Raw genomic sequence first — 72,089 nt, 5'->3', positions numbered from 1 at the left:
CCTTGAATGTGTGATGTCACCTCTTTTTGCTAAAAATCTCTTCCTCTTGGACCTAGATCATATAAAAACCATAAGAAGTCAAAACTTTAAACTTTAATCAGACTCCTTGTGCTATAATCATACCTTTGGATGCTTTAGGATTGAAAATCTATAAAAATTCAAGCCAAATCCTATGAGTTCCCTTTGAAATTTAGTGAAGAAAATTGAAAGAAAATTGGGTGAGGGTGGCGTGTACAAGGGCTGAAGATATGGCTAGGGTTTCTTCAATGAAACCTTATATCTAATATTATACCCATGTATTCCCATTTTGCCCTTGCACTTTCTATGAAATTCCATTTATATCCTTTAGTCAATTACCAAAATACCCTTATTTTTATTATCTTCTTCACATTATTTTGCTTCCTTTCACTTCCCACTTTTTCATCTAATTATGAGTGAAAAGACCATTTTACCCCTAATATAGTTTTAAGGAATTTTCTTCACATTTGTCTAAGGTAACTTCAAAGAAATCCAATTAAGGGTATTAGTGCATAAATAAAATTACGTACCTTGATGTGGGTGTTACAGTTAGTAGGTATTCTGCAAATTCGCACATCCCATTTTTTGATCGATTTCTTAGATCGGATTGAATCAACTGAGTAAGTGTTTGGATCACTGGTGAGACCGTGGTTCCTTAGCCGCAACAATCGCTCCATTGTTGTCGCAGTTGAACTTTACTGGATCAGCAATGCTTGGAACCACATCAAGTTTAGTAATGAACTTCTTGATCCAAACCATCTACACGGCTGCATTAGATAATGCAATGTACTTAGCATCAGTTGTAGAATCCACTACAGTACTTTGCTTTGAGCTCTTCTAGCTGGAGACAAAATATAAACCCGGATTGCAAGCAAAAATCATCTTTATCCATTTGGAAACTAGCATCACTGTATCCTTTTACAATGAGATCATCTTCCCCTCCATAGACTAAGAACATATCCTTAGTCCTTTTTCAAGTACTTAAGGATGTTCTTGACACCCATCCAATGTTGCTCACTAGGATATGATTGATATCTTCTATAAGTGCTCAATGCACATGAGCGATCAACCTGAGTACACAACATAACATACATGATGGATCCAATTGCTGACGCATATGGGATCTTCTTCATTCTATCTCTCTCATCGTGTGTTTTAGGACACATATCCTTAGAGAGATAGACACCATGTGACATCGGAAGAAATCTCTTCTTAGATTCTTCCATATTGAATCTCTTCAGTAGTTTATCAATTTATGTACTTTGACTTAGGCCAAGCAACCTACGTGATCTATCACGGTAAATCTTTATTCCAATGATGTAGGCTATTTCTCCTAAGTCCTTCATGGAGAAGCACTTGGATAACCAAGTCTTTACCGACTGCAAGTTCGATATATCATTCCCGATGAGAAGTATGTCGTCGACATACAACACCAAGAATGCCACTATGCTCCCACTTTCTTTCTTGTAAACATAGGGCTCATCTTCATTCTTGATAAAACCAAATTCTTTTACGGCTTTATCAAAACGAATGTTCTAGCTCCTTGAAGCTTGCTTGAGTCCATAAAAGGACCTCTGCAACTTGCATACCTTATCAGCTTATCCATCAAGAACAAAACCATTAGGTTGTGTCGTAGCTGTTCTGACATTCATTTGCCAAATTTCATAGTCATGATATACAGGAATCGCAAGCATAATCTAGATGGACTTAATCATGGCAACCAGCAAAAAGGTTTCTTCATAGTTAATACCATGAATTTGTTTGAAACCTTTGGTAACCAGCCGTGCCTTATAGGTATGCACCTTACCATTTATGTCAATCTTCTTCTTGAAAACTCATTTACACCCTATGGGTTTTACCCCTTAAGGTGGATCCACTAGAAACCATAATTGGTTCTGGTACATAGAGTCCATCTAAAATTTCATGGCTTCAAGCGGATCCAATATAACATCTTCGTAGGTCCTGGATTTGTTGTCTTGGTAGACTAGTACATCACCATGTTAGGTCACGAGAAAATTATATCTCTCGGGCTCATGACGTACTCTTCCAAACCTACGCAGCTCTTGTGCTACTTAAGGTGGTTCACTTTGATCCACGGATTGTGGAGTGACCTCCTCACGATGTTCAATCACTTCCTGTGGCACATCCTCCCGTCCTTTGTCTAATGCATTTTGTGGTTCTAGAACTTCAATGAGTTTTACTTTTCCCCCACTAGTACTTCTTAGGAAAAATTCCTTCTAAGAAAACACCAGTACGAGCGACAAAAATTTTACGCTTTTCTGGGTGGTAGAAATAGCATCCTTTGGTCTCCTTAAGATACCCCACAAATATGCATTTGTTAGATTTTGGGCCCAGCTTGTTCGAAGTCAATTTCTTGACATAAGCTTCGCAACCCCAAATCCTTAGATAAGACAAGTTGGGCTTTAGCCCACTCCATTGTTCATATGGAGTCTTATCTATAGACTTTGACGGCACATGGTTCAGTACATGAGTCACAGTCTTTAGGGCATAAGCGCAGAATGATGTAGGCAAATCACTAAAACTCATCATGGACATAACCATTTCAAGTAAGGTCATATTCATCCTTTCAGACACTCCATTGTGTTGGGTGTATACGGAGGGGTGAGTTTTGATATTGTTCCACATTCCTTTAGGTATCTTTAACTCAATTTTCCATACTTGACATAGTTGTTATTTTGAGAATATCTTTATTGTCTATTTAAGAACATATTACTATGAAATAGTTCCATAAAGAATATTATTTATACTAAAAGACAACAATCCATTAGAAAAGCAATATTCTCACTTGTCCAAAGTGGACACAAAAATATTATTTCTAGAAACTAAGGAAAAATCAAAATAATCCACAAGTTCCAAGTAACAAGCCTGTAGGCAAAATCAGACGATAAGATCCCATAGCTAATGCAGCAACACGTGCTCCATTTCCAACTGATAGGTCCACCTCTCCCTCGGCGAGCAATTGTGAGAGCCCCATCATCTTGGACCATGGGCTATCCCAGTCTTGGCCTACTGCGGCCTCATGGGCTTTCCACATGCGTCCCCTCATCTTGGGCCTCACTCACTTGGATATCCCCACCCCTGCTAACAAAACAATTCAATAGTCATAATTAAAACATCCCTTCATGCTCATAGCGTCCCTCGGAATCCTCTCCCAGCTTCATGCCTTAATCCTTACCTGCAAAACATTTTAAAAGATTTCGTGGGGTGAGCACTAATCGCTCAGTAAGGAATATGGCAATTTAAAAACTATTAAGGTTCATTATACAAGTATATTACTTAGGACCTTACCTACCTATAAAACATAACCTTCATTCTTTGACATAACAAGTTCATAAAACAAATCATACACTTTGGACTTTTCTCATAAACATAAGTCATAACATAACCATACATAATATAACATAGAACATATATGACTTATGAAATATTCATGTACATGGCATGCTTATTTCTTTTGTCTTTATACTTGATGGTTTCATTAGTCTTTGTTATCTGATCAGATTCATTTGAACCATTACCTTGTTCTTGGTCGTCACCTCAAAGGACTCATGGTTTCCATAAGAATTCCATTCCTCTGATCTTGGTTTATACCTCAAGAGACTCATGGAATTCATTCTTTAACATTTCATAAATTTTTCATAAGACAACTAAATAAGCTATATGCATTACCATTATGAATGCAAACATATGGACTAACATATTCCATGCTCAATCATACTATATTCTCCTACTAAACTTCTTAACTTAATTCATTCAATTTCTCATACAATACAAGGAATTTCAGTAGTAAGATTATTCAGGGGTTTATTAGAATTAGAAACAAATGGGAATTTCCATTAAGAAGGTGGATGCCATACAGTTCGTTACTTTCAAGCAATTTTTCCATTATCTTCTAATTCGAATTTATTTTTGGCTAAAACATAAACGTTTTAGGTCTGTTTCTAAACTTTTTAACACTTCAAGAATCAACTCAATCAGACTTCTATAACTTCAGTTATGACTGATTCAGTGAAGCATGTACAGTATAAGTCTCAAAAAGCCAAATCCGAATTCTATTCATTTTAACCATGTCACCTTCATTTGCACATTCATATCATTTGCCATATCATTCTAAGTATAAAAGGCCATAAAAACCTCCCTTTTTACAGAACCAAAAAGTGCCAAAACATCGTCCAACTACAAATCTCTTAATTGGCATAATCATCCTCCACATGCACACATACACCAATCAACACACCCATTTAAACAATCCATAACCAAAACATAGCATCACACTCATATTAACATAAATAAATGTAAGTTTCATAAACCCTAGGTGTTATCAATTGTAGTCATAAGGGAGATTTTTTCCTTACCTTAGTATTCAAAGCACAAAGACACTCCTCCTTAGCTCCAAAGGTTCACCCTTTCTACCTTATACACATAACCACTTATGAATTTCCCTTTTAACTAAAAGATCAGAACAACTAGGGTTTTGAAACTCACCTTAAACTCTGAAATTGAAGTTCTTTAAGTGTGGATGGTGATCTCCTTTGAAAATCAACTTGAAATCCTATGAAAATTTGAGAATAAAATGCTTGGATTAGTGGCTTTTATGGTGGATTTGAGAGATGAAGAAGAAGATGATATATTTGGAGTGTACAAGGCCGACTACTCTCTCTTAAAACCTTGTAAATATTTATTCCATTGTTACTCTAATGTGGTTGGTCAATAAAAGTTAGATATAAGGGTCATTTGGCATAATTTTTTCATATAAGGGCGTTTTGGTCATTCTACCACAACATAATAATTAGCACTCATTTAATGCCATTTGACTTCTTTAAAACACTTAACAATTAAGCAATCCCATTAGGTAAATGACTAATTTACCCTTGGTGCACTTTTATGGATGCTTAAATCATATGGATTTGTATGAAAAGACCATTATACCATTGGTTACCGTTTACGCCATTTAACCATATTAATCAACTTTATGACCATTCTACTGTCATTTCTCTTCAATGACAGCACCCCTTACACTTTATAATGGCCAAATCTCAAAATACATGTAAATTGACCATTTTACCCTTCCATTAAAAAAAAAAAAAAATTACTTGAAAAGGTAAATTTCATACCTTAGGGCATCGGAATAATAACGCGGGGTTTATAGAAATCTACTCTGCCGTAGTTCCTGTACATCATAACTATTAGAGTAGGTACCCTAGAGCCAATCAATTATTGAAGAATTGACTCTTTGTAATAATGTTCATTGATCAATAAAAGGCATTTTATTCTATATCGCATAAATCATAATTATATGTATTGATATGTGTCCTTGGAATGGTAGAACCGTGACGAGGGTATCAAGTATTTCAAATCTTTATAGTAAGAACCCTATGAGCACATATGGTGGCTATTCTAGAAATGTCCGTAGCCCTAGTATTATTCTGAAGTAAGGGCACAGATAATACGGTAAGGCTATTATAGTGTTGAATGACCCTGTCGAAAGGCAGTGACTGATCTCACTTGTTAAGGTTGTTTGGTGACAACTTGGTGCAGCATATGGGTGTTTGCTGTAGGCAAGTTCACTAGACTAGCCCACCAGAGGATTCCATATAGATGGTAACCCCAGTGTCTATGGAACAAATCCTCTAACGAATGGTGGTGCATGTGATCCTTAGACTTGAGATCACCGGAGCGCCTTGTGCACCAATTGGTGTAGTTTGACACTAGCCCAACGCAGTTCTATTCAGAACTGTCAATACGGTAGTGATTGGCTACATCAAAGAGTGTATCAAGACTATGGTGGATCGATAGAGGATTCATCACTCCCGAGTACAGGGGAAGTTATCTCACGATGCAATTTAGTAAATGGCAATGACACTAAAATTATGGCCAAGTGGGATTAAGTTATTGCTCTATCCAGTTTATAATTCCGGTCACTGGTCCAGTAACTGAATACATACATATTGAGAGTAACTGAGGTTGACACTATTTCTATAAATAAGACTCCATATGAACTATGGAGTGGGCAAAAGCCTAACTTGTTTTATCTAAGGATTTAGAGTTGCGAAGCTTATGTTAAGAAATTGACCTCGAACAAGTTAGGCCCAAAATCCTGTAAATGTATATTTGTGGGGTATCCAAAGGAGACTAAAGGATACTAATTCTACCACCTAGAAGAGCGCAAAATTTTTGTTGCTCGTTCTGGTGTCTTCCTATAAAAGGAATTTTTTCTAAGAAGTATTAGTGGGAGAAAAGTAGAACTCGATGAAGTTCTAGAACCACAAATTATACTAGACAAAAGACGGGATGATGTGCCACAAGAATTGGTTGAACATTATGAGGAGGTTATCCACAACTTATGGATCAAAGTGAACCACCTCAGGTAGCATAGAAACTATGTAGATCTAGGAGAGTACGCCATGAGCCCGAGAGATATAGTTATCTCGTGACTCAACGTGGTGACGTACTAGTCTACCAAGACGATGAACCTAGAATCTACGAAGACGCTATATTGGATCCAGATTCTATTAAATGGCTTGAAGCCATGAAATCTAAGATGGACTCCATGTACCAAAACCAAGTATGGTCTTTGGTGGAACCACCTGAAGGGGTAAAACTCATAGGGTGTAAATGGATCTTCATAAAGAAGACTGACATGGATGGCAAGGTGCATACTTATATGGCACGACTGGTTGCCAAAGGTTTCAAACAAATTCATGGTATTGACTATGAAGAAACCTTTTCGCCGGTTGCCATGATTAAATCCATCCGGATTATACTTGCGATTGCTACATATCATGACTATGAGATTTGACAAATGGATGTCAAAACAACTTTTCTAAATGGAAACCTTGAAGAGGATGTGTATATGACACAATGTAACGCCCACTTTGAGGTACATCTTTGATGTATGCTTATTTTGCCCTTAATGTGGTAAATTGGTGCTTGGCTAAGTTTGTATGTTGATTTGGTTGTGTGAATGCCCTGAATTCGATAAAGTCTTGGTGAATTTTGGAAATGTAGACTTCGTAGCGGCAAAGGAGAATCGTCGTCGCGGCGATGTAGGCTCTGTATTTTTTCGCCGGGGCGACGAGCTGGCTGATTTTTCTAGTGAAGTTTCTAGAGAATTTGCCTTAGGGGTAAAGTGACCATTCTACCGCTAATTAGAAGGACAAGTGGGGAGTGAAATGCAAGGAAATTTCAAGGAGAATGCATTAGAGTGGGGTTGGATGTGTAAAGAAGTAAAGGGTAGAGATGGAATTCCCTAAGAAGAACAAGGGCAAAATGGGAAAGAGTGCTTCTTTATATGAGCTAAAAAGGGTTTAGCCTTAGAAGCCCTCCCATTCTCTACACCTCATACACTTCCACTACTCTCCATTTCTCTCAAGTCTTCATCCTTTTTGCTGAGGAAATTGAGGGCTTTTGGTTGGATTTTTACAAGGATTTGATCCTAAGCATCAAGAGGTAAGAATTCTTGCACTAAACATGAGATTAATTTGTATAAATGTTGAATTCTTATTAAGTTTATGCTTAGGGTTTAAGAGGAAGAACAAGTCCAACAAGAGTAGAGAGCTTTAGTGGAAACTACTCAAGCATAAGGTAATTAAATCCACCGAAGTTAAGATTTAAGTGATTGAATAATGTGTAGAGATTATTTATATGAATCTTGCATGAGTTCTTTATGCTTGAGATGAGTAGATGGAATTGTTATTGAGTTTGATGATGGTTCATGGTTAGATTTCCACCATGAGAAGGGTTGGTTGTGTTGATAGAATTTGATGGAAGTTTGGATGGATTTAGAAAGAATTTGAGAAGAGTATTTGGAGTGTGTTTCCTTGGCAAGATTTGTGATGACTTAAGGGAGTTTTACTCCAATTTTGGATGGTTTAAGAAAGAAGTAGAATTATAGTTAAGTAGAGTTTATGTATGCATGCTTATTGTTTGATGAAATGCCTAAGAGAAGCATGAGTATGAGTAGAGAGCCTTACTTTTATGCAACACTGGATATTTGCATTTCATGTGTGCATTTAGGAAAGAATTCTAAGCATGACTCTAAGAGTAAAGAGAAAGAAAGAATAAGGACTAGAGAATTAAAGAAAGAATAAGTGATAAAGAAGAGCAAAGAATAGGTTGTTGCGATGGGGAAGCCGTGAGTGCTAAGAAGAAGAAACTCCCACATACACACCACCTTAATTGAGTGGCATAAGAAGAAGATGAATTTGTACGAACCGTAAGAGTGTATGTGGATGAGGGAAGAATTTCCTACATGCACACCACCTTAATTGAGTGGCATAAGAAGAAGAAAGAACTTGTACGGTCCGTAAGAGTGCATGTAGATGAGGACTGTACTCACTCACACGGCTAAGGTTTTGAATCCATGCATCAACCGAGTCTGATCAGTAAAGAATAAGAAAGAATAAGAATAAGAATAAGAAAAAATGAGAAGGCTTGAGCAAGCAAAGAAAAGAAAAGAAGAGTTTGAGCAAGCAAAAATAGAATAGAAAGAAAAGAAAAGAAACAGAAATAGAAATAGAAATAGAAAGAAGAAAGAAGAAAGAAAATGCATTTCTATGCATTATTGCATATGCATTTCATTCATTCATATTACCATGAATTCCATCATGGCTAGAAAGAATAGAAAGAAAGAACAACGAGAATTAGAAAGAAAGAAAGAATAGTGAGAATTAGAAATAGAGAAAGAAAAGAGAAAGAACTATGAAAGAAAGAAGAAGAGAATTAAGTAAGGAAAGAACCAAAGGAGTTGCGGGGATAGAAGAGATAAAGGATTTACTTACTAAGCAATTTTGTGCTCACCCCGTTGTTTTTCCGTGTTTTGCAGGAAATAGGTGAACAGTGGTTAGAAGGACGTCAACAAGTGGAGAGAAATGGCATTACTGTCCACCGTAAAAGCTTGTATATATGTTATTTTGACTATGTACAGAATAAGATATGTTTAGTAAAGAAAATTTTTGGGCTCATCTATTTTTCATTTGCTATATGTATACTTTTATCATAGCATATTTTCTAAGTATATTAGTAGAAAGAAGTTATTACATTTTTGGTATCAGAGCAAAGATTTTGGGATTTGACAGTGTGCCATTCTTGCCGCCACGACATTCCGTAACCGACCGCTGTAAGTTAAATTCTTTCCCTACTTAAAGTGTTGCATGAGTTGATTAAATGTGGTTATTTTGTAGATGAAGCATAGAACCTGAGCAAGTAGTAGAAAGTCAATGAGTACAAGGGAACCTTCAAATCTGCCAGAACCTACTCCCTCTACTCTTGATGAAGCTAGGATTCGGGGAATTGTACAGCAAGTCTTAGTAGAAAGTCAAGGAAGAGTGGAAACCCCTGTATGAGTACCGACCAATAGAGAAGAAAGAGAAAGGCCGATACCACCGACAGTACAGAATCGGATTGAACTGATTTATGGGCTCCCAAGTCAACATCAGCTGTTAGAGTTTAAAGGTACAATGGACCCTTTAGTGGTAGAGGAATGTTTTAGGTCCGTTGAGCGTACGACGGCTCTGTTTCCCATGACAAACCAGGAGAAGATCCGGTATGCCGGTTTCATGTTTTGGGGTGACGCCCGAATCTGGTGGGAATTGATGGAAGATACTCATGATGTTTCCGTGATGACTTGGGGAGAGTTCAGAAGGTTGTTTGATGCCAAGTATAGAACAGTTGATCGGGTTCATGAGAAGATACAAGAGTTTATCAATCTGAAGCAAGGGCTGAGCACAGTGAAAGAGTATTTAGTGAGATTTAACTCCCTTGCAAAGTTTGCACCCAGGATACTAAGTACTCCAGAGTTGAGAAGAGACAAGTTTGTCCATGGGTTGAAGCTAGAGATAGCCTGGGAGGTGATGGCCAGAGCCGAGCCCGCTCGAACCTATAGTAAAGCTATAGAGCGGGCTTTAAGGGTAGAAATTTTTGTCAATAAGCTTACCTCAGCGGGATCAAGTGAACCATCTCCCGCTCCACAGAGAGAAAGATTTGAGAGTGTAAGAAATAGAGAAGTGAAGAATAAGAAGAAGTTTCAACCAAAGAAGAACAGAAAAGATTGGCAGAGATGCCGACAACCAAGGCATCTGATGAAAGATTGTAAGGCACCCTTTCCACCTGCAGCACAGACTTCTAGAGGTACTAATGCCAGGGCATTTACCATAGCACAAGGTGAAGCAGAGGCCAATCCATCAGCTGTACTGGTTAGTTGTTATTTCATGCAGTTCCTCTTTATGCTTTAATTGATTCTGGAGCCACTCATTCATTTATATCTTATGGGATGATAGAAAGATTAGGTTTGAAACCTACTAGAGTGAGCCAACCCATTAAGATAGAGTTACCTGATGGGGTTAGTATTTTGACCCATGAGATGTTGTCAGGAGAATCCGTAGTGATCCATGGTCGAGAGTTAGCAGTTGATTTAATAATGTTTGATATGCCTGACTTTGATGTGATTTTTGGCATGGATTTCCTAGGGAGGTATGGAGTAGAAATTGACTGTCGGAAGAAGAAAGAGAGATTTAATCTCGATAATGGAGACAAGTTTAGTTTTGGAGAGGGCCACCAGTTGAGTATGTTGATTAGTAGCATGAATGCTAGAAAGATGCTAAGAAAAGGGTGTTCTAGGTATATTGCCAATGTGGTACCAAGTAAAGATGTTCCACCACCAGAGTTACAGAGTGTGCCAGTAGTCCGAGAATTTCTAGATGTATTTTCAGAAGATTTACTAGGTTTGCCTCCGGAAAGAGAAGTAGAATTCAGTATTGAATTGGCACTAGGGACAGCACCAATTTCTAAAGCCCCTTACCAAATGGCCCCAACCGAGCTTCAAGAATTGAAGAAGCAACTCCAAGAGCTCCTAGATAAAGGTTTTATCCGACCGAATCATTCTCCCTGGGGAGCTCCAATATTGTGTGTAAAGAAGAAAGATGGGTCATTACGGATGTGTATTGATTGTAGCGAGTTAAACAAAGTGACAATGAAGAATAAGTACCCTCTACCTCGGATAGATGATCTCTTTGATCAGTTGAAAGGAGCTTCAGTATTTTCAAAGATTGATTTGAGGTCGGGTTATCATCAGGTAAGGGTGGCAGAACAAGATGTAGCTAAAACTGTTTTCCGTACAAGATATGAGCATTATGAATTTGTGGTGATGCCTTTTGGGCTAACCAATTCCCCAACAGTTTTTATGGACTTAATGAACCAGGTGTTCCATGATTGTCTGGATCAGTTCATAGTGGTATTTATTGATGACATCCTGGTTTACTCTAAATCAGTAGAAGAGCATGAGGAACATTTAAGATTTGTACTACAGCGATTGAGAGAAAAGAAGTTGTACGCCAAGTTTTCTAAGTGTGAGTTCTGGCTTGATCAAGTGATATTTCTGGGCCATACTGTTTCTCAAGAAGGGATCTCAGTAGATCCTAGTAAAGTAAAGGCAATCCTAGAATGGCAAAGACCGAAGACAATAAAGGAAGTCAGAAGTTTCTTGGGATTAAAAGGTTACTACCGTAGGTTTGTAGCAGGGTTTGCCCAGTTGGCTAAGCCATTGACAACTCTTACCAAACAGAGAACTCCTTTTATATGGTCAAATGCCTATGAGGAGAGTTTTCAAGAGTTAAAGAAAAAGTTGACAACAACTCCCATTTTAGTGTTACCACAAGAAGGTGTAGATTATGATATTTATACAGATGCCTCGCTGTAGGGACTTGGTGATGTGTTAATGCAGTTAGGTAGGGTGATAGCTTATGCTTCTCGGCAATTAAAAGAATACGAGACAAGATACCCTACACATGATTTAGAGTTGGTGGCTGTGATCTAGCCATGGGCCTAATATATGTTTCGTTATAACTATTTATAATCAAAACTCCCACTGATTATGGTAGACGTCTAGCAATGTTCCATAGCCCTTAAACCACAATGAAGTGTAAACTCGTAAACTCCAATGAACCATTTCTGATTGTACTTATTGTGTAGTAAAATCCCTCTGTCATCTAATCCCAATTAAGAATGGTTCATGGTATGTCAAAACCCGTAACTTAATCTTTAATCGAATTGTCAATCGATACAATGGAACTCATCAACATGAAACTACCTTTCATCTGACATTAATTACTCTGGCCAAACATTTCCCTTTTCTAATGTTTATTGACATTCGTCTGGGAACTCGAGATTGGACTATTTTGAGTTAACGGATCCCATCTTGACCATCACTTGTCCTCGCACATGAATAACATATGAACAAACTGGCTTATTACACAAGACGTGACTAGTCTCGTGCTTATACTCCATATGAACCATATGCATCCTATGTTGAATTCAACCGTGATGTCTCAGGTCTAAGGATTAGTGGTACACTAGCACGATCCTACGATGCATCATTGACCACACCCATGTGATTCATTGTAATTTGTCATTTACAATAAATAGTTCACTAACCATTTATCCATGCTAATGTCTTAGTGACACACCTCTTATAACCACCCACACTAATACAATCACATGATATTCAATGGAGACATTAGCATGCCTACTATGCAATGTTATTGCCCAATTAACATTACTTGCGTAGGGAATTCTTCGATGATCTGATCTTTTCATTGGATGATCCACTAAAGCGTCTTCTTCGACAACCTTTGAATTGCTAGCGCCGCCGGAGTCTAAGATTCAGAGTGGGGTTAGGTTTTCCTCTTCTTTATGAATATCAGCCAAGGTTTTGTGTAAGGAAGCTTTGGGATCAAATATTTGTCGGAATTAGGGCATTGTCATTGCCAAAAATCGCAGAGAAACGAAATGTGTTCGTCAGTCTTTTTTGGGTATATGGCTCGATTCAGTGATTTTGAAGGGTGGGGGCTCGTTTTCAAATTTCAAAATTTAAACAAACGTTAATTATATTTTACCCTCATGTGTTTAAATCTTATAAGTTTAACCCATTTTACATGTTTAATGAATCCTAAGGGCATCTCCAATCCATGTTATTTTGGTGTGAAAAACACCAAAATAGCGTGAAACTACTGCTCCAATGCAGCGCCATTTGCTGCACGAATTTGGTGCGGTTGAACAGCACCACGCCAAATTTGGTGCAGCACTATTCATCCACACCAAATTGGCGTGGTACTGTTCATAAAGATTTTTTTTTTTTTTTTTGTTATTTGTATTTAAGTTAATTTGATTGGTGTTCATATTAATATTTATAATAATAAATTCATAATAATGATATAATTCAAAAAATGATGAAAAATTAAAAACAAAACTTTATTCAATGCAAATATTAAACTACAATAACTCAAAATAAAAATTAACACTAATTTAAAAACACTAAAATTAAAAAAAAATACAAAATAAACTAAAATAACTAAAGTATTCCGATAGATTTGTTCCGAATCCTGTAAGACCACCAAAATATTGGAAAGAACTAAAGTTATTTTGAGGTCCTTGACCTTGTTGTTGGGCTCTTTTTGGCATAACTCTTGATTGCTCAAAAACTCACGTACGCTTGGATCGGTAATGGATTTCAAATCCTTGAATAAAATTTTGTTATCTTCTCGGTATTCTGCCAAAGCCAATTTTTTCATTTGGATTTCATAATTTTGTGCCCTAGCTGAGTTGCCCCGATTGAAAATGGCAGTGAGCTGTCAATTTTCTTCTTGAATAGTTTCAAAACTGTTTAAAACTTCTTTATCATTTTTCCTTTTAAATTTTGCTTTCTTCACCCCAATGGGTCATTGAGCTGAACTACCCCCAATATTTTCATCATTTATGTTCAGAGAATTTGACGACATGTCACAAGGCACTGATTGGGGAGACTTTGAAGTGGGAGTCTCTGATTCTTGTGATACAAATCTCTAAAGCTTGAATGGACAATACATCCTTTTGAATAATCCACAAATCTAAAAAGCCTGAATGGACAATATATCTTTTTGAATAAGCCACAAATCTCAAAAGCTTGAATGGACAATACATCTTTTTGAAATAAGCTACAAATCTCAAAAGTTTGAATTGACAATGCATCTTTTTGAAATAAGCCACAAATCTCAAAAGCTTAAATGCACGATACATCTTTTTGAATAATCCACAAATCTCAAAAGCTTGAATGCACGATACACCTTTTTGAATAATCCACAAATCTCAAATGCTTGAATGGATAGTACATCTTTTTGAAACAAGCCACAAATCCCAAAAGCTTGAATAGATAATACATCTTTTTGAATTATTATTTTTTATCTTGAATAGTATTTTCTTCAACTATAAAAGCTCATACCAAATCAACTTCCAAATCATTCAACTAATATATGATTAAATAAATGCTTAATTTTATTAAATTAGTGTAATTTTCAAAGTAATTATTATTTAATAAAAATATAATTCCCAATATTTAATTAATATATACAAAAATAATGAGTGAAATAAATGAATTGTTGATTATTACCATAAAAGAAATTATCACCATAAAAGAAAAAGAAAGAGAATATTCTACTGAGTGAAATAAATTAATTGTTGATTATTACCATAAGAAGGAGAAAGAGATACTCTAAAGAATATTTAAAAAAAATACATTCTCAATATTAATTAATATATAAAAAATAATGATAAATAAATTAATTGGTGAACATTATACCATAATAATTATTTTATAAAATATCATTTCCAATATTTAATTAATATATACAAAATAATAAGTGAAATAAATATGTTGATTTACCATAAAAGAAAGAGAAAGAGAATATTAAAGAATATTTAACAAAAATATCATTCTCATATTTAATTAATATATACAAAATAATGATGAATAATTAATTGTTGATTATTACCATAAAAGAAATTTTACCATAAAAGTAATTATATATTTAAGAAAAAATCACATTCCCATGTTTACAAATATATACAAATAATAAGTGAAATAAATTAATTGTTGATTATTGCCAAAATGAATTATCCAGAAAGAAAGAGAAACGAATATATAATTCATTTATGGGATAATCAACAATAATTTATTTCACTTATTAATTATGTGTATAGTTTCATGTTGAAATAAGAGAAATGGTTTTAGAGAAGTGTATTTAAAACAGGTTTTGCAGGTTTTACGTGATTTTCACATGGCACGTCTCTCAGTCGCTTGAGTCTAACGGGAGCGCCTGGATACCATGGGGATAATGGGGTTAGGATGGGTTGTGGTATGGTATGTTTTTGCTCCGACACGGCAATGCGCTAGCCACTCTAGATGTTGTCATGGGTATGTTGTTTAACTTTGAGCGTGAAGGTTTTTAACTTATAGGCAAGGCAAATTGGTTGTACCTGCTATCGGCATATATGATTAATTCCTAAAATATCGAATTCAAAAAGTACTATCTTCTCCCCTTTTAATTTATGTTCCCTATAGAGCCAAATTTTAAAAAAAAAATTTCTCCTTGCATAAACTTTCATATTAATAAATATTCTCCTTCCCTATGAAATTAACTTATGAGTTTCATATCATTATATCCTAAAGCAAGCAAAGTGAATCAATTATAACAATTTTACATAACACATTGAATGTTTTAAGTCCTAGACGTGACTTGTGAGCTTATGAAAACGGACTAATAAACTCGTTTAAATACCATTTTTAATCTCTCTAGGTGACACTCAGCAGGGTTGGCAACAAAAATTTCCAAGCAACAGTGTTCAGATTTGCTTGTTATATATATGAATGGACATCTCCTGATTATTTCTTTTGATTTGGTTTTTTTAAGCTTCACTTACGAACTCATTTAAATACCTTTTTTAATCTTTACAGGTGACACGCAACATGATAGGCAACAATAACAGTTTCCTACAGCAAGTGAATCAAGTATTTACAATACTTGAGTGTAGTTTGTTTTAGTGTTTGAATTAGTTTGCCCGAGGACGTGCAAAGCTAAGTGTGGGGGAATTTGATAAGAGTGTAATTTATATATTTTTATTCTTCCTTATTATGTTTTTTGTTATGTTTTATGCCTAGTTGGGTTGATTAGAGTTTTTTGTAAGTTTGGCATATTTGGATAGACTTTATGAAATAGTGAGAAAAGATTAGGAAATTCCAGATTTTTGTTATTCTGACTATGCTATGTTTTTTGTTTTTCATGGAGTCAGATTTCTCATTGCAACGTGTTCTTCAAAAAAATAAAGTAGACAAATCAAGCTTTCCAAGAAGTATTTATGGGTGAGAATCTGAGTTCATTGGGCCCTCATTAGTCATTGCAAACTCGGACCTGGAATCCTAGTCGTGGAAGGAATTCCTGGCTGAGTATTGAATCTTTGAACGGGCCTAACAGGAGCGTCAGGTATCAAAGCGGGTGATTCAAAAGCCCAGATTCACTACACATCTGGGACTACAATTTTTATGAAGCCACTGAGCTAGAAAAGGTCTTTTATCATGGAGAATCCTGGTGCAATCTGGAGATGAATTCTGTTTCCCATATCTGATAAGATTTTGACAAATCTGGAAGTCTATCTTTAGGAAACATCTAGGAAGATTTTCCGTGATTCCTTGGGTAGAATTAAAAAAAAACAGTTTTTATTGAGGATGTTATGTAACCAAGGGAGGAGAACAGCAGTAGGTTTTGAGTTTTTTCGGTTTTCTTTAACTTGCTATGTCAGATGTGCAGCTGATCTTTCTTCTTCAGTTCAAGGGGATTTTGAAGCCTAAATCATGTCATATTGTGATAAGTTCTTGAAATACACTTATACTTAGTGGTTTATAGGTAGAATTTGTTGGAAATAGGATTAATTCACATGAATTAACTTATTGTTTCTCCGCACTTTCGGATCACGGGTATTTTTGTTGGTGTTTTCAGGGAATAAGGCTCAAAAATAATCTTCAGATGAGAGATGATGTTGGTTAGAGAATTTTTGATGACTGGAAACAAGGATCAAGAATCGGAGTTGAATTGAAGAAGTTATGGAAGTTGAGTAAAGAGAGATTCTAGTTACTTCCAGCTTGAGCATGCCTCAGTATTTTGAGAATATATTGAGCTGTAGAATTCGATTAAACGATTTGTGTACTGTTGGAAAGCGATTCAAAGGGCTAAATTTCATATGTTACCACTTTCCAAATTTCATCGTTATCGAGTTCAAAAATCACCTCTCTGAAGAACAGTGGAATGATGCGGGTAGAAAACCATAGCAACTGTGCCGCGGCACACTTTTTCCAGTAGCTACGTGCTGCAGCATAGTTCCACGGCACAGTCACGTAGCTGGGAACTTTTCTCCATTTTTGACTAGGAAAATAGGGTTTTAAGAGTCCTAAACTGACTAGAATTAAGGAAAAGAAAACCCTAACCCTTTGTAGGATATAAATAGAAGTCTTTTAGCATTATTTTAGGGAATTCTGTGTAGGATAACAAGGAGAGAACAAGATATTCAAGAACTAAGGAAAAAAGGAGATTAAAAGGCTTGAGAAGAAGAATTGAGGAGAATCATCATCAACTTCATTAATCCAACCAAGTTTCAAAATTTTTTTTCTCTTCCTGTTATTATTATTTGTTATGAATAATACAATGATGTTCTCATATCTATTCATGAAGAACTAATTCTTTGTGATTGAGGGTGATTCAAAACCCTAGACATGTCTTGTGATTAATAAAACTGTACTTTTTATCTTTTGATCCCTCTTGGTTATATGATTATTTCTCTAAAAATGGGTTTAACTAGATTTTTCTAATTGTTTAAGTGCCCAATTAATCATGTTAGGATTAATCTGATTAATGCCAATTTAGGTTGTTTAGTACGGAATTGCTTTATTAACCTAAATAACTAGTGTAAAGTGTATGCCTGCATACATGGGGGGTAATCACTCAAGATAACTAACCGACCATATGAGTTTAGCCTTGATTCAGTAGGTCTCGCACGCACTTAATGCTTTATTACTTTGAATATAAGATCGTATCCTACTTATCTAATAAATAGGGAATGGGTTATGACTGTGTCTAATCCAACGACTCATTAAGGAGAGATAGAACTTATCAACGTTTGTATTTTCTAAGCTCACTGATTAAGAGGGTAAAAAGTAAAGAGTGCTTTTTTTTATGTAATTCATGTCTATTGGTGTGCAATAAACCTTCAATCCAGTTTTCCTTATTTATCTCTTTAGTGATTGTCTGCTTGTTTATTTTGTTAATTTAGTTTGATAGTTGTGTTAGTTTTTTTAATTCGTGAGAGAACCCTGTTTGAAGTAGATAATTAATTTAGTTCACAATCCTCTGCGGGAAAGACGCCTTACTTGCTGTTTGCTATTACACGACCTTTGCATTAGAATTAGTGAGGAATTAGTGTTGCATTTGCACGCATCACATTGGTGTAACTTAACTTCCAGTAACATTGTTCTCATCTCATTTTATTGGAATTGTTTATGTTATTCTGTTTTAATTGTTATAATTTTCTGTTTGAGTATTTAGTAATGGCCGTCTGAATTGTTTAATCAGAATTTTATACTGTAGAATTAGGAATTGTGATCCGTAAGTTCCTATTCTATTCAATGAGTACACATGGTGATAGATGATTATGGACAAGTTTTCAGTCTGTCACCTTGAATAACATACCCTAAGTTAAATAATCTGAACTTGCATGATTGTTGCTTGGATGTTCTATTTTCTTAATTCTTAGGCTTGCCATTGAATTAAACTTGGAGCTTATTCTAGGTTGTTCAAGGGTTAGGATCTAACTGAGAGCTTATTTCAGTAGTGACATAAGGGAAATTTCGGGTAACAGAGCTTGTGTTTTCCTAGGGTCAGTATTTCGTATAACGAGACAAAAAATGTTACAGTTAGTATGTCCAATGCATGTTTAGTGATCTTGAACCGAGAACTTGTGTTTTTAATCTGATTTTTTTCTACATTATTTGTTTTCAGTTTAGATTGCATTGATCACACCCCCTTTCGTTACTCTATTGTCCGGTTTACTGTTTAGGGTTTTATTGTATTTTTTGTTGTTTTCATTGTGGCTATGGGCATAGAATATAGGATTTAATCGAATCATTCCCTGTGGGATCGACCCTTGCTCACCCTATATACAATTTAGTAGTTGTTCGTAGGGTTATTAATTTGGTGCATTCGGCACGTTACCCAATTTGGCGCCATTGCCGGGAATGTTCTTTGTCGATTTTTTTTTTTTTTTATGTTCTATGTTCTATTGTTATTTCATTTAATCATGTTAGTTGTGTTTTTTTTTTTTTTTTTTACTATTGTTTTTTTATGATAAATGAGTAGTGATGACGATGTAGAGAGTCGGGCTAACGACTTTAACTACCAAAGGCACTGCTTGGGAGGCAACCCAGAATTCAAATTTGATTTTCTTTCTTTGAATTTAGTTTTTTTTTTTTTTTTTATTTGCCATATTTTTTTGTTTTATTACCTGTCTCTACATTAGGTGTTTTACATTGGGGACAATGAAGTTTAAGTGTGGGGGAGAAGTTAGGCTGTAGGTATAACGTTTGAAAAAAAAAAAAAAAAAAAAAAAAAAAGTTGTTTTTAGAAGGTTTTTGGCTTTAGTCATGTCATTGAACGTCTATGTGCATGACATAGTAACTGACTTATTATTGAGCATATTCCTTGATTTAGGAGTGTTAGCAATATCTCATAAAATAGAGTTAATCAGATTTGAATCTTTGTAGTTTTGAAACAATTGTCTTGAGAAGTTTTGTGAACTTAGGTGAAGAGCTTATGAGGAGTGTATAACAACCCTTAAAAAGAAAAAAAAATTGTTTCTCTTAAGCTAGTTCTAAATTTGGGTTTAAGCCAATAGAAAAGAAAAAAAAAAAAAGAAAGGTGAGTCGATGGAGCGTAAACGCACTCACTCATAAACACAACCCATGAAATGAGATGGAGCATAAATGCACTCATTTTTTTTTCAAACAGAAAAAAAAAAAAAAAAAGGAAGAAATTTTTTTTTCTAGTTTGCTACCCAGTTTGTAGTAGTAAAGAGAACAGTTGAGGAAAAAGTTGAGAAGAGAGTTGTACATGACTTGGTTGTGATTAGTTTCCTGTTTGCATTGACCGATTGAGAGTAATTGTGAAAATGATGAAGAGAATGAATGTCCTTAACTCTACTTATTTTAGTTTGCTGCTTCCTAAGTCAGGTATGAATATGCATGGATTAAAATATTGTTCTTATGCATCTGATGGTGTTCTTGATAGACCTAAGTGCATTTGTTTTAGTATTTGATTTGTTTGCCCGGGGTGCAAAGCTAAGTGTGGGGAATTTGATAAGAGTTTATTTATATATTTTTATCCTTCCATATTAGTTTTTTTTTTAGGTTTTATGCCTAGTTGAGTTGATTCGAGTTTATTTTGTAAGTTTGGCATATTTGGATAGACTTTATGAAATCAAGTGAAAAAGATTAGGAAATTCCAATTTTTGTTATTCTAACCAGTGCTGCATTTTTCAGGTTTTTCATGGAGTTCATTTCTCGATTGCAAAAGTGTTCTTCAGAACCATAAAGTAGAAATCAACTTTTCAGGAAGGTATTTGGGCGGGAATCCGAGTTCGTTTGGGCCCTCATTAGTTGTTACAAACCGGACCTGGAATCCTAGTCGCGGAAGGAATTCCTGCTGAGTATTGAATCTTCAAACGGGCCTAACTGGAGCGTCAATATCGAAAGCGGGTGATTCAAGAGCCCAAATTCAGCTACACATCTGGGCTATACAATTTTTATGAAGTTACCAAGCCCAGAAAAGATCTTTTACATTGAGAGAATCCTTGTGCAAGCTGAGACGAATTCTGTTTTCCTATCTGATAAGATTTTGACAGATCTGGAATTCTATATTTAGGAAACGTTAGGAAAGATTTTCCATGATTCCTGGGTAGAATTAAGAAAAAAACTGTTATTTATTGAGGAGTGTTACGTAACCAAGGAGGAGACAGCAGTAGTTTTTGAGTTTTTTCGGTTTTCCTTTACTTGCTACGTCAAGATATGCGGCTGATCTTCTTCTTCGTTCAAGGGGATTTGAAGCTGAATTCATGTCATTGGTGTAACTTAACTTCAGTAACATTGTTCTCAATCTCGTTTTATTGGAAATTGTTTATGTTATTATGTTTTATTGTTATAATTTTCTGTTTGAGTGATTTAGTAATGCTTGCTGAATTGTTAAATCGAGAATTTTATCTGTTAGAATTAGGAATTGTGATACGTATTGTCCTATTTCTATTCAATAAGTAACACTGGTGATATATGATTATGGACAAGTTTTCAGTCGGTCACCGTTGATAACATAACCTAAGTTAAACAATCCGACTTGCGTGATTGTTGCTTGGATTGATCTATTTTCCTATTCTTAAGGTGCCATGAGTTAAACCAGAGCTTATTCTAGTGTTCAAGGGTTAGGATCTAACTGAAGAGCTTATTTTAAGTGCAATTAAGGAAAAATGTCGGTAACAGAGCTTGTTGTTCCTAGGGTCAGTAATTCTATAATAACGAGACAGAATAATGTTACAGTTATGTCCAAGGCATATTAGTGGACCTTGAACCAAGAACTGGTGTTTTTAATCTGATATTTTCTACCATTATTTTTTTCAGTTTGGATGCATTGATCACACCCTTTTTGTTACTCTGTTGTCTTGCTTATTGTTTAGGGTTTTATTGTATTTTTATGTTGTTTTCATTGTGGATTGGCATGAATATAGGATTTAATAGAATCATTCCTGTGGGATGCGACCCTTGCTCCCCCTATATACAATTTAGTAGTTAGGTTAGTAAGGTTAATTAATTTGGCGCATTCGGCACGTTACCATCTGCCAAAGATTCCCTTTTCAATGTTTATTGATATCGTCTAGAACTCGAGATTGGACTATTTTGAGTTAACGGATCCCATCTTGACCATCACTTGTCCTCACACATGAATAACATATGAACAAACGGCTTATTAAATAGTGTTTTAGCAAAAATCACACCAATTTGGTGTGAAACTTGCACCAATTTGGTGCAATGGGTTGAAGATGACTAAGTGTGCCTCTTTCTAAATTAAAAAAAAAAATCAAAATAATTTCAATATTTTTTAAATTGTAAAATTGGGAGGTCTGGCCATTTAAATAACGATTAAATCCCTACACCTCCATCATCCAAATTCCACCGCTACAGGACAATACGAAGAATGACTAACCTCGTGTTCATAATTTAAAAGAATTTACACATGATTTTTTCGGCCATCTCGCCACCTCCACTACGGCCAGCTTCCTGCTCCCCATCTCTCCCATCAAGTGTACTGTTTCGGCGCCTCCGCTATCTAAATGCGGCGGTGGAACTCCAAGAACGGATGACTGCGGGTCTGCTCAGTATCGTCCAGTTGCCTGCTGCGGCAGGTCGTGGTAGGGTTGTGATAAGCCCAAATCTCTAAAGCTTGAATGGACAATACATTTTTGAATAATCCACAAATCCAAAAGCTTGAATGGACAATCATCTTTTGAATATCCCCAAATCTAAAAAGCTTGAATGGACATATATCTTTTTAAATAGCCACAAATCTCAAAGCTTAATGGACAATACATCTTTTTGAAATAAGCCACAAATCTCAAAAGTTTGAATTGACAATACATCTTTTTAAATAAGCCACAAATCTCAAAAGCTTGAATGCACATACATCTTTTTGAATAATCCACAAATCTCAAAGCTTGAATGACATCATCTTTTGAAATAAGCCACAGATCTCAAAAGCTTGAATGGATAAACATCTTTTTGAATTATTATTTTTTATCTAGATAGTATTTTCTTCAACTATAAAACTCATACAATCAACTTCCAAATCATTCACTAAATATGATAAATAATGCTTAATTTTATTAAATTAGTATAATTTTCAAAGTAATTATTATTTAAAAAATATAATTCCCAATATTAAATTATATATACAAAATAATGAGAAATAAATAATTGTTGATTATTACCATAAAAGAAATTATCACCATAAAAAAAAAAAGAGAATATTCTACTGAGTGAAATAAATTAATTGTGATTATTACCATAAAAGAAAAAGAAAGAGAATTCAAAAGAATATTTAATAAAATATCATTCCCAATATTTAATTAATATATACAAAATAGTGAGATAAATTATTTGTTGATTATTACCATAAAAGAAATTATTACATAAAGAAAAAAAAAAGCAAATATTTAAGAATATTCTAATGAGTGAAATAAATTAATTGTTGATTATTACCATAAAAAAAAAAAGAGAAGAATTTCTAAAGATATTTATAAAATATCATTTCAATATTAATTAATATATACAAAATATGAGTGAAATAAATTAATTTTGATTATTACCATAAAGTAATTATTATTTAATAAAAATATCATTCCCAATATTTAATTTATATACAAAATAATGAGTGAAATAAATTAATTGTTGATTATTACCATAAAAGAAAAAAAGAGAATATCGAAAGAATATTTTAAAGAATATTCTAATGAGTGAAATAAATTAATTGTTGATTATTACATAAAAGAAAGAGAAAGGAATATTCTAAAGAATTTTAAAATATTCTAAGGAATATTCTTTTTGGTGATATTTTGATGCAGTAGTTGAATACAATAGTGTTTTACAGCAAAAATCACACCAATTGGTGTGAACTTGCACCAATTTGGTGCAATGGTTGAAGATGATCTAAGTGTGCCTCTTTTCTAAATAAAAAAAAATTCAAAAAATTTCAGGATATTTTTTTAAATGTAAAATTGGGAGTCTGGCCATTTAAATAACGATTAAATCTACACCTCCACATCCAAAATTCCACCGCTAAGCGACAATACGAAGAAATGACTAACCTCGTGTTCATAATTTAAAAGAATTTACACATGATTCTTCGGCCATCTCCGCCACCTCCACTACCGCACAGCTTCCTGCTGCGCCATCTCTCCATCAAGTGTACTTTTCCTCCTCCGCTATCTAAATGGCGGGGTGGGAACTCCAAGAAAGATCGCTCAGGCGGTCTGCTCCAAATCGTCGGCCATTGCCTACCGTCGGGCAGGTGGTGTAGGGGTTGTGATAAGCCCAAATCTCTAAAGCTGAATGACATACATCTTTTTAATATCCACAATCTCAAGCTTGAATGGACAATACATCTTTTTGAATAATCCACAAATCTAAAAGCTTGAATGGACATATATCTTTTTGAATAAGCCACAAATCTCAAAACTAATAGACAATACATCTTTTTGAAATAAGCCACAAACTCAAAAGTTTGAATTGCAATACTTTTTGAAATAAGCCACAATCTAAAAGCTTGAATGCACGATACATCTTTTTGAATAATCCACAAATCTCAAAAGCTTGATGGACAATACATCTTTTGAAATAAGCCACAGATCTCAAAGCTTGAATGGACATACATCTTTTTGAATTATTATTTTTTATCTAGAATAGTATTTTCTTCAACTATAAAGCTCATACCAATCAACTTCCAAATCATTCAATATATATGATTAAATAAATGCTTAATTTTATAAATTAGTATAATTTCAAAGTAATTATTATTTAAAAAATATATTCCCAATATTTAATTAATATATACAAAATATAAGGATAATAAATTAATTTTTTATATTACCATAAAAGAAAAGAAAGAGAATATTCTACTGAGTAAAATAAATTAATTGTTGATTATTACCATAAAAGAAATTATACATAAAAGAAGAAAGAGAATTTCTAAGAATATTTAATAAAAATATCATTCCAAATTATATTAATTAATAAAAAATAATGAGTGAAATAAATTAATTGTTGATTATACCATAAAAGAAATTATTCTAAAATAATTATATTTAATAAAATATCATTCTAATATTTAATTATATATACAAAAATAATAAGTAAATAATTAATTATTATTTTACACATAAATAAAGAGAAAGAGAATATTCTGAAGGAAAAAAAAAAAAATATATATATATATATCTATAGGAGGGTCAGGATGGGTTGTGTCATGGGTATGTTTGTTTCTCCGACACGACAGATGCTAGCCACTCTAGATGTTTCATGGGTATGTTGTTTAACTGTAAACCCGCGTTATTATTCGATGCCCTAAGGTATGAAATTTACCTTTCAAGTAATTTTCTTTTTTTTGAAGAAGGTTAAATGGTCAATTTACATGTATTTTGAGATGTGGCCATTATAAATGTAAGGGTGATGTCATTGAAGAGAAATGAGGGTAGAATGGTCATAAAGTTGATTATATGGTTAAATGGCGTAAACGTAACCAAGGATTAATGGCTTTTTATACAATCCATATGATTTAAGTATCCATAAAAGCCACTAATCCAAGCATTTTTATCTCAAATTTCATAGGATTTCAAGTTGATTTTCAAAGGAGATCACCATCCACACTTAAAGAACTTCAATTTCAGGTTTAAGGTGAGTTTCAAAACCTAGTTGTTCTGATCTTTTAGTTAAAAAGAAATTATAAGTGGTTATATTGTATAGGTAGAAAGGGGTAACCTTTGGAGCTAAGGAGGAGTGTCTTTGTGCTTTGAATCTAAGGTAAGGAAAAAATCTCCTATGACTACAATTGATACACCTAGGGTTTATGAAACTATTTTTTTGACTTGTACAATGAACTTATTATAGTTAGAAATTAAATTAAAAAAATATTTTTAAACTACAGGTTATTATTTAAAATGGATTTTAAAATAAACTTCTTTCCTAGGCTGCTTTTTCTAGGTTCTCAATGGCCAAGGGATACTTAGCAAATACCGGCTAGGGAGGGTTTTACAGTTGGTATCAGAGCGCGATTTTGGGTGTCGAAATGATGTTTTGATTGAATTGTTATAGTTATTTTATATTTAATTGATGTTGGTATGGTGTTTGTAAGTAATGAAGTATCATTCCTTACCGTCCCAAGATACTCTCTCAGCGATTGCTCTAAGTATTTTCTTTACTTGCTAGTGAATAGAATTAGCTAACATTGATTGAATTTGTGTGAGTAAAGGGTATGGCTACGAGGCATTCACAAAGGTTAATAGAGGGGAGGAGAATGTCAATGAAGAGGCACTAGTGAGCCAGTACACCGACTATAATGCCCCCCTAATAGTGGACCACCTACGTCTACCAAATTCTTCTTTTTGGATGAGGCTCAATCAACAAGATGATCTGCAGCCATTACGAGGCCTTTAGGAGGGTATCCGGAGAGTATAATAACCAAGTAAACACAATCCCTCAGCTCCATAGTTCAGCCTCACTCCAAATACCAGTTCCACCTCCATACCAGACAGTTATGCATGGGTGCTACACCTTCTGGACAAGTGGAACCAATTTATAATCTTCTCAAAGCACCACCCTCGGAGTTCAGTGGTTCAAACGATCCGGCGGTGACAGAGGAGTGTTAGAATTGTCGAAGGCATGGCCTTGTTTCCCATGGGTGACCGGAAAAAGTCGCAGCTTCCTATTGTTAGAGGAAATGCCGGTATGGTGAAAGCTAATGGAGCTACCTATGTGACGAGTGCTCTTTCTGGAATGAATTCAAAAGGCTATTGAAGCAGATACCGGTCGGGGACATGATCCATGAAGACTCAAGAGTTCACGGAATTGAAGCGTAAATGACTTAGAGAGTATGCTACATGTTTAACTCCTTAGCCTTTTGCTCCTACTATGGTGAGTACTCAACAGTGCGGTTAGAGAGATTTGTTAATGGATTGCACCCAAAAATTGCCCAGATTGTTATAGTGTGTCGCCTCCCCAGACTTATAGTGAGGCCTGGGAACGGGCATTAAGAGCAAAGATTTATGTGAATAAGGAGAGGCGGATGAAGAACCCAAGTTGTTGATTGGTAGTTCTAGTTGGGCAGACAAAGTTTAGAAAGTTGAAGTGGCGAATTCCACTCAGTCTCGAGGACAAAGGTAAAAGAAAGTTTCAGCAAGGATTTCAAAGAAGGGTGCAAGAATAAGAGGACTCCACAACACAACAAGAAGGAATAATCTTCCCATTGTCAAAATGTGGGAGGCAGCATAAGGATTGTCTATTAGGACCAATGTGTGTTTCAAATGTAAACAACCGTACACATGGCAAGGACTGTAAATTAATGTTGATTATTACCATAAAAGAAAGAGAAAGAGAATATTCTAAGATATATATATATAATATATATTATGTGTATATGTTCATGATGAAATAAGAGAATGGTTTATAGAAAGTGTATTCTAAAAAAGGTTTTGCAGGTTTTACGGATTTTCACGTGGCACGTCTCGTCACCTGAGTCTAACGGGAGCGCCTGGATTCCATGGGATAAGAGGGTTAGGATGGTTGTGTCATGGGTATGTTGTTTGCTCGACACGACAAGATGCGCTAGCCACTGATGTTGTCATGGGTATGTTGTTTAACTTTGAGCGTGAAGCTTTTAACTTAATTAGGCAAGGCAGATTGGTTGTAACTGCTATCGGCATATAATGATTAATTCCTAAAATATATCGAATTCAGATGTACTATCCTCTCCCTTTTCATTTATGTGTTCCCTATAGAGCCAAATTTTTAATAAAAAAATTCTCCTTGCAATAAACGTTTCATATTTAATCAATATTTCTCCTTCCCTGTGAAATTAACTTTGAGTTTCATATCATTATATACCTAAAGCAAGCATAATGAATCAATTATAACAATTTTACAAACACATTTGAATGTTTAAGTCCTAGACACGAACTTGTGAGCTTATGAGAAACTGACTTTGAACTCAGTTTAAATACTCTTTTTAACTCTCTAGGTGACACTCAAGGGTCGCAACAAAATTTCAAGCAAACAAGTAGTGTTCAAGTTGCTTTCTATATATGAATGGGCATCTCCTGATATTTTCTTTGATTTGGTTTTTTTAGCTTCACTTACGAACTCAATTTAAATACTCTTTTTTAATCTCTGTAGGTGACACGCAAGCAATAACAGTTTCCTGCAGCAATGAATCAAGTAATTTCAATAGTTGTTTTCGTGTATGTGAACGCATCTCCTGATTATTTCTTTTGTTTTTTTCTCTCTGCTCTCTAGATGGTCGTCTGCAGGAATTGGCAATCCAGCCCTCTACTTGCAGTGCCAAACATTTACTTATTATGAATAAAGGAGGTGCAAATAATTTCTCCAAAACAAAGTACTTGGTGAATGTCTTTTGGCATTGTCTATAGGAGTCCTTCGAGATGGGAACTTGTTGCTATAAAAAAGCAAAGAGCTGATGGAGACTGGAGGAGAAGAATTTGGAAAGAGATAGAAATCATTAGTGGTATCCACCAGAATATCTTGTACATCTTGTCGGATAGTGCATTCGGAGACTAAGAGAATTCTGTGTATGAGTTCGTTTCAACAAAAATCTGCACTTCCATTTACATAGTATGTCCTTCTGTGATTAGATGTCACTTATGGTTAAAAAATTAAAATTAGAGAAATTGTGATTAATATTTCTGAATTCATTCCTTCTGAATAATAATCGATAAATTATATGGGAATTAGTGATTTATTAATGTGGATTTAGAAAGTGTCACAACATTTTGTGCATTTTTAAGTGTGACCATTTTGGTACTGTGATCTAGCCATGGGCCTATATATTTTCTATAACTCTTTATAATCGAAACTCCACTAATTATGTAGACTTCAGCAATGTTCCATAACCCCTAAACCATAATGAATTGTAAACTCCAATGAACATTCTATCGTACGTATGTGTAGTAAAATCCCTCTGTATCTAATCCAATTAAGAATGGTTCATGGTATGTCAAAACCCTTAACTTAATCTTTAATCAATTAATCGATACAATGGAACTCGTCAACATGAAACTACTTTTCATCTGACATTCATTATACTTGCCAGAGATTTCCTTTTCCAATGTTTATTGACATTCGTCTGGAACTCGAGATTGGATCATTTTGAGTTAAGATCCCATCTTGACCATCCTTGTCCCCGCACATGAATACTATGACAAACTGGCTTATTACAAAGACTGACTAGTCTGTGCTTATACTCTATATGACCATATGCATCCTTGTGAATTCAACCGTGTGTCTCAGGTCTAAGGATCATGGTCACGACACGATCCTACGATGCATCATTGACCAGTCCATGTGATTCATCTAATCTGTCATTTTCGAAAATAGTTCACTAACATTTATCCATCTAATGTCTTAGTGCACCCCTCTTTAATCACCACACTAATACCATCACATGATATTCAATGGAGAATTCAGCATGCTTACTATGCAATGTTATTCCAATTAACATTACTTCATAGGAATTCTTCGATGATCTGATCTTCTCATTGGTGATCGCATCTTCTTCCACACCTTTGAATTGCTGGGCCGCGGAGTCAGGATTCGGAGTGGGGTAGGTTTTCCTCTTCTTTATGAATATCAGCCATGTTTTTGTGTAAGGAAGCTTTAGGATCAAATATTGTCGAATTAGGGCATTGTCGTCGCAAAATACCGAGAAACAAATGTGTTTGTCAGTCTTTTTTGGGTATATGCTCGATTAAGCGTTTTTGAAGGTGGGGGCTCGTTTTCAATTTCAATTTAAACAAACGTTAATATATTTTACCCACATGTGTTTAAATCTATAGTTTAACCGTTTTACATGTTTAATGAATCCAAAAGGCATCTCCAACCCACGCTATTTTGGTGTGAAAAAAAACCAAAATAGCTTGAAACTGCTGCTCCAATGCAGCCATTTGGCACACAATTTGGTCGGCTGAACAGGCCAGCCAAATTTGGGGCAGAACTGTTCATCCACACCAAATTGCGTGTACTGTTCTATAATTTTTTTTTTTTTTATTTGTATTTAAGTTAATTTGATTATTATTCATTTATATTTATATAATAAATTCAAATAATGATTAATCAAAAATAATGAAAAATTAAAAACAACTTATTCAATGCAATATTAACTAAATAACTAAAATAAAATTAACTAATTTAAAAACATAAAATTAAAAAAAATACAACATAAACTAAATAACTAAGTATTCCGTAGATTAGTTCCGAATCCTGTAAGATCATCAAATATTGGAAAGAATTAGAGTTTTTGAGGTCTTGACCTGTTGTTGAGCCTTTTTTGCTAATTCTTGATTGCTCATTTGAAAAAACTCACGTAGCTTGGATCGTTATGGATTTAAATCCTTGAATAAAATTTGTGTCTTCTTGATATTCTGCCAGCCAATTTTTTCATTTGGATTTCATAATTTGTGCCCTACTGAGTTGCCCCATTGAAATCAGTGAGCTGTCAATTTTCTTCTTGAATGTTTCAAAACTGTTTAAAACTTCTTTATAATTTTTCCTTTTAATTTTGCTTTCTTCACCCAATGGGTGTTGAGCTGAACTACCCCAATATTTTCATCATTTATGTTTAAAGAATTTGACGACATTCAAAAGCACCGATTGGAGACTTGAAGTGGGAGTCTTCTGATCTTGTGATACAAACCTACCTTTTGCCTTGAAATACTTCTGGCGTTAACATTAGTAAATTTTTCAATCCTTAAGTATAGGCCACACATGATCAAATCTGAAACCTTTCTTGTAACTTTTATCTTGTGCTAGTAACATTTTGGCTTGATCATCTACAAACATGTACATATAATGTTAAATCAATTAGATAAAAAAATTAATAAAGTAACAAATACTCACAATATCTTGCTCAGAAGCACCACTTGGATTCGTTTTTCAATTTGATGTACGCATCCCCTCACTTTGCCAATCTCTAAGACAGATGCATTGACAATGTAAAGATCTTTTGTTTTGAACCTGAGTAGAAACACGGGTTTGGAACTATTGTAGTCAAGCTCAACTCGAGACCAGAATTGATCACTAGATTGTTTATACCTAAAATCGGTTTTGAGAAACATCAAGATAATATGAAAAGATGCATGTCTTCTTCATTTGTGTAGAAGAACTTCGTGTGTAGTCTTTTGTAACACAAATGAAGAAGATATATGATTTTTTTTCTAGAGGAAATAGAGAGATGTGATGAAAAACTAATGTGTCGTATGCTCTTTATAACATCTTTTGAATAAACCAAATCTCAAAAGCTTATGGACAATACAACTTTTGAATACCCAAATCTCAAAAGCTTGAATGGACAATACATCTTTTTGAAATAAGCCACAAATCTAAAAAGTTTGAATGACAACATCTTTTTAAAATAGCACAAATCTCAAAACTTGAATGGACAATACATCTTTTTGAATAATCCACAAATCTCAAAAGCTTAATGGACAATACATCTTTTTGAATAAGCCACAAATCTCAAAAGCTTGAATGGACAAAACATTTTTGAATTATTATTTTTATCTAGAATAGTATTTCTTCAACTATAAAAGCTCATACCAAACATACTATACCAAATCATTCAACTAATATTTGATTAAATAAATGCTTAATTTTATTAATGTATAATTTTCAAAGTAAGTATTATTTATAAAAATATCAATCCCAATATTTAATTATATATACAAAATAATGAGTAAGATAAATTAATTGTTGATTATTACCATAAAAAAAAAGAAGAGAGATTCTAATGGTGAAATAATTAATTGTTGATTATACCATAAAAAAAGAGAAAGAAATATTCTAAGAATATTTATAAAAATATCATTCCAATATTAATTAATATATACAAAAATAATGAGTGAAATAAATTAATGTTGATTATTACCATAAAAGAAAAAGAAAGAGAATTTCGAAAGAATATTTTAAAGAATATTCTATGAGTGAAATAAATTAATTGTTGATTATTACCATAAAAGAAAGAGAAAAGAATATTAAGAATATTTTAAAGAATATTCTAAGAATATTCTTTTGGTGTATATTTGATGTAGTAGGTTGGAGATACAATAGTGTTTTACAGCAAAAATCACACCAATTGGTGTGAAACTTGCACCATTTGGTGCAATGGGTTAAAGATGATCTAAGTGTGCCTCTTTTCTAAATAAAAAAAGCAAAGAGCTAATGGAGACTGAAGAGCAAATTTCAGAAAGAGATAGAATCATTAGTGTCCACCACGAATATCTTGCACATCTTGTCGAATAGTGCATTCGGGAGACTAATAGAATGCTTGTGTATGATTCGGGTTCAACAAAATCCTGCACTTCCATTTACATAGTATGTCCTTCTGTGATTAGATGTCACTTATGGTTAAAAAATTAAAATTAGAGAAATTGGTGATTAATATTTCTGAATTCATTCGCTTCTGAATAATAATCGTATATATTATATGGGAATTACTGGATTTATTAATGTGGATTTAGAAAGTGTCACAGCATTTTGTGCATTTTTAAGTGTGACCATTGTGGTTCACTATGATCTAGCCATAGGCCTAATATATGTTTCCTTATAACTCTTTATAATCGAAACTCCCACTGATTATGGTAGACGTCTAGCAATGTTCCATAACCCCTAAACCATAATGAAGTGTAAACTCTAATGAACCATTTCTAATCGTACTTATCGTGTAGTAAAATCCCTCTGTCATCTAATCCCAATTAAGAATGGTTCATAGTATGTCAAAACCCTTAACTTAATCTTTAATCAAATTGTCAATCGATACAATGGAACTCGTCAACATGAAACTACCTTTCATCTAACATTCATTATACTCTGGCCAGAGATTTCCCTTTTCCAATGTTTATTGATATTCGTCTAAGAACTCGAGATTGGACTATTTTGAGTTAACGGATCCCATCTTGACCATTACTTGTCCTCGCACATGAATAACATATGAACAAACTGGCTTATTACAATAGTGTTTTACAGCAAAAATCACACCAATTTGGTGTGAAACTTGCACCAATTTGCTGCAATGGGTTGAAGAAGATCTAAGTGTGCCTCTTTTCTAAATTAAAAAAAAATCAAAAATAATTTCAGGATATTTTTTTAAATGTAAAATTGTGAGGTCTGGCCATTTGAATAACAATTAAATCCCTACACCTCCATCATCCGAAATTCCACTACTACAGTGACAACACGAAGAAATGACTAACCTCGTGTTCATAATTTAAAAGAATTTACACATGATTTCTTCCGGCCATCTCCGCCACCTCCACTACCAGCACAGCTTCTTGCTGCCACCATCTCCTCCCATCAAGTGTACTGTTTTGGTGCCTCCGCGATCTAAATACGGGTGGTGGGAACTCCAAAGAATGGATCAACTCAGGCAGGTCTACTCTAGTATCGTCACCCAGTTGCCTGCCTTCGGGCAGGTCGGTGGTAGGGGTTGTGATAAGCCACAAATCTCTAAAGCTTGAATGGACAATACATCTTTTTGAATAATCCACAAATCTCAGAAGCTTGAATGGACAATACATCTTTTTGAATAATCCACAAATCTAAAAAGCTTGAATGGACAATATATCTTTTTGAAATAAGCCACAAATCTCGAAAGTTTGAATTGACAATACATCTTTTTGAAATAAGCCACAAATCTCAAAAGCTTGAATGCACGATACATCTTTTTGAATAATCCACAAATCTCAAAAGTTGAATGCACGATACATCTTTTTGAATAATCCACAAATCTCAAAAGCTTGAATGGATAGTAGATCTTTTTAAAATAAGCCACAAATCTCAAAAGCTTGAATGGACAATACTGCTAGAGTAGGGGCTCTAGAGCCAATCAATTATTGTAGAATTGACTCTTTGTAATAATGATCATTGATCAATAAAAAGACATTTTATTCTCTATTGCGTAAATCATTATTATTGCAATATGTATTGATATATGTAATTAGAATGGTAGAACCGTGACGAGGGTATCAAGTGTTTCAAATCTTGATAGTGAGAACCCTATAAGCACATATGGTCGCCATTCTAGAAACGTCCGTAGCCGTAGTATTATTCAGAAGTAAGAGGACAGATAATACGGTAAGGCTATCATAGTGTTGAACGACCTGTCGAACGGCAGTGACTGATCTCACTTGTCATGGTTTTTTGGTGACAACCTGGTGCAACACATGAGTGCTTGCTGTAGGCGAATACACCACAGCAAGTTCACTGGACTGACCCACTAGAGGATTCCATATGGATGGTAACACACATTGTCTATGGAACAAATCCTCTAACGAATGGTGGTGCATGTGATCATTAGACTTGAGATCACCGGAGTGCCTTGTGCACCGATTGGTGCAGTTTGACACTAGCCTAACGCAGTTCTATTCAGAGCTGTCAATACATGTAATAACTGCTTCATACTAGGTTACTCATAGAAATACATAAAGTAAAATGCATTTATATTAGCAAAAGTAAATGGGCCCGAAATTTTCTTTTAATACATATAATCATTCTTTATACAAAGTAAGGTATCATTTGTAAAAGTTATCAAAAACCGTACCATGGCGAAGGACGTAAATTAATGTTGATTATTACCAATAAAAGAAAGAGAAAGAGAATATTCTAAGATATATATATATAATATATATTATGTGTATATGTTCATGATGAAATAAGAGAATGGTTTATAGAAAGTGTATTCTAAAAAAGGTTTTGCAGGTTTTACGGATTTTCACGTGGCACGTCTGGTCACCTGAGTCTAACGGGAGCGCCTGGATTCCATGGGATAAGAGGGTTAGGATGGTTGTGTCATGGGTATGTTGTTTGCTCGACACACAAGATGCGCTAGCCACCTGATGTTGTCATGGGTATGTTGTTTAACTTTGAGCGTGAAGCTTTTAACTTAATTAGGCAAGGCAGATTGGTTGTAACGCTATCGGCATATAATGATTAATTCCTAAAATATATGAATTCAGATGTACTATCCTCTCCCTTTTCATTTATGTGTTCCCTATAGAGCCAAATTTTTAATAAAAAAATTCTCCTTGCAATAAACGTTTCATATTTAATCAATATTTCTCCTTCCCTGTGAAATTAACTTTTGAGTTTCATATCATTATATACCTAAAGCAAGCATAAGTGAATCAATTATAACAATTTTACAAACACATTTGAATGTTTAAGTCCTAGACACGAACTTGTGAGCTTATGAGAAACTGACTTTGAACTCAGTTTAAATACTCTTTTTAACTCTCTAGGTGACACTCAAGGGTCGCAACAAAATTTCCAAGCAACAAGTAAGTGTTCAATTGCTTTCTATATATGAATGGGCATCTCCTGATATTTTCTTTGATTTGGTTTTTTTAGCTTCACTTACGAACTCAATTTAAATACTCTTTTTTAATCTCTGTAGGTGACACGCAAGCAATAACAGTTTCCTGCAGCAATGAATCAAGTAATTTCAATAGTTGTTTTCGTGTATGTGAACGCATCTCCTGATTATTTCTTTTGTTTTTTTCTCTCTGCCTCTCTAGATGGTCGTCTGCAGGAATTGGCAATCCAGCCCTCTACTATGCAGTGCCAAACATTTACTTATTATGAATAAAGGAGGTGCAAATAATTTCTCCAAAACAAAGTACTTGGTGAAGTGTCTTTTGGCATTGTCTATAGGAGTCCTTCGAGATGGGAACTGTTGCTATAAAAAAGCAAAGAGCTGATGGAGACTGGAGGAGAAGAATTTGGAAAGAGATAGAAATCATTAGTGGTATCCACCAGAATATCTTGTACATCTTGTCGGATAGTGCATTCGGAGACTAAGAGAATTCTGTGTATGAGTTCGTTTCAACAAAAATCTGCACTTCCATTTACATAGTATGTCCTTCTGTGATTAGATGTCACTTATGGTTAAAAAATTAAAATTAGAGAAATTGTGATTAATATTTCTGAATTCATTCCTTCTGAATAATAATCGATAAATTATATGGAATTAGTGATTTATTAATGTGGATTTAGAAAGTGTCACACATTTTGTGCATTTTTAAGTGTGACCATTTTGGTCACTGTGATCTAGCCATGGGCCTATATATTTTCTATAACTCTTTATAATCGAAACTCCACTAATTATGTAGACTTCAGCAATGTTCCATAACCCCTAAACCATAATGAATTGTAAACTCCAATGACACATTCTATCGTACGTATCGTGTAGTAAAATCCCTCTGTATCTAATCCAATTAAGAATGGTTCATGGTATGTCAAAACCCTTAACTTAATCTTTAATCAATTAATCGATACAATGGAACTCGTCAACATGAAACTACTTTTCATCTACATTCATTATACTTGCCAGAGATTTCCTTTTCCAATGTTTATTGACATTCGTCTAGGAACTCGAGATTGGATATTTTAGTTAAGATCCCATCTTGACCATCCTTGTCCCCGCACATGAATACATATGACAAACTGGCTTATTACAAAGACTGACTAGTCTGTGCTTATACTCTATATACCTATGCATCCTTGTGAATTCAACCGTGTGTCTCAGGTCTAAGGATCATGGTCACGACACGATCCTACGATGCATCATTGACCAGTCCATGTGATTCATCTAATCTGTCATTTTCGAAAATAGTTCACTAACATTTATCCATCTAATGTCTTAGTGCACCCCTCTTTAATCACCACACTAATACCATCACATGATATTCAATGAGAATTCAGCATGCTTACTATGAATGTTATTCCAATTAACATTACTTCATAGGAATTCTTCGATGATCTGATCTTCTCATTGGTGATCGCATCTTCTTCACACCTTTGAATTGCTGGGCCGCGGAGTCAGGATTCGGAGTGGGGTAGGTTTTCCTCTTCTTTATGAATATCAGCCATGTTTTTGTGTAAGGAAGCTTTAGGATCAAATATTGTCGAATTAGGGCATTGTCGTCGCAAAATACCGAGAAACAAATGTGTTGTCAGTCTTTTTTGGGTATATGCTCGATTAAGCGTTTTAAGGGTGGGGGCTCGTTTTCAATTTCAATTTAAACAAACGTTAATATATTTTACCCACATGTGTTTAAATCTATAGTTTAACCGTTTTACATGTTAATGAATCCAAAGGCATCTCCAACCCACGCTATTTTGGTGTGAAAAAAAACCAAAAGCTGAAACTGCTGCTCCAATGCAGGCCATTTGGCACACAATTTGGTCGGCTGAACAGGCCAGCCAAATTTGGGGCAGAACTGTTCATCCACACCAAATTGGCGTGTACTGTTCTATAATTTTTTTTTTTTTTATTTGTATTTAAGTTAATTTGATTATTATTCATTTATATTTATATAATAATTCAAATAATGATTAATCAAAAATATGAAAAATTAAAAACAACTTATTCAATGCAATATTAACTAAATAACTAAAATAAAATTAACTAATTTAAAAACATAAAATTAAAAAAAATACAACATAAACTAAATAACTAAGTATTCCGTAGATTAGTTCCGAATCCTGTAAGATCATCAAAATATTGGAAAGAATTAGAGTTTTTGAGGTCTTGACCTGTTGTTGAGCCTTTTTGTGTAATTCTTGATTGCTCATTTGAAAAAACTCACGTAGGCTTGGATCGTTATGGATTTAAAATCCTTGAATAAAATTTGTTCTTCTTGATATTCTGCCAGCCAATTTTTTCATTTGGATTTCATAATTTGTGCCCTATCTGAGTTCCCCTATTGAATATCAGTGAGCTGTCAATTTCTTCTTGAATGTTTCAAAACTGTTAAAACTTCTTTATAATTTTTCCTTTTAATTTTGCTTTCTTCACCCAATGGGTGTTGAGCTGAACTACCCAATATTTTCATCATTTATGTTTAAAGAATTTGACGACATTCAAAAGCACCGATTGGAAGACTTGAAGTGGGAGTCTCTGATTTGTGATACAAACCTACCTTTTGCCTTGAAATACTTCTGCGTTAACATTGTAAATTTTTCAATCCTTAAGTATAGGCCCACAGATCAAATCTGAAACCTTTCTTGTAACTTTTATCTTGTGCTAGTAACATTTTGGCTTGATCATCTACAAACATGTACATATAAGTTAAATCAATTAGATAAAAAAATTAATAAAGTAACAAATACTCACAATATCTTGCTCAGAAGCACCACTTGGATTCGTTTTTCAATTTGATGTACGCATCCCCTCACTTTGCCAATCTCTAAGACAGATGCATTGACAATGTAAAGATCTTTGTTTTGAACCTGAGTAGAAACACGGGTTTGGAACTATTGTAGTCAAGCTCAACTCGAGACCAGAATTGATCACTAGATTGTTTATACCTAAAATCGGTTTTGAGAAACATCAAGAAATATGAAAAGATGCATGTCTTCTTCATTTTGTATGAAGAACTTCGTGTGTAGTCTTTTGTAACACAAATGAAGAAGATATATGATTTTTTTTCTAGAGGAAATAGAGAGATGTGATGAAAAACTAATGTGTCGTATGCTCTTTTATAACATCTTTTCGAATAAACCCCAAATCTCAAAAGCTTATGGACAATACACTTTTGAATACCCAAATCTCAAAAGCTTGAATGGACAATACATCTTTTTGAAATAAGCCACAAATCTAAAAAGTTTGAATTGACAACATCTTTTTAAAATAGCACAAATCTCAAAACTTGAATGGACAATACATCTTTTTGAATAATCCACAAATCTCAAAAGCTTAATGGACAATACATCTTTTTGAATAAGCCACAAATCTCAAAAGCTTGAATGGACAAAACATTTTTGAATTATTATTTTTATCTAGAATAGTATTTTCTTCAACTATAAAAGCTCATACCAAACAACTATCCAAATCATTCAACTAATATTTGATTAAATAAATGCTTAATTTTATTAATTGTATAATTTTCAAAGTAAGTATTATTTATAAAAATATCAATCCCAATATTTAATTATATATACAAAATAATGAGTAAGATAAATTAATTGTTGATTATTACCATAAAAGAAAAAGAAGAGAGATATCTAATGGTGAAATAATTAATTGTTGATTATACCATAAAAAAAGAGAAAGAAATATTCTAAGAATATTTATAAAAATATCATTCCAATATTAATTAATAATACAAAAATAATGAGTGAAATAAATTAATTGTTGATTATTACCATAAAAGAAAAAGAAAGAGAATTTCAAAGAATATTTTAAAGAATATTCTATGAGTGAAATAAATTAATTGTTGATTATTACCATAAAAGAAAGAGAAAAGAATATCTAAGAATATTTTAAAGAATATTCTAAGAATATTCTTTTGGTGTATATTGATGTAGTAGGTTGGAGATACAATAGTGTTTTACAGCAAAAATCACACCAATTGGTGTGAAACTTGCACCATTTGGTGCAATGGGTTAAAGATGATCTAAGTGTGCCTCTTTTCTAAATAAAAAAGCAAAGAGCTAATGGAGACTGAAGGAGCAAATTTCAGAAAGAGAAGAATCATTAGTGCCATCCACCACGAATATCTTGCACATCTTGTCGAATAGTGCATTCGGGAGACTAATAGAATGCTTGTGTATGATTCGGGTTCAGCTAAGGAAGAGTGTCTTTGTGCTTTGAATACTAGGTAAGGAAAAAATCTCCCTTATGACTAATATTGATAACACCTAGGGTTTATGAAACTATATTTTTTGACTTGTACAATGAACTTATTATAACTTAGAAATTAAATTAAAAAATATATATTTTTAAACTACAAGTTTATTATTTAAATAGGATTTTAAAATAAACTTCTTTCCTAGGCATGTGTTTTCTAGGTTCTCAATGGCCAAGGGATACTTACGAAATACCCAGCTAGGGAGGGGTTTTAAAGTTGATATCAGAGCGCGATTTTGGGTGTTTGAAATGATGTTTTGATTGAATTATTATAGATATTTTATTTTTAATTGATGTTGGTAATGGTGTTTGTAAGTAATGGAAGTATCATTCCTTACGCGACCCCAAGATACTCTCTCAAACCGATTGCTCTAAGTATTTTCTTTACTTGCTTAGTGAATAGAATTAGCCAACATTGATTGAAATTTGTGTGAGTAAAGGGTATGGCTACGAGGCATTTACGAAAGGTTAATAGGAGGGGCGAGGAGAATGTCAATGAAGAGGGCACTAACGAGCCAGTAGCACCGACTATCAATGCGCCCCCTAATAGTGGACCACCTACGTCTACCCAAAATGCTTCTATTTTGGATAAGGCTGCAATCAACAAGATGATTCAGGCAGCAATTACTGAGGCGTTTAGGAGGGCTATCCCAGAGAGTATAAATAACTAAGTGAACACAAATCCCTTAGCTCTAGTAGTTCAGCCTTAGTTCCAAATACAAATTCCACCTCCAGTAACCATACCAGTTATGCCGATGGGTGCTACACCTTCTGGACAAGTGGAACCAATCTATAATCTTTCTCAAAAGCACCAACCTCAAGAGTTCAGTGGTTCAAACGATCCGGCGGGGATAGAGGAGTGGTTAGAGACTGTCGATCGAGCAATGGCCTTGTGTCCCATTAGTGACTAGGAAAAAGTTCGCTATGCTTCCTATTTGCTGAGAGGAGATGCCCAGGTATGGTGGAAGCTAATGGAGCATACCTATGTGACGAGTGCTCTTTCTTGGAATGAATTCAAAAGGCTATTTGAAGCAGAATACCGGTCGGCGGACATGTTATCTGTGAAGACTCAAGAGTTCACGGAATTGAAGAAGGGTAATATGACTGTTAGAGAGTATGCTATAATGTTCAACTCCTTAGCCTGTTTTGCTCCTACTAGGGTGAGTACTCAGCAGTGCTGGTTAGAGAGATTTGTTAATGGATTACATCAAAAAATTGCCCAGATTATTATAGCGGGTGGTCAGCCTCCCCAGACTTATAGTGAGGCCCGGGAACGGGCATTAAGAGCAGAGATTTATGTAAATAAGGAGAGGCGGATGAAGAACCCCAAGTTGGTGATTGGTAGTTCTAGTTCGGGCAAGACAGCAGTTCAGAAAGTCGAAGTAGGGAAATCCACACAAGTCTCGGAGGACAAAGGTAAAAGAAAGTTTTAGCAAGGATTTCAAAAGAAGGGTGGTAAGAATAAAAGGACTCCACAACAACAACAGAGAAGGAATAATCTTCCCCATTGTCAAAAATGTGGGAGGCAGCATAAAGGGAATTGTCTAGTAGGGACCAATGTGTGTTTCAAATGTAAACAACAAGGACACATGGCAAAGGACTGTAAAGTTACTTAGGTTACTTCCCTTTAAACTATTGGAGGTTCGACTGTAAACAATCGGGACACATGGCAAAGGATTGTAAATTAATTGTTGATTATTATCATAAAAGAAAGAGAAAGAGAATATTCTAAAGAATATTTAATAAAAATATCATTCATGACCAATCATAATAGAGTAATAATGAAATAAATATCTACAAGGTTTTAAGAGAGAGGAGTCGGCCTTGTACACCCCAAATGCATCATCTTCTTCTTCATCTCTCAAATCCACCATAAAAGCTACTAATCCAAGCATTTTATTCTCAAATTTTCATAGGATTTCAAGTTGAATTTCGAAGGAGATCATCATCCACACTTTAAGAACTTCAATTTCAGGGTTTAAGGTGAGTTTCAAAACCCTAGTTGTTCTGATTTTTAGTTAAAAGAGAAATTCATAAGTGATTATGCGTGTAAGGTAGAAAGGGTGAACCTTTAGAGCTAAGGAGGAGTGTCTTTGTGCTTTGAATATTAAGGTAAGGAAAAAATCTCCCTTATGACTACAATTGATAACACCTAGGGTTGATAAAACTTACATTTATTTATGTTAATTTGAGTGTGATGCTATGTTTTGGTTATGGATGGTGTAAATGGGTTTGTTGATTGGTGTATGTGTGTATATGGAGGATGATTATGCCAATTAAGAGATTTATAGTTGGATGATGTTTTGGCACTTTTTGGTTCTGTAAAAAGGGAGGTTTTTATGGCCTTTTATACTTAGAATGATATGGCAGATACTATGAATGTGCAAATGAAGGTGAGATGGTTAAAAATGAATAGAATTCGGATTTGGCTTTTTAAGACTTATAATGTACGTGCTTCACTGAATTAGTCATAACTAAAGTTATAAAAGTTTGATTGAGCTGATTCTTGAAGTATTAAAAACTTAAGAAATAGACCTAAAACTTTTGTGTTTTAGCCAAAAATTAATTCGAATTGGAAGATGAGGAAAAAATTGATTGAATAGTGATGAACTGTATGACATCCACCTCCTCAAATAGAATTCCCTTTTTTTTTTCTATAAATTCTAATAATCCACTGAATAAACCTACTATTTAAATTCCTTATGTTGTATGAGAAATTGAATTACTTAAATTAATGAATTTAGTAGGAGAATATTCATGTCATGGAGATTTGCTAAATTGATTGATGAGTTGTGCAATTGGCCAAGGTTACATGTTAAATGAATGAATAGTATGATTGAGCATGAGAGATGTTATCCCATATGTTTGCAGTCATAATGATAATGCATATAGCTTATTTAGTTGACTTATGAAAACATTTATTAAATTTTAAGGAATGAATTCCATGAGTCTCTTGATGTATAAACCAAGATCAGAGGAATGGAATCTTCGTGGAAACCATGAGTCCTTTGAGGTGACGACCAAAAACAAGGTAATGGTTCAAATGAATCTGATCGGATAATAAAGACTAATGAAAACATCAAATATAAAGACAAAAGAAATAAGCATGCCATGTTTATGAATATTGCATAAGTCATATATGTTCTATGTTATATTATGTATGGTTATGTTATGACTTATGTTTATGAGAAAAGTCCAAAGTGTATGATATGTTTTATGAACGTGTTAATGTCAATGAATGATGACCATGTCTTGTAGGTAGGTAAAGTCCTAAGTAATATACTTGTATAATGAACTTGAATAGTCTTTAAATGGCCATATTCCCTTACTGAGCGATTAGCGCTTACCCCATGAAATGTTTTAAAATGTTTTGCAGGTAAGGATTAAGGCATGAAGCTAGGAGAGGATTCCGAGAGACGTTATGAGCATGNGATCGAATAATAAAGATTAATGAAAACATCAAGTATAAAGACAAAAGAAATAAGCATGCCATGTTTATGAATATTGCATAAGTCATATATGTTCTATATTATATTATATATGGTTATGTTATGACTTATGTTTATGAGAAAAGTCCAAAGTGTATGATATGTTTTATGAACGTGTTAATGTCAATGAATGACGGTCATGTCTTGTAGGTAGGTAAAGTCCTAAGTAATATACTTATATAATGAACCTGAATAGTTTTTAAATGGCCATATTCCTTTACTGAGCGATTAGCGTTCACCCCACAAATTGTTTTAAAATGTTTTGTAGGTAAGGATTAAGGCATGAAGCTGGGAGAGGATTCCGAGGGACGCTATGAGCATGAAGGGATGTTTTAATGATGACTATTGAAATCAAATTGCTAGTAAATTTTGTAAAAATGCGTATGTTCTAGTAATTATTACTATGAATTTCATAATTTACTCCAAGAACGGAAACTATATTATTTGACTTGTACAATGAACTTATTATAGTTTAGAAATTAAAAAGAAAAAATGTTGCTGAGGCTGAACTACTGGAGATGAGGGATTTGTGTTCACTTGGTTACTTATACTCTCCGGGATAACCCTCTTAAAGGCCTCAGTAATAACTGCCTGAATCATCCTGTTGATTGCAGCCTCATCCAAAACAGAAGCATTTTGGGTAGACGTATAGGGGGCGCATTGGTAGTCAGGGCTACTGGCTCACTAGTGCCCTCTTCATTGACATTCTCCTCACCCCTCCTATTAACCTTTTGTGAACGCCTCGTAGCCATACCCTTTACTCACAAAAAATTCAATCAATGTTAGCTAATTCTATTCACTAAACAGTAAAGAAAATACTAACAGCAATCGGTTGGAGAGAGTATCTTGGGGACGCATGGGCAATGATACTTCCATTACTTACAAACACCATTACCAACATCAATTAAATATAAAATAACTATAACAATTCAATCAAAACATCATTTCGAACACCCAAAATCACGCTCTGATACCAACTGTAAAACCCCTTCCTAGTATTTCCTAAGTATCCCTTGGCCATTGAGAACCTAGAAAACGCATACCTAGGAAAGAAGTTTATTTTAAAATCCTATTTAAAGAATAAACATGTGTGTGTGTGTGTGTGTGTGTGGTATGTATAGGTATGCATGTCTAATGTCTTTGGTCAAGTTAAAAAACTTCGAGAATTCCAACTTTGGTGCGAAATCTCATGTCAGCATATTCAATAATTAATGTGAACATCCTGAAATTATTAAGTCAGTTGATTTTTCTAGCTCTAAACAAAATGAGGATAATCTCTCCCACCTAATCCAACGTGGAAAATGATTGTTAATTCACTAGAAAACAAGTTCATTATTCTAAAATGAAAGATACATATATAATTATTGATTCTTTGCTTTTATCACCAATCCGACAATAAAATTGTTTGTTATTAAGTCCGCATCATAAAAGATCAAAAATATATATAATATGTAACGAATTTTGGGCTGGTCTACAATGAAGTCAGAACGTCACTGCCTTTTCTTGATTCCCTTTTTTTTTTTTTTTTTTAATATAAATTTTATGGTTAAAATTTATAACTCTCCAAGTGAAATATTACAAAATTGTAATATCTTGCAAACTCAAACCAATGAATAAGATTCAAAATGAATTAATATTTGATTACATTAATTTCCATTCAAATCAAGAATTATTGAAAACTTCACATTTCTATCAAGTAAAAGAATACGGCATCAAAGGCATAAGGTGGAAATAAGTCTGGCTAAATCATCTAAAGCCTTGTAAGAACTCCCACCTTCTTTGATAGCATTTAAAGCTTTCTCTCGTAGCTTCATAAATGAAATTCTTTCAGGCCGATTCTCCCTCACCGATTCTTTCAAGATTTGAGCAAGATTCGTTGAGTCAGGAATCGTACTCAATCCCTCACAAACTCTAATAGCTACACCCAATTCATCCACAAGTTGTTTTGCGTTAAAGAAATGATCAGCTTGCATTGGCCATGCCAGCAATAAAACCTCTCCCAACAGACCCTCAAGCACCGAGCCCCATCCCAAATGAGTCAAGTATGATCCAACGGCTTGGTGCTTAAGTATCATCGATTGTGGAGCCCACCCTCTAATCACGAGTCCTCTCCCAGCCACACGATCATCGAATCCAATCGGAACAATACTCTGATCATCATCCTTCCCTCCTTTCACCGGATCTTTCACAACCCATATAAATTTAACTCCACTCTTCTCCAATGCCTCAGCTAACGCTTCCATTTGTATCTTGTTCAATGTGATCTGGCTTCCGAATCCCACATACACTACTGAATTGTCCACGCGGCAGGAGTCAAGCCATGTGATCACCTCCTCTGTTGGGATTGAACTAGCCCCTCCTCGTTCTGGACCAGCTTTGATTGGTAGCAATGGCCCCACTCCCCAAATACGATCATGCGTCATGAACAATTTAACAAATAAATCAAATTTCTCGCTCTCTAGCTCAATAAATGAATTAAAAACCAACCCCCAGCTTTGCTGGTCTTTTATTCTTGTTTCCCTTTGAAATTCGGTTATGTTTCTTATATCATTAGACCAAAAAGAAGACAAAGCGTTCGCATTAATCGGACAAAACACGATGCGTTTAACGCCCAAATTCGGAACCAAACGATGAGCAAACGAACTCATAAGAACATCGAAGATGATGGCCACAGGAGGAGAAGAGTGAGTTTGAAACCAATGAGAAATAGGATCACAGAGTTCTCTCAAAGCAGTAACTAGTTGAGGTAAATAATCTACAGTGACATCCTGCAGATTCTCAACGCCATTGGGGATTGAAGGGTGAAAAGGGAAGGGTAAAACTAGGGTTTCAATGGAGGGATGAAGAGAAAGGAGAGGATTTAGATAATGAAGATTTTTGGGAGTTACAAAAATGGTCATTTGAAGGCCTCTAATGGCTAGCTGGTGAGTCAAGTCAAGAAGAGGAAGAATGTGACCGGAGGCTGGGAATGGGATCATCAGAATATGAACACTTTTGCTGCTTGAATTTGACATCTTTCTCTTTTAGTGGTGTGTGTGATTGTGCATAAAATGGAGGACTTGAAGCTCACACTTTATAACGAAAATTAGGTAGTATGTGCTTTGACGAGTGGATATTACCACATTATAAGATTTAAGTGTATTAGTTGAGGCATCAGTTCAAGTAACACTAATTTAATTAATTTGAATAGCGGGTAGAGAATAAATTATTATTAGATGCTACTAATTATTATCAGATTACATTAAGGCTATTAGTTGAGCATCATTTCAAGTGACACAGTAAGAGATGTTTTATTTTTTTTCATTAAAGACTTAGGTGTGTTTGTTTTTCCCACTTAAATCTTAAATCTAATGAGAATTAAAGGTTCTTTTTTTTTTAGGTTCTTTTTTTTTTCAAATTATAACTTATTTTTAGAAATCTTGACTGAATAGAAAAAGTAAAATTTCTTAACTTAATTCTAAAATCTGAATACTTTTTATACATACAAAAATTTAGTTTCCTAAAATATCCCTAAATTAAGGGACTTGATCTAAGTCTACATAAATTATTATGTGGGTAGGGGTGCCTAAAAATTATCCCAAGCTTGTTTAGGTAAGGTAGAAAAGTTCTACTTCCCCCTAATCAGTCTGAAGACACTTAATTTTGCAGAGAACTATCTCTCAACTAAGCTCAGAAACTAATTAAAAAAGTGTAGGTTCAAACTTCAAATTCAGAGGATAACCAACTATATCTTGTAAGGAGAACGAATTACACCTACTCAGAGTTGTTGTAAAGACAATTTGATACCCAAAAAATTTGAAATGACAATAACCACACTTCCGTCCAAATCCATTAGTAAAATTTAACTAAAATGGTATATTGGTATTCTATCACATTGTAGGGTAATTTGACTTTAAGGGTTTGTCGTAAAAAAATAAAAAGTTAAAAAAAAAAAAAAAAAGGATTTGCATTAAGAAAACATTAAAAAATCTGTCCAAATCTCTTTCTTCTCTTTTCCCCTTCTCTCTCTTATCCTCCCCCTTTCTCTTCTTTCCTTTTTCTCCCTCTTTTTCCTCGGTCAATAGGCAAGAACCTAGCACCGGAACATGGACTAGAAGCTGGCCAGATCAAAATCCTCTCTCCTCTCCTCTTTTGTCTTCATCTTCTTCATCTCTCTTTGATAGCTTTTTCTAGCTAGTGATCGGAAAAATATTAATAAATAATAAATCCATTAACAATATATAAGAAAATACACATATATAAGAGTAATAAAGTATGGGCCCATATTGAATTTTCTTTATATACAAATATTTACAAAATATACTCAAAATAGCAAAGTGATAGTAGCCAACCCATCCACTGCGCATGTTCTGTGCAACCGCAACTCACCTATTACCTGCAAAAAACATTAAAAACAACAGAGTGAGCACTCATAAGCTCAGTAAGTAAACCCACTATGCTATCTTCTCTCGCGCGCTTTAATTCCGAATTTTCTTTCCTTACATCACATTTCCTGATTATTCTCTATTCTTTCCATGTTCTTCTCTCTGTTCTTCTCGTTCTTTTTATTCTTTCTCTATTTTGCTCTCTGTTTTCTAAATTTTTCACTACCATGATAATGAGCATGGTATTAGCATATTCATGATGCAAATGCATAAATAGCATTTCTTTTCTATTTTCTTATTCTGTTTTTTTTGTTTCTTTCTTTATTTATTTTTCTTTATATTCTTTCATTTTTCTTTCTTTTCTGCCGATCGGACTCGGTTGAGGCATGGATTTGGAGTCCTGGTCGTGTGAGTGAATTCTCTAATTGGGTACAGTCCTCATCCCCCACACTTCTAACAGACTACATTTCTTCTTTTGAATTTTGAGGTCGCCCACTAAAGGTGGCGTGCATGTGGGACTATGTCACCACGGGCTCCCCATCGCAACAACTTTTTTTTTTTTTTTTTTTTTTAACATTCTTAGGTAAAATTTCAGATTTGAATACTTAATATTCTCATTTATTTATATTTTCTGTAACATATTTAGGGCTTTCATGCTCTTATGAATGTATATGCATGTAGATGGTTTCATGTGTATAATTCTTTCTAATTTACATATTAAATGCAATTATGCATTATGGAATGCCAACATGTCATCTCTACCATCTACAAACACATCCCAAGGTAACACATAATCATACTCACATGCACTTCTCCTTGGCATTTCATCAAACAACATGCACAAATCAACACTAATTTGGCTATACTTATCTCTATTTTAGGCCACCAAAAACTTGGAATAAACTCCTCCATAATTAACTCCAAATTGCCCAAAATACACACTCAAAATTTTCACTTCAACTCTTCAAATCCAACCAAACATTCATCAAGTATCACATACACCAACCCAACTTCCCATGGATAGATTCTAATTATTATCAACACGCAAATCCATCAACAATTCCACATATAACATATATAATGCACAAAGAAAATTCTATATAACAACATAACTTAAATCACACATAGGGTAGGATTTACTTACTTTTGATATGAGCAAATTCAACCCTTTAAGAATCTCCTTTGATCAAACTCTCTTCCTCTTAAATCCTATGAGCCAAAACCATCAAAATCAACACTTTAAAAACTAAAATTCACTTCTAGTGCAAGGATCTTACCTATAGAAGCTTAAGGTTGAAAATCCACTAAAAACACCCAAAACCTTTGAATTTCCTTTGAAGAAGAATTGAAGAATTTGAGAGAATATGGAGGTGAAAGTGGCGTGCATATGGGTATGAGTGGCTAGGGTTTCACTCTTCAATTTGATATAACATAAAAATTATATATTAGTTTCCCATTTTGCCCTTTGCCTTTCTTTAAAATTTTATCTATGTCCCTATCAATTACCATAATGCCCTCATTTTTATTGCATTCTCCATGAAATTCTATCTCTTTTCACTCCCCACAATCAACTAATTTTGGTGAAAAGACCATTTACCCTTAATGCAAGTTTAAGGCATTTTCTTCACATTTCCTTAAAATAACCTTAGCAAAAATCAACTAAAGGCATAAGAACATAAATTAAATACTACCTCCATGTGGGTATTACAATTCTCCCTCTCTTAAAAGAATTTCTTCCGAAATTCAAACAAACAACTTCGGGTAACGGTTCTGCTGTCTTTCCACCTCCATGTAGCTTTTCAACTTTATGATTTCTCCAAAAGACTTTCACTAAAGGGATACTCTTGTTTCGGAGCTCTTTAATCTTTCTGTCCAATATCTGAACTGGACAGCTCTCATACACAAGATTTTCTTCTAAGTCCACATCGTCTACACTTAATATGTGGGAGGGATCACTTACATATTTCCAAGCATGAGACATGAAATACATTGTGTACTCTATCCATGTTGGGTGGTAGAGCCAACCTATAGGCTACCTTTCCATCGCTGTAATACTTCAAATGGACCATGTATCTCGGTGCTAACTTTCCCTTGCTACCGGAACGCATCACCCGTTTGTAGGGGGCAACTCTTAGAAACACTTTATCACCTTTCGAATTCAAACTTTCCTCTTCAAGTCTGCATAACTTTCTGCCTCTTGGGCTTGTTTCATTCTACTCTGATTAACTTGACTCTCTATCATTTTCTGAGTTAGTTCTGGCCCAAAGAGTGGTATTCAACTCATCTTTCTCGTCTATCTCATCCCAATGTAGTGGAGATCTACAACGTCTACCATACAAAGCCTCGTAAGGAGTCATCTAATTGTAGACTAAAAACTGTTATATAAGCAAACTCCACTAACGGTAACATCTCATGCCAGGAATCGTAATCCATGCAACAAGCCCTCAACATATCCTCAAGTATCTGATTGTTCTCTCTGTCTGGCCATCTGTTTGAGGATGGTAGGGGTACTCAAAGAATCTGGACCCAAGTTCCTCGTATAATTAGTCAGAAAGTTAGAGACAAATTTGGAATCTCTATCTGTTACTATTGTATTAGGTACTCCATGTAGTCTCACTATCTCTTTAATGTAAATCTAGGCCAACTGATCCGAAGTAGTGCTCTCTTGACTGGAAGAAAATGGTTGACTTGGACAATCTGTCTATTATCACCATATAGCATTAAACTCTTTCTGCACTCTAGGGAGACCTGTAATAAAATCCATCGAAATACTCTCCCATTTCCATTCAGGAATACTAAGTAGTTGAAGCAACCCTGATGGCCTTGTGTGTTCTGTTCACTTGTTGACAAACCAGGCACTTAGCTACAAAATCTCCAATATCCTTCTTCATACCTGGCCACCAATAACATTTCTTTAAGTCTTGATACATCTTGGGTGCTCCAGGATGAGCAGTGTATGGTGTGTCATGAGCCTCTGTAAGAATTCTCTTCTTTAACTCATCATCTTGAGGAATGCACAAACACACTACAACCATCTAACAGATGGAAATCTGGATTTACCCTCAAGCACTTGTTGACTTATTTTCTGACACCACTCATCAGCAGTGCTTTTCTCTGATTTCTTCCAGTAATGTAGACTGAACCTCTAACCTGGCATCCTTCCTAGTATGACCTCAATCTTTTCTTTGCACAATTCTTCTATTAATTCTTCTGCCTTGTGAATCGGGACAAGTAACTTTTCTACTCAAGGCTCGGCTACTACATTGGCTTTCCCAGGTTGATACTTTTTCTTATTTCTACCTCTTGTTCGTAAGGGCATCATATCTCTTTGTGGAGCAAGAGGTGGAACACTAGGGGCTAATGCTGATGGGGCTTCAGAGTTAGCTATTCACAAATATTTCGGCCCATAAAGCTCGTTCCAAAGCTTCACGTATGTCTGAGGGGGTTGGGCAACGGCCATCACATTCGGGCTATTTTTGGTTTTAGCCCATGCACAAATTTATCTCTCTAACTCTGGTGTACTCACTACTCCTGGCCAGACCTTGCAGGAAATGAATTCACTGAATATTCTTTCATTGAATTACCCCCTGTTGCAAACTAATAAACTTGAATCTTTTCATGGACGATCAACTATTCTATATTCTGCCTCAAACAATCTCCTGAAATCTCCTAGGTCATCAAAGTGTATCATGAGTATCCTTATCAATTCCCACCATATATGGGCATCACCCCTAAATAAAAACTGGCTACATGATCTTCTCCGTCTGTCATAGGGAAAGTGCTGTCGTACGCTTAGATCAAACCACTCATTTGCCACTAGTGGGTCCACTGACCCTAAATTTTGATGGCTGGTGGTGACTAGGCAACCCATAAATTGGCTCAATATGATTCTGCACCACTGGGGGTATCGGCCTCTCTCTCTTCTTGGGGTCGTACAATCACGAGGTCTAACTCTCTCTGGTACGAGCCCTCCTAATTTTTTGCCAAGACTACCTGTATAATATTACGAATCCTCGCTTCATCAAGGACAGGGGGAGTAGATCTGGAGGATTGGAAGGTTCACACGTGCTATTTCCTTCCTACGCTCCTCGGGTTCTACGTCTCATTTACATAAACCAGCACTTTTAACAACTCAATTCACTCATCTACTACAAGTAAGGAAAGAATTAAATTACAACGTCGGCTATGAAACATCAACTGGGGGAGAGGCACACTATCAAATCCCAAAACCTTTGCTCTGATACCAAAAATGTAATGCTTTCTTTCTAGCAGGTATACTCGGAAAATAATTATAAATACAAATCTCATTAACAATATATATAAGAAAATACAATAATACGAGTAACAAAGTATGGGCCATATTGAATTTTCTTTATAAACAAATATTTACAAAATATACTCAAAATAGCAACATGACAGTGTAGCCCACATCCATGCGCATGTTCTGTGCGACCGAACTCACCTATTACCTGCAAAAGCATTTAAACAACGAAGTGAGCACTAATTGTTCAGTAAGTAAACCGCTATGCTCCCTTCTCTCTACACTTAAAATTCTGAATTTTCTTCCTTACATCACATTTCCCGATTATTCTCTATTCTTCCAGTTTTCTCTCTGTTTTTCTCTGTTCTTTCTTTATTCTTTCTCTATTTTGCTCTCGTTTTCTAAATTTTTCACTACCCATGATAATGAGCATGGTATTATGCATATTAGATGCAAATGCACAAATGCAAAATTATGCATTTTTTCTATTTTTCTTATTCTGTTTTTTTGTTTTTTTCTTTATTTCTTTCTTCCTTCTATCTTTCTTTCATTTCTTGCCGATCGGACTCGTTGAGCATGGATTTGGAGTCTTGGTCGTGTTAGTGAATTCTCTAATTTTGTGTACAATCCTCATCCACACACACTTTTAACAGACTGTACATTTCTTCTTTCTGAATTCGAGGCCCCCACTAAAGATGGCATGCATGTGGGACTATGTCATCACGGGCTCTCATCAAACAAAAACATTTTTTTTTTTTTTTTTAGGTAAAATTCCAGATTTGAATACCTTTAATATTCTCATTTTATACTCTCTGTAACATATTTTAGGGCTTTTCATGCTCTTATGAATAAATATGCATGTTAGATGGTTTCATGCTTATAATTCTTTCTAAATTTTCATATTTAAATGCAATTATGCATTATGGAATGCCAACATGTCATTCTCTACCATCTACAAACACATCCCAAGGTAACACATAATCATAATCATGCATGCACTTCTCCTTGCATTTATCAAAAATTCATGTGCACAATCAACACTAATTTGGCTATCTTCTATCTCTATTTTAGGCCACCCAAAACTTGAATAAACTCTCCATATTAACTCCAAATCTGCCCAAAATACACACTTCAAAATTTTCACTTCAACTCTTCCAAATATGAACCAAACATTCACAAGTATCACATACACCAACCCAACTTCTCATGGATAGATTCTAATTATTATTCAAACGAAATCCATCAACAATTCATATAAACATATTATATGCACAAAGAAAATCTCTACACAACATAACTAAATCACAATAGGGTAGGATTACTTACTTTTGATATGAGCAAATTCAACCCTTTAAGAACTCCTTGATCAAAATCTCTTCCTCTTAAACCTATGAGCAAAAACCATCAAAATCAACACTTTAAAAACTAAAATTCACTTCTTAGTGCAAGGATCTTACCTATAGAAGCTTAAGGTTGAAAATCCACTTAAAACACCCAAAACCTTTGAATTTCCTTTGAAGAAGAATTGAAGAATTTGAGAGAATATGGAGGTGAAAGTGGTGTGCATATGGGTAGAGTGGCTAGGGTTTCACTCTTCAATTTGATATAACATAAAAATTAATATTAGTTTCCCATTTTGCCCTTGCACTCTTAAAATTTTATCTGTCCCTAGTCAATTACCATAATGCCTCATTTTTTTGCATTCTCCATGAAATTCATCTTTTTCACTCCCCACAATTTCAACTAATTTGTGTGAAAAGACCATTTACCCTTAATGCAAGTTTAAGGCATTTTCTTCACATTTTCCTTAAAATAACCTTAGCAAAAATCAACTAAAGGCATAAGAAACATAAATTAAATTACGTACTCCAGTGGGCGTTACACTCTCATAAAAGGGCAAAAAAAAAGGGGTCTTTTTAGAGTTTTGATTTTTTTTTTTTTTTTTTTTTTTTTGTGTGGTGAATGGGGCTAATTTGGAGACCCATCCTCGTCATCCCTCCCAACTATCATGCCTAAACACTTTGGCGTATTGCAAAGCTGTCGCACTTCCCCACCCATTTTCTAGAAGCCCCCATCATTGGAAACCTTTTCTCTCCCTGCCAATCTTCTTTTCGGTGTGCCCTCTCTAAAACCCCCATGTTTCTCGTCACCATTTGCTCACTTTTCACAACCGATTGAGTTCTTAGGTTTTTGTTGTTTGTTGAATTGGGATTGATTGGTGTTTTTCAGAGTTTCTGATTGGAAATTGATTGTTGGAGATTAATTGGGAGTGTTTTTTCTGTGTTTTTGTTTGATTTTTGGGGATTTTCGATCGGTTTTGGCATTGATGATTGATTTTACAGGTTTTGGCACACCACTTGTTTGAGGTTTTACTGGCTGCTGTCCTGGTTCTGGCAACATTGGTTTTGGCGAGAGACGAAGAAGATGAAGACGAAATTTTAATTAAAATTAATTATAAAAATAAAATAATTGAAATTGAGAAGGAAGATTTTTATAAAATTAATATTATAGAGAGAAAATGGACATGTGGTCAATGCAGAATGCTATATTTTTTGTTGGATATTATATTACTATATTGTCCTTATTTAAACAGGTTTTACTAACAGATTTGGACGGAAGGTAGGTAATTGTCGTTTTCAAACTTTTTGGGTACCAAGTTTTCTTTATGGCAAACTATGGGTGGGTGCATGTCGTTCGACCTATCTTGTAAAATCATCTACAAATACAATATAGTATCCATACCCTTCTTTGGAAAGTACTAGTGCTAGCTAGTCTTCACAAATCTGCATGTGCTAATTCAAAAGCAGCATTTATATATAAATCAATAGCAAAGAGAAATTAGATGTTACCTCCCATATTGACAAGCCATACAAACTGAATCTTTATTTAGTTCAAAAGAAGTGCAAGGTACATCTATTTCTTGAACAACTTTTGACAAAACTTGACTATTAGACCATCTCTAACCACAAACACCAAATTGGGATAACTTTCACACCAAAAAGAATATTCTTTAGAATATTTTCTTTCTATTAATAATCAACCATTAATTTATTTCACTAATTATTTTTGTATATATTAATTAAATATTGGGAATGATATTTTTATTAAATAATAATTAATTTTATGGCAATAATAAAAAATTAATTTATTTCACTAATTATTTTTGTATATATTAATTAAATATTGGGAATGATATTTTTATTAAATAATAATAACTTTGAAAATTTTACTAATTTAATAAAATTAAGCATTTACTGGGAATGATATTTTTCTTTTAATTTTAGTGTTTTTAAATTAGTGTTAATTTAATTTGAGTTATTGTAGTTTAATATTTGCATTGAATGAAGTTTTGTTTTTAATTTTTCATCATTTCTTGAATTATATAATTATTATGAATTTATTATTATAAATATTAATATAAATAATAATCAAATTAACATAAAAGCAAATTAAAAAAAAATTAAATAACAAAAATAAAGAAATGAAATATGTTTTGTGGTAGATGAATAGTGTCACACCAAATTGGTGTGAATGAATAATGTAGCATCAAATTTGATGTGATACTATTCATTCACACCAATTTGGTGTGACTTTTGGTGTATAGTTGGAGCAAAATGGTGTTCAGTTGGAGATACCCTTAAGATGTCCAAATCTTTGATGCCACTTGATTACATTCTTAGTAGATATACTAACTAATGCTACTGACTTTGAGCAAGGCTTTATCAATGACTTTATTTGAAAACTTTTTATTATGGATTATTGAGCCATTCAAACGTGTTCCTTTTGAAGCAAATTCTAAGCAGTTTGAAAGAGATTGATGCTAAGATATTAGCAATTGATACAACCCATCTTTGAGTGGTCCCTTAAGCAACATTTTCTTTGAAACTTCATCCTTAATTACACAACATTCAGCATAGAATCAACAACTATATTTTTGTCTTTGGTAAACTTAGAGATACTAAGTAAGTTCTTAGTAATCTATGGGACACATAAAATATGTTTAAGATAAATTGTTGTATTTGAATTAAGTGAGGGAACCGAAGAGAAACCTATATGACAAATATTTAGTCACTGCCCACTTCCCACTTGTAACTTCTCACCTCCTTTATAATCTTTACTTATTACCAACTGGCTAAGATCTGATCTGATGTGACATGACTAGTTGCACCTGAGTCCATAAACCAGGATGGATCAGATGTAGTGGTTGGTTGAGCACTGTAACAAGCATGCTTATTTGACTGCAAATTCAATGAAGTACTCCACAAACTATTATGCATGCACTATTCAACAATACTTTATGAAACCCTAATCTACATGAAGTACTCCATGCATCAATGAATTTTGAAACAACAAGTCCATCAACTATTCTATGCGAAATGCCAAAGCCCATGGCTTCTCCACCACACTCAAACATCTTCCATTGAACAACTACTAAGGTGCTTGAGTGTGATTCAAATTGATGTGGAGAAAATGGAAGTAAATTCTTGGCATCAAGATCCCTCTTCAGAAATGGAGCGAGTTGGCAAGCTACTTCAACTAAACTTGTCTCCTATATATCTTCCAGCTAGAGGGTAGAAGAATGTTAAAATTTGGGATATTGACAATTGCAACTGCTTACTTCTTTCAGAACTTTTTTGTTTTGTCATCGAGAGGGTAGAAGCAAATGGAAGGTACATAAATCGGAGGTTGGATTTCATCAAGGGATGATATCTTTAATTTGCCAAGGTCTTGAGAGTTGGAGTTGCTGGTTTTATGAACTTTATGGAAAGGATTTGGAGTGGAAATTTGGGATGCGTTTTGGATGAAGAAGGAGGTCTAAGGGCTGAGACAAATTAGAAAGTGTGGAAGTTTCAACATGAACCATAATATATATATAGGAGTAATTAATCACAAAACTTAAGAAACTTTTTTATCACTATTTTAAGTTCTTTTTTTATTTTTTTAACTTAAATTTCGATATAACAAGGACATTTATTAAATAATTAACAATGTTTTGATGACTATTATTAAGTAAAATATGTATGTTGCAGCAAAGCACTGTGTACATAAAATAAATATGATAAATTATTAACGGGAGCTATTCCCTTTGAAGACTAAAATAAAGAGAGAGAAAAAAAAGTTTAATCTAAACGACAAGAATAATATTATATATCAAATTCCAATATCTGCTTCCTTTCTTCCTACTGGAGCCTTGGCAACTTCAGTTAATCTTTAGCCTTATGACAATAATCCAGCCTCATCTTTCAGCACTTGTTTTTTGCCTTTATCGTCTACTAGTATCTCTAAGTGTCTATCAGGTTGTGCCTTGTCTGCTAGCCAACCATGTTTGAATTGCAATAAGTCTTCTGTTACAGACTATAACTCTAAAAATGTATCTTCCTTTTGTGTTGCATCTAATATAAATAAAATGCATGATATTCAATCATTTCTTACTCAAAAAATTGATGTTATGCTGTGGCATAAAAGATTAGGACATACAAATAGTTCTGTTTTAACCAAGATCCTAACTGACCTCAAAATACCTCACTCATCCAAAGCTGATTACACCTTCTGTTAAGCATGTTAGTTTGGTAAATTACACTAATCAATATATCCTAGGTCCTCTTCTCAGTCAGCAAAACCTCTTGATCTGATTTACTCAGATCTCTGGGGACCATCACCTGTCTCTTCACCTGAGGGCTTTAGATATTACACCCAATTCTTGGGTGATCACAATCGATTTACCTGGATCTTCCCCTTGAAAAATAAGTCTGAAACTTACTTTATTTTCACAAGTTAGTAGAAAGATAGTTTAGTTCAATCTTGAAATGTGTTCAAACCGATTAGGGAGGAGAATTTAGAAGCATTGTTCCTTACTTTGCTCAACATGGAATTTCCTTTAGGCATCCATGTCCACACACTCACCAACAAAATGGTAGAGTGGAGAGGAAAAATAGACAAATTGTTGAGCAAGGTCTAACCTTGTTAGCTCAAGCTCACATGCCTCTCAAATTCTGGTGGCATGCCTTTCAAACTGCAGTGTATTTAACAAATAGACTTCCCTCTTCTGTGCTCTCCAATCTCTCTCCCTTTCAAAAATTATTTCACTATCCACCAAACTACTCTATCATAAAGATCTTTGGTTGTGCCATTTGCCCATTTCTTAGACCTTATAACCATCATAAATTTGATTTTAATACCACTAAATGCACTTTTATTGGTTACAGTTTGCAACACAAAGGATACAAATGTCTTGCACCTAATGGTCAAATTTATATCTATCAAAGTGTCAAATTTGATGAGGTGGACTTTCCTTCCTAATCTCACAAAGTTTCCAGTTTTTCAACCTCTTTTACAAAACCTATTTCTATATAGCCTCCATTTGTTCATGTTTCTCATTCAACCGAGCATGTTCCTAACTCTGTGCCAACTTATTCCTCACATAACTTGTCCTCTTTTGTATCTCCTATATCTTTTGATAACTCCATGAGTCATTATCAGCCAACTCATACTTCAGAACTAGTATCTAAACAACCTGTCTACACTCTACTGGCCGAAAAGTCACTATCCTCTTCCACTTGTCCTACTGTTCCTAATCAAGTATTCAACAAGCATGATTTAACTCCAGTACATGCCACTCCTGTTTCTATTCCTTCTCCTGTAACCATTGCTTCTGATGCGTCTTTTGACATTATACCATTGATTGTTGAATTATCTTTTCCTAAATCCAACACTTCTATCCAAAACACTCATCAAATGATAACTAGGTCCAAAGCCAAAGCTCACAATACTGCCCTCCTTTCTACATCTCACCTTGATACCAAAGAACCAAACACTGTTTTAGAAGCTCTTTCTCATCCCTCTTGGACAGCTGCTATGCAATCAGAATTTACTGCACTCTTAGCTAATCAAACCTGGGAACTAATTCCACTTACTCCAGACATGCATCCAGTTGCTATAAATGGATGTTTAAAGTTAAACATAATGCTAATGGTTCTATCCAAAGGTTCAAAGCAAGATTAGTTGCAAAAGGGTTTCAGCAAACCCCTGGAATTGACTACTTGGAAACCTTTAGTCCAGTTATGAAATCACCAACTGTTAGAGTTATTCTCAGTCTAGCCATGAGCCATGAATGGGACATAGAGTAGGTTGATATTAACAATGCATTTTTTTAATGGTGAATTAGCTGAAAATGTGTATATGGTACAGCCAGAAAGGTTTGTGGATTCTGCCAGTCCTCATCATGTATGCAGATTAAAAAAGGCACTCTATGGGCTAAAGCAGGCCCCAAGAGCTTGGGTTGACAAGCTTAAAACAACATTTTTGGATTAGGGCTTTGTACATTCAGTGGCTGATCCAAGTTTTTTTATTTATCAGCATCAAGAGCAAATCATGTATGTTTTAGTCTATGTGGATGATATACTTTTGACAGGGAATACTCCTCAGTTGATCCAAGACACTGTACAAAAGCTTAACACTCAATTTGCCTTGAAGATTCTTGGATCTTTAAAGTATTTTTTAGGCTTTGAAGTCACACGAAATGCATCTGGCCTATACATGAATCACGAAAAGTATGCAAAGGACATTCTAATAAAAAAAAAATGGTTGATAGCAAACCATATTTTACACCAATGGCAATAGGCATTAAACTGACACCAGATGGATAGTGAATTATTTGATAATCTGCACTTTACAGGAGTACCATTGGAGCCTTACAATACCTTGTACTATCCAGACTAGACATTGCCTATTCTGTCAATAAACTGAGTCAGTTTTTAAAGGCTCTAACATAACTACACTGGCAGGCTTGTAAGAGGCTTCTCCAATGTATTAAAGGGACTTCTAATTATGGATTTCATTTCACTAAGAGTCATCAGTTTCATCTGGAGTGTTTCACTGATGTTGACTGAGCCAGCAGCCTACATGACAGAAGATCAACAAGCGGCTGTTGTGTGTTCCTTGGCTCCGACTCCAGCCATCATCGTCAGCACTTGTATTTTGCCTTATCATCTCTAGTATCTCTAAGTGTCTATCAGGTTGTGCCTTGTTGCTAGCCAACCATGTTTGAATTGCAATAGTCTTCTGTTACCGACTATAACTCTGAAAATGATCTTCCTTTTGTGTTGATCTATATAAATAAAATGCATGATATTCAATCATTCTTGCTCAAAAATTGATGTTAAGCTGATGAATAGTGTCACACCAAATTGGTGTGAATGAATAATGTAGCATCAAATTTGATGTGATACTATTCATTCACACCAATTTGGTGTGACTTTTGGTGTATAGTTGGAGCAAAATGGTGTTCAGTTGGAGATACCCTTAAGATGTCCAAATTTTTGATGCCACTTGATTACATTCTTAGTAGATATACTAACTAATGCTACTGACTTTGAGCAAGGCTTTATCAATGACTTTATTTGAAAACTTTTTATTATGGATTATTGAGCCATTCAAACGTGTTCCTTTTGAAGCAAATTCTAAGCAGTTTGAAAGACATTGATGCTAAGATATTAGCAACTGATACAACCCATCTTTGAGTGCTCCCTTAAGCAACATTTTCTTTGAAACTTCATCCTTAATTACACAACATTCAGCATAGAATCAACAACTATATTTTTGTCTTTGGTAAACTTAGAGATACTAAGTAAGTTCTTAGTAATCTATGGGACACATAAAATATGTTTAAGATAAATTGTTGTATTTGAATTAAGTGAGGGAACCGAAGAGAAACCTATATGACAAATATTTAGTCACTGCCCACTTCCCACTTGTAACTTCTCACCTCCTTTATAATCTTTACTTATTACCAACTGGCTAAGATCTGATCTGATGTGACATGACTAGTTGCACCTGAGTCCATATACCAGGATGGATCAGATGTAGTGGTTGGTTGAGCACTGTAACAAGCATGCTTATTTGACTGCAAATTCAATGAAGTATTCCACAAACTATTATGCATGAACTATTCAACAATACTTTATCAAACCCTAATCTACATGAAGTACTCCATGCATCAATGAATTTTGAAACAACAAGTCCATCAACTATTCTATGCGAAATGCCAAAGCCCATAGCTTCTCCACCACACTCAAACATCTTCCATTGAACAACTACTAAGGTGCTTGAGTGTGATTCAAATTGATGTGGAGAAAATGGAAGTAAATTCTTGGCATCAAGATCCCTCTTCAGAAATGGAGCGAGTTGGCAAGCTACTTCAACTAAACTTGTCTCCTATATACCTTCCAGCCAGAGGGTAGAAGAATGTTAAAATTTGGGATAGTGACAATTGCAACTGCTTACTTCTTTCAGAACTTTTTGTTTTGTCATCGAGAGGGTAGAAGCAAATGGAAGGTACATAAATCGGAGGTTGGATTTCATCAAGGGATGATATCTTTAATTTGCCAAGGTCTTGAGAGTTGGAGTTGCTGGTTTTATGAACTTTATGGAAAGGATTTGGAGTGGAAATTTGGGATGCATTTTGGATGAAGAAGGAGGTCTAAGGGCTGAGACAAATTAGAAAGTGTGGAAGTTTCAACATGAACCATAATGTATATATAGGAGTAATTAATCACAAAACTTAAGAAACTTTTTTATCACTATTTTAAGTTCTTTTTTTATTTTTTTTAACTTAAATTTCGATATAACAAGGACATTTATTAAATAATTAACAATGTTTTGATGACTATTATTAAATAAAATATGTATGTTGCAGCAAAGCACTGTGTACATAAAATAAATATGATAGATTATTAACGGGAGCTATTCCCTTTGAAGACTAAAATAAAGAGAGAGAAAAAAAAGTTTAATCTAAACGACAAGAATAATATTATATATCAAATTCCAATATCTGCTTCCTTTCTTCCTACTGGAGCATTGGCAACTTCAGTTAATCTTTAGCCTTATGACAATATCTTTTGCCTCTAGCTGACCAGCAAGACCCCGTTCAGCACTTGTATTTTGCCTTTATCATCTACTCGTATCTCAGTAACACCTCGTGCTCTCTCAAGGGGTTGTGCCGCCTTGTGCGTGCTCAGTCCCAAAACTCGTTTTGAGTGAAACCGAAGTAAGTCATCACGGCACCGCTGTTACAGGACATAAACTCTAAAAGTATTCTTCCTTTGTGTTGTGTTGGCATCTAATATAAATAACAATGCATGAGTAGTTCAACCTCATTTCTTGCTCAAAAAATTGATTTAAGCTGTGGATAAAAAAAGAGATTAGGACCATTACAAATAGTTCTGTTTTAACCAAGATCCTACTGAACTCAAATAACATACTCACTCCCAAAGCTGGATTAACCTTTATCAAGCATGTTAGTGTTGGTAAACTTACACTAATCAATTAATCCTAGGTTCTCTCTAGCAGCAAAACACCTCTGATCTCGATGTACCTCCAGATTCTGGGGGACCATCCCGTCTCTTCACCTGAGGATTAGTTTTTTCGGCCCTTAGGGGCTTAATTATACACCTCATTCGGTGGGTGATCCACAATCCGATTTACCTGAGATCTTCCCCATTGAAAAACATAGTCTGAAACTTACTTAGCCTTCACTTGTTCACAACGGTTAGTAGAAGATAGTTTAGGTTCAATCTTGAAATGTGTTCAAAACCGATTTAGGGAGGAGAATTTAGAAGCATTGTTCCTTACCTTGTCAACATGGCAATTTCCTTTAGGATCCATGTCAACACACTCACCAACAACCAACATGGTAGCAGGGAGAGCGCCCCGAAAAACTAGACAAATTGTGAGCAAGGTGCTAACCTTTTAGACTCAAGCTCACATGCCTTCAAAAATTATCCCCCCCCGGTTGGCATGCTGTTTCAAACCTGCACGGAGTAGATTAACCCACCAATAGACTTTCCTTGCTGTGCTCTCCAATCTCTCCCTTTTCAAAAATTATTTTCATATCACCCAAAACTCTATCATAAGATATCTTGGTCTGTGCATTTGCCCTTGCTTGACCTTAAACATCCTATAATTTGATTTTAATACACCACTAAAGCACTTTATTGGTAAAGTTTGCAACACAAAGGATACAAAATGTCTTGCAACTAATGGTCAAATTATACTATCACCAAGTCCCGTCCACAATTGAGTGAGGTGGACTTTCCTTCCTGAATCTCACAAAGTTTCCAGTTTTTTCACACCTCTTTTACAAAACCATATTCTCTATATAGCCTCCTTTGTTCATGTTTCTATTCAATGAGCATTGTTCCTAATCTGTGCCAAACTTATTCCTCAACTTAAAAGTCTCTTATTGTATTACCTATATCTTTTGAAACACTACAATGCGTATGTAGCAGCCAACATACGTCTAGAGACCAGTAGTATCTAAAAACCTACCTCCTGTCTATCATCATACTGGCAGGAAAAGCAATCCTTCCACGTGTCCTACTGTCTAACAAGTATTTCAACAAGCTAGATTTACTCCAGTACCATGCCACTCCTGTTCATCCTTCTCCTATAACCATGTGCTTCTATGCTATTTTGACTTATACCATGTGATTGTTGAATTACTTTTACCTAAAACAAACTTTATCCAAACACTCTCAAATGATAACTAGGCCAAAGCCAAAGCTCACGTAATACTGCCTCCTCCTTTCCTTACCTATACAAACACCAACTGTTTAGAAAGAACCATACCTTGTTTTTTGGCTCTAGCGACAGCTCTTTCTCATCCCTCTTGGAAGCTGACTAGCCAATCGACAGTTACTGCACTCTTAGCTATAATCAAACCTGGGAATAATCACGTTACAGACAGCTCAGTTGCGATAAATGATTTAAGTAGTTAAACATAATGCTCTAGTTTATCCAAAAGGTTCAAAGCCCAAGAATTAGTGCAACAAAGCCGGTTCGTCAGCACAACCCTGAATTGGACTACTGGAAACCTTAAGTCAGTGTTATGAAATCACCAATGTTAGATTTAGAGTTATTCTCAAGTTAGCCATGAGCCATGGAATGGGACGATAGGAGTAGGTTGATATTTAAACAATGCTTTTTTAATGGTGAACTTAAGCTGCAAATAGTCGTATATGGTTAGAAGCCAGGTAGGTGTTGTTGGTATTTGCCAAGTCCTCATCATGGTAGCAGAGTAAAAAAAAAGGCACTCTATGGGCATAAAGCAGGCCCAACACGAGCTGGGTTGACAACTTAAAAAAACAATTTTTGGATTAGGGCTTTTGTACATGTCATATGGTGATCCAGCAGTTTTTTTATTCGATCAGCAATTCAAGAGCAAATCTATGTATGTTTTATGTGTTCTATTGTGGATGATACATTTTGATAGGACCTCATGTAGAATATCTCAAAGTTAAAGATGGCCTAGATCGGTCTACACGCTCGCTTGAGTCAACGAAAAGCCAGCTTAACTACTCACATTTTGTTGGAAAATCTTGCAAGGGACATCCCTAATCAAACCAAATATTTTAGGGTTTGAATCACGCACCAAGAATCTGGCCTATACAGAACCAACATATTTGCAAGACCCCCGAATTGGCACACTAAAAAAGTGGCACAGCTACACAACGCATGATTTATCCACAGGAATGAGAATTTAAAGCAGACCTATATGACTTATTTTATATCTTCACTTTACAGGGGAGGAGGAGTACCATTGGAGCCTTACATACCTGGTACTATCCAGACAACATTGCCTATTCTGTCATAAACTGGTCAGTTTTTTAAATGGCTCTAACAAACTACACTGGCAGGATTGTTAAGAGGCTTCTGCCTGTATTAAAGGGACTTTAATTATGGATTTCATTTCACTAAGAGTCATCAGTTTCATCTGCGTGGTTTTCACTGAATGTGACTGAGCCAGCAGCCTACATGACAGAACAACAACAAGCCGGCTGGTGGTGTTCCTGGCCTCCGACTTAATTTATGGCCTCTGAAAACAAAAAAGTTTTGCTTTGTCCATCGATTGACAGCGTATAGAGCCTTTGCACAAGGTCAACTGAGCTTGCTGGTTTGCCGTTATGTTCTCTAAAATAGATTAAACTACGTAGCCTGTATTTGTGGACAACCCACCACACCTTTTGTTAACTGGATCCTTGGTCCTCAAGTCATTGTGCTTCAGGCAGGACACCAACACATTGAGCTTGATTGTTTTGTGAAGAGTGAATTTGTGCACCACGGTGACTGAAACAAACTGAAAGGTAGTATGGTCCTTTGAATTTCAAAAAGAGATGTTCTTACTATACACAGATCGCCTCTAATTTTGCAACATTTTGAGATAAGCTCAATATAAGATCTCATCTATCAATGAACAGCTAAGAGGTTTCTATTTTTTTTTTAAGGGTTGAAGTTGTTTCAGATTTTATGTTGTTGTTCAAGATTTACTAATGAATGCTTCTCTGAACTGTATTGTTCTGCTTTGAAGCTCATAGGGAATTGCTCTTAAATGCATCTGTCTCTTTGAATGCTCTTTGTATCTGCTCTCTGAACGCTTTTTGTATTTGCTTCTGAATGCTCTTGTATGGCACAGTTTGTTTGTGGAAAGATGATAGAATCAGTTGTTAATCAAAAAGTATATGGAATTTGATTTAAGGGAGGATGTGTAGGATAGTTCCTCAATTGTCTATCTATGGAAATTGGAAGTTTGTTTACGGGAGGATGTTAGGATTAGTTTCCCAAATAGTCCATATGGTTAAGTCCTGGCAGTGACTTTAGCCTAGCCTTGCTAATGAGCACTTTGACTCACTGTATTGTGCTCCTGCTATAAACAGAGCTGTAACTAATTTTTATCAATTTTATCAATAGATAAAGCTTAGTGTTCTTCTCTTTCTGTTTCTTATCTCTCTCAAAACTATCTTCAACTTTTATTTTAAAAGCGTTCTTTCATAAAATAAAGAGTATATTCATTAATTTTTAATATAAAGAAAAAATTTTTATTTAATCCAATCTGACTCTTTAAATTCTACCATGTAAGTATTTTTCGAGAAAAGACTAACTAGGAAAGACAATTATAAATAAAATGCCGTAGAAACGATTTTGAGCTTAATGATTCCATACGATCAAACTTTTTTTATAAGAGCTTATCCCTAAGAACAAGAGTCCAAATACTCTTTATTCCTTTAAATATAAAATAAAAATGAGTTTGACTCTCCACATCTACAGAGTCAAATTTCACTCTTTATTCTAATTTTAAATAAAAAATGACAAGAATTTATGCTATTTTTATTTATTATTTATCTCTCTTATTAAGTTCTTTCTTGAAAAAAATATTCTCTCTTAAAATTAAAGAGTCTATTGGATTTGAATAAACAAAATTGTTCTTTCCATTTGTAAAAATCCAAACTAAGATGCTCTTTATATAGTCAAATCTGCTCTTAAAATAAATACCAGATACCATGGAGATGCTCTTCTATTAAAACAACCTTAGGACTAGATGCGTGAAATTTGACCGCCTGATGCTCCGGTTGGTACGAGTCCAAACTCACTTTTACATTTATATTTAAAGGCTGTAAACGAGTTGTTGGAACACCCTCTTTATCATTATATGGCATAGACTTCTTATAATAAAAGTTCATGTCATATGAAAAAGTACATTTGGAGATACTCTAGTAAATATTATCACTAACTAATCCAATAGTTTGTCCATCAAACTTAGGTGTTATCAAGTTTGGCTATAACCATGTGTCCCTTCAATTAAGTTTCTAAATCTACATTGCATCAGGTTGTTTCTCTTGACTTCAAGATCTGTTTTGTAGACTATCTTATGTCTCATACATACAGCCTGTACTTTACACATCTTAAGTTTTGAAGTGTTTAGAGGTGGGCGCCACTCCGTTGGGACTGGGTCCCAACCAAACCCACCTCCCCAACCCCCGTCGTCCTTGAGAGGACGATTAGACGATGCCGGTCCAAACCCCTCGTCCCAACGGCCTGGGGCCCAATTTTTTCTAGATTTTTCAATGTCTAGTTCACACTGTAAAATAAACCAACCCCATAAACATTGTAAAATAAACACAAAAGAATTAAAGGGTTTAAAATGAATTTTATAAATTACTTAAAACATAATAATAAGAACAAAGTTTTTCGAACGCTTGGTCGACCTAGTACCCCCGCCCCCCTCCCCCCCCCCCCCCCAGATACAAATAAAACACCTCACAAATAGGTTTTATCTTCATTTTTTACAGCAAGGATTGCATCTCCTAATTATTGCGTCATCAACTCGCGTCTAGAACTCGAATCTCTCTCCAACTACTACTTATAGCTCCAACTGTTCACTCTACTCTATCTTAATTATTTATAGTTTTATTCATATGTATTTACACTGTGTACAACTTTTTTCTATTTTTCAATATCCATCCTAATTTCTATTATTATTATTCTTTCTTTCATTTTAATTATTTATTATTTTCTCTTTATAATGGCTTCCCCAAATGAGTTTTGTGTTCCATCCACCGAGAAATGGAGTTCAATCCATTTTCACATTCTCTAGGGGAAGCGCGTTGACCAATTCACAACACCATTCGGTCGGGACCCCCGATTCCCGGTGTAGCAATTATCACCATCCCACCTGCCCAAGCGCTGCGAGTCAATCGGTGCCCCCGCAATTTTCCCCACCCCCCCCACCCGAGCACCCTAACCACCCCTGCCGACCCAGTCACCCCCAGAGGATCGTCCGTGAGCCCCCCCCACCCCCTCCCTACCTTAATCCCCCCCTCTGGCCCTCCATATGTTCACTGTCAGGATTTTTTCCATATTTTTGTGTTTTCCATATTGATAACAGCCCTAAGGTGACACCTGTAGTTAGGCGGTTGTATAGGATAAGTTGATGGAGTATTCCGTGGTTTGTGATTATGTTACGTTGTTGTTTGAACATTGTTAGTGCCTGGCTGTGGTAGAATTGTTGCTGGCATTTGGGACGTGATGCTGTTGTGGCACTTTTTTGTTGTGACAAGCTATGTTTCACCCTCTTCTCTAAATTATATTGCCGTGTTGGCTTTGGTAGCATCTTCTAATGCGGTATGTTTTTGCGCGACGGTTAGATGTACCTTATATCACACCTCAGGTGCTATTTGGATTTCCTATCTAAGCCTTCAATCTATCTCAACATGGTCCAATCCCCATGCCTCATGTGTTGTCACGATGAGGAGCTAATAGCAATCTGATATAGTTGCTACGGATTGTTTTCCATGTGTTTGTTTCTATTATAAAATCTTTTTTGTATAATTGGTTAAACCCCTTTTGCAATGTTTGTCCTTTTAGTAGTCGATTTTCACCCGTGGGTGCAGTTTAGATAGTTTGGACAATTCTCATGGTGTCGCCAAGATGATTGTCCTAAATATTTTCGTTGTATCACAAACTTTTTTTTTTCTAAGACGTTGATCTTACATCTTAATTAGAACCATTGCACAATTTTTGAGGATTATTAGTGCCAGCCATCAGATTTCAGATGTGTTTCGGAAGCTCAACCCCGCTTTTTTACTGTCATCGTCATCTTTCTAGCTCTCATCGCGGTAGTGGTGACCCCCCAAAGTGCTTCGGTTTCTTTTTTTTTTTTAACCCATCGATGCAACCCATCGTGCTGCATTTTTTCCCTTTCTTTTCCCTCATTGAACGTATCTTTGTTTTGCTAGAGAATTTTTAGTTGTTTCTCAGGTTATTTCTACGCTTTTGTTACGCACGCGTCACTGCATTTTCGAACATGCAACTGGAAACCTCCTGCATCCTTTATTGCTTGTTTTTTTTTTTTTCCGCGATTGTTTTTGAGCAGTGTCACTGCGTCCCCGTGGCTGAAGGTTTTTATCCCAATTTTCTCTCGTTCTGGCATTTGTAGGCGTGTCGGAATCACTCCCCTTGATCGTCCCATATCAGGACGGCTTACGATGGACCCTCATGAATTTGTCGCAGTTTTCTGACTCCACTTGTGATGGATTTGGTAGTTGTTTAGCGTCGCAAGTTCTATCTTGGGTTTTTCTCCTTAATTTCTTTTGTGCCATTTTTTTTTCTTTACCTCTCACCATTACAATTTTTTTTTTTAAGACGCCCACTTCCTTTTTCAACCTTTTGTGACTGGTAGATCGCCTCGTTTCTCTTTACTTCAAACACCAACCTACCTCTACACTCAAATTTTTTTTTTCCTGATTTCCCCCTGGATTCCCTGTTGGAGTTTTTTCCCTTTTGCCCTACCGCCACTGGTTTTTTTTTTGGTTGAGCACGCTCCACTTGTTTTAACCCGGCACACCAATCACCAGACAACACTTAACAGACGATTTCTGTATTTGTCGGGTTTTTTACTTTTTTGTTCCTTGGTATTGTCCACTTCCTAAAAGATGGTTCCCCCAAGGCCCCCCAACAGCGCGATCCTGTCAAAAAATGTAGTTACAGCACTGCACGCCGCACCCCCCTGATTCGACTGTCGAGCCCTAAGACATGCCTATCCGTTGGCACCTTCACCTACCACAACTTGTAGTCTTTGTGGTGAAAGATAGCGTGACACCCCACCAACACCAACCCCCAACCACCAACATTTAACGATTGTCAACCGCCAAGAAAATTCCCCCACCCTGATATAAGAGGAAGTTTGTCAAACTATGATGACTAGACCGCAGTTTCCGCTGAACACTTCCTCAGGCGATCATCTTCAAACTCCTTCCCCACCATTTATGATGCGATTCAAATAAATTAAGTAGCTGGTTTCATTTATATTTAAATGTTTATTTTTAGATAATTCGCTCAACTACTAATTTAGTGTTAGATATTTTACTTTCAAATTGCTAAACTTGGCTCAATGTAGGTATAATAACATTTTTTAGGGAAATTGTTTAAAGATGGAAGAAAAATATAAGAGATATTGGTTGATATTCATTCTATAGGATTAGGCCTTGTTCTAGACCTAGGTTTAAATACATGTAGTAATGTATAATTCTGAGATAGGCCAGCATTTAGGACATGATTATACGTCTTATTTGACTAACTTTAAACAAAAATTGGATAGACTTTTTTCTTTATATGAGAATAGGTAAAATGGAAGTGGAAAGGAAGTGGAAATTCAGGAGAGAGGATCCGGACCTTAATGCAGCCCCCGTCAAGGATCGAGCAAGTGGACGTATGTGGAACGTGGCGAAAGTAGCAGCTCCAACTCATACATACATGGACAAATGAGCTGAGCTACATCAAGTGGACATGTCCTTTATGACGATAAAGGAGCAACATGATATGGATATTCATGTGGTGGAACCACATAAAAGTCAATTCCCCATTATCGCCCCAATGGCATGTGACATTTTATCTGTGACGGTTTCTACAATTGCATCCGAGTCAACATTTTCAACGAGTGGTTGGATTGTTGAAGACATAAGATGTTCTTTAACCGATGAGATGATTGAAGTGATAATGTGTTTACGGGATTGGACTCATGCAGAAAGAAGACTACAACAGCACCTTGAAGATCCCGAACTACTCGAACTCTTTAGGAATACAGATTTGAATGATGTAAATATTGTTGACGATGAAAATGAATAATTTAATTAAAAAAATTATTTAATTGTTTATTTGTGAAGCGTGAATGTGTGAAATGTGAATGTATGTTAAAAATTAATATTAACTATTAATTTATTTATTTATTTTTATTTTTTAAAATTAATTAAATTTTTATAAACTTACTAATCTACCCCTGAAAAAATACTAAAAACCCCCTACAAAATTTCGTTTTGCCCCCAAAATATAAAGAAAGATTAGGGGGAAAAAAAATTGTCCAAGCCCATAGGATCAGTCCTGGGCCCATAGGACCAATCCTAAAGACCGGTCCGGGTCCTCATTTTGCTCCATGAGCGACTGGTCCCATTTGGGACCAGTCCCAAACGGGCCCAATCCCAGGCCTGCTTGGGACTGGTCCCTGCCCACCTCTAGTTTAGTTTGTTTTTGGGTTTAATTATTTGATTGGGTAAATTTTATTTAATATTATTTTAAGTTTAATTATTTGAGGGGATAATTGTAATTTTATAAACTATTTAGGACATAAGTTAATAAGCTACAATTTTTTTTTAAATCCCAAGGAGGGCACTGGCCCACCTCAAGCTTCAGTTGGCTCAGCCACTGTATAGACTAGTGAATATATATAGAGAAATGCTAGCCTTACTTATTTTTTTTACTCACTTCTCTTACTCACTTATCTTCCCATCCTATAGTTTGCAGTCACATGCGGTCACATGCCTGTCAAATCATTGTGTGAGTAAGTGAAGTGAGTAAGGCTAGCATTTCTCATATATATATATCTCATCAATACGATCCCCTTACAAATCATATTGGATATATTGTCTAACTTCTTTTCTATTCACATTCTTTACTCTAGGGTCAACGTTTTGGACAATTTTTTTGCAGTAATGAAGTTTTGGTTTTATAATAACAAAATAGGCTTGTTCAACATCACCTTAGCATGCAGCAACCTTGATCACTTCAATCATATAATTTTGACACATAATTTTCTTAAGTTGTTGTATATTGATATCAAAATTTTTACCAAACTAGAAATCATGATCTTACCCTTCTTCTCTAATTCGGTTCCTAGTAACCGCCTTGGTTTCCAACGCTTTCTATAGGACCATGAACCTAAAAGAAATTTTTGAAAGTGTTTAGTGAAGTATATTGTTAAAATTTCTTTGCCTTTTAAAAGTTCTACATATATGTTTGGAAAATTTAGATTTTAATTGTGGATATATATATATATATAAGGTATCGGGTCTCACATCCTACAACAAAATATAAGACAGTTACATAATACAAGTCATGGGTACTGGACCCTCATGTAATAAAAGATAAAATATGCGACGTTAAACAAAAAATGGAATAATTTTACATGGGCCCAACCTCAATACAGAAAGTCACTGCTACCCACGATCCCTATGGTGACATGGGAGGGGGAAAAAATAAAAAAGGTGAGCTAAAATACTAAATGAGTGAATAATTTTGTAAAACATTTTTCAGAAATCATAAAGTATGAAAATAAGTACTTATACCTTATAATTGATTTAATAAACTATATATATATATATATATATATATATATATATTCTGGATCTCTATTTTTTAATCTAACATCTGATACTAAAACTATTATTAATAACTGTTTAGTATATTAGTTCGCTTATAACTAATAAATGATATAATACCATGAGCTAGTGTCTTCTGAATCCGCCGACTTAAATTTATTGTATTGTCTCGGCTAATTTCATTTTTCACCCTAAAGGTGTTACGTACATAATAATCTTAATGTTCCTAAACCCTAAATTTAACCTTCTTCTCTTCATGTCGACTTGGTAAAACCCATAAAGATTGAATGCTTTTAATTAATACCCTGACCTTTCAAGACACTTGGAAGACATCAACGTTCTCTTGTTCTCTTTCCTTCTTCGAGCCACCCACTCTCAATTATTATGTTAGAAAAACCATAGTTAATCCTTGTTGACCATAAGACAAATGATCTTTCATCCATACACACCCTAATAAGAAATATTAATTTGACATTTGCATTACAGCAAACGTAATATTCCCAGGCGCGATTTAGCAAAATCGCAAGTTGATACTCCTGACTACATTTATTTCAATTTTCACCCTTAAAGTAAAGTTGTTTTCTTTATTTTAATAGATT

At 34.9% G+C, this 72,089-nt stretch overlaps 2 protein-coding genes across 2 annotated transcripts; one reads left to right on the top strand and one right to left on the bottom strand.

Moving 5' to 3' along the window:
• The first annotated feature begins 40,366 nt into the window (after positions 1-40,366).
• LOC116146909 lies at positions 40,367-40,828 on the top strand. Its single transcript, XM_031432342.1, has one exon. The coding sequence runs from the start codon at positions 40,367-40,369 to the stop codon at positions 40,826-40,828; it is 462 nt and encodes a 153-aa protein (XP_031288202.1).
• Positions 40,829-44,539: 3,711 nt separating this feature from the next.
• LOC116146947 (UDP-glycosyltransferase 89C1-like) lies at positions 44,540-45,914 on the bottom strand. Its single transcript, XM_031432377.1, has one exon. The coding sequence runs from the start codon at positions 45,895-45,897 to the stop codon at positions 44,596-44,598; it is 1,302 nt and encodes a 433-aa protein (XP_031288237.1). The 5' UTR covers positions 45,898-45,914; the 3' UTR covers positions 44,540-44,595.
• Positions 45,915-72,089: the final 26,175 nt, after the last annotated feature.

Source organism: Pistacia vera, unplaced genomic scaffold (genome assembly GCF_008641045.1).
Source record: "Pistacia vera cultivar Batoury unplaced genomic scaffold, PisVer_v2 Contig485, whole genome shotgun sequence".
In the NCBI taxonomy this organism is placed as follows: Eukaryota; Viridiplantae; Streptophyta; class Magnoliopsida; order Sapindales; family Anacardiaceae; genus Pistacia; species Pistacia vera.
Note: the sequence above shows the minus strand (reverse complement) of the source record. Positions and strands in the feature narration are given on the sequence as shown.

Bases quoted from the DNA above. Each gene is read 5' to 3' on its own strand.
- LOC116146909 (XM_031432342.1), top strand. From the start codon at position 40,367: ATGGAGCATACCTATGTGACGAGTGCTCTTTCTTGGAATGAATTCAAA.
- LOC116146947 (XM_031432377.1), bottom strand. From the start codon at position 45,897: ATGTCAAATTCAAGCAGCAAAAGTGTTCATATTCTGATGATCCCATTC.